This window comes from Oncorhynchus masou, chromosome 8 (assembly GCF_036934945.1).
Source record: "Oncorhynchus masou masou isolate Uvic2021 chromosome 8, UVic_Omas_1.1, whole genome shotgun sequence".
Taxonomy (NCBI): domain Eukaryota; kingdom Metazoa; phylum Chordata; class Actinopteri; order Salmoniformes; family Salmonidae; genus Oncorhynchus; species Oncorhynchus masou.
The window spans coordinates 28,177,682-28,249,770 of NC_088219.1; the positions used below are offsets into that span (position 1 = coordinate 28,177,682).

The following is a 72,089-nucleotide window of genomic DNA, read 5'->3' on the forward strand; positions in this document are numbered from 1 at the left end:
ACAGCAATTTTTTTTTTTTTAGGAAGCCAATGACCTGTAATTTCTAAATAAATGTAATGCATACCAGAGGTGGGGAAGTCCGAAGGGATGGCAGAAGCAGAGAGGGGGAATCCCTCCCACCCCCTACAAACTGAACCCTGAATATACCTCTTCAATGGCACCTCATGGATTGGAGATAAATAAGAATGGTGGCTACACATCTAACATTACATAAAGTAGGCTACCAAGCCTTAAAAAATCTATGACTGAAGCAAAGGTGTGTGTGACTCCTAATATGACACTTAAATAGATGCATACATTTAAAAAAAGGTAATGTTGTTAACTAAGATCATGTGGGAATTTTTAATCTCAATGGGCTGGTGTGGTGGTGCACACACACACACAAAGGCAGGCTTAGACATTTAACTGCAAACTAATACCGTGGCAAACTTGGGCCATAAACATCGAATTGCAAACGTCCCTAAGTACACACTCTTCCCCCCTCTCACTCGCAGAGTTTCTCTTGCTCTACCTTCTTTCTTTCTCACACACGTTTATCATGCTCTCTCTCTCGAACATACACAGTCCTTCACGGTCTCTCTGACACATACACTGAGTGTACAAAACATTAACAACACCTTCCTAATATTGAGTTGGGTCATGGACTTTACAAGGTGTCGAAAGCGTTCCACAGAGACGCTGGCCCATGTTGTCGCCAATGCTTCCCACAGTTATGTGAAGTTGGCTAGATATCCTTTGGGTGGTGGACCATTCTTGATACACACGTGAAACTGTTGAGTGTGAAAAACATAGCAGCGTTGCAGTTCTTGACACAAACCGGTGTGCCTGGCACCGGGTGGGTATCATTTGTGGAACGTTCCACCAGGAATCTGTTCCAAAAACTGCATAAAGTACAAGGTTGCCAACTAACAATGCATACAAAGTAGCATGATCAATTCAACTAGTTGACGAATAGGCATCAACTCACCACGTAGCTTATTCTTAATGTTTGACCATAGGCCACCAGAGTGAGGACAGACATTTCCCTGAATAAACGTGGTGAGTAAAAAACCTAATTAAATAGCCCACTCCCTACCTGGTATCTGCCGCTATACAATTTTGTATGCGTTGTTTGTTGACATCCTTGTTATTTACGAAGTTTTTGGAACAGATTCCTGTTGGAACGTTCCACAAATTATACCCACACCCTGGCACCTACTACCATACCCCGTTCAAAGGCACTTAAATATTTTTCTCTTACCCATTCACCCTCTGAATAGCAAACATACACAATCCATGTAAATTTCACCTGGATTCATTATGTTTTGTACACTCAGTGTATATCTGGAACACATGTACACACACACTTAACCCCCCCACCAACACACACACTGACCTGTCGATAGGGTGGATGATGAAGGGAATGGTGGAGAGGCCGATGGCCATGGTGGTCCACTTGCGAACGGAGAGGGGCAGGTGCGTGGTTCTTCCTAGGAGGTAGAGAGAGGCAGCACACACACGGTTGATGGTGAAGCATGGGATAGCGACCAAAGCCAGGGCCTGCCATACAAAACATGTCCACCATCGCTGCAGCTACCTTGGTTCTCTTCCCTGGGTTGTCACCATGCTCCTACAGAACAGGGATAGACAATTGCATAACCGAATGCATTCAACCAAAATGTGTATTCTGCATTTAATCCAACCCCTCGGAATCAGAGAGGTGCAGGGGGCTGCCTTAAATTGACGTCAACGTTGGGGGTTAACTTCCTTGCTCAAGGGCAGAACGGCAGATTTTGCCACTTTGCCGGCTTGGGGATTTGAACCGGCAACCCTTCGGTTACTGGCCCAACACTCTTAACTGCTAGTTTACCTGCCGCTCCAAGAGACCATAAAGCTTTGCTTTTACAAAAAGTCCTTCCTTACCACAGCAGCCTTCTTCCCCTTGTCCAAAGCATCATCGGAAACATACACGGTGGCAACCGCACACGTGGCCCATACAGCGCTCACTGGCGCCAGGGCACGGAAGGCCTCCCCCACCTCATTGGCATAGCCTGTCAGCACAAGATTACATGCCAGGGTAAGATACGAGTGCAATAAGGCTTTAACTGCCTCACTGTTGTGAGAGGCCTCTACACAAATCATAGCCAACCCTCACCGGAGGAGAGTTGGGGAGGTAAAACATAATGTATTAGAATAATAATTCAAATTTCCCTCTTGGACCTCTGCCATATAAAGGGGGGTACATTAATATAGACTTTTGTTCAGTGTTCTGCTTATTAGCAGTAACCCCCCTGACACAACTCTTTCCCTAGAATGGGCGGTGACCTTTGGAACAATATGCACCGTCTGCTCCAACAGGGTTGGAATGACTAATAATGCCCTTGGTCTGTCATTAGAACGCAGCTGTTGGCTGCTGCTGAACCTGTACTGCCACCCTGTGGGCAAACATTAGGCTAACGTTAGATCCGTAGGCCTTTTTAATTTAACGGTTATTTAACCAGGTAAGCCAATTATGTACACATTTTTATTTACAATGATTGCAAGAGGCCTCATGTGAGGATGGGGCTGGAATTAAAAATAATTAAAATAGTAAGACTAAATAGACAACAGACAGAAGACACATTTTGTACCATGTTGTATTGCCTTAGGTCTCTCCTTATTTATTTAATTAGCCAAGTCAGTTAAGAACAAAGTGTTATTATTACAATGACGGCCTACCCCAGCCCTGACGACGCTGGGCCAATTGTGCACCGCCCTATGGGACTCCCAATCACAGCGTTTTATAATACAGCCTACAATTGAACCAGGGTCTGTAGTGACACCTCTAGCACTGAGATGCAGTCCCTTAGACCGCTGCGCCACTTGGGAGCCCGGGATGTGTTGTGGTGTCTCTTGTTGTGATGTGTGTTTTGTCCTATATTTTTATTTTATTTTTTACTTTTGGTAGGCTGTCATTGTAAATAAGAATTTGACTTTAACAGACTTGCCCAGTTAAATTAAAATTAAAAAACACTAGCAACAGCACAACTGCATTTTTGGTTAAGGGCTTGTAAGTAAGCACCTGCAGTTGTATTCGGCACAAAATACAATTGACATATACGATTTGATATACAACAGCAAACAATGCAGAATGTCGTCCCCGCGAATATCTATGGCAAGACATCATTCACCGACGTTTCGTCAAAATCGTGTCAGTCAAACAGATCAAGAAATAAACATGTGCCCGTTATAGCGCCACTGTGTGGTTGATATGAATGTTCTCGCATATGTTGAGTCTTGACAGTGTTTGCAACGTGTACCAAATTGAGTTACAATACGAGTATCCTTGACTGATTTATATGCATTTATGTGGCAGACCACACAACTGTATTAGGTACAAGTCTGGAAAATATTGCACTGAGAGACCTGTGGTCTGGCAGATAACATATGAAAGTTCATACAAATCGGTAATTCGGTGCCAGCGGATCATCATTTTAAGTGTTTTCCCCTCAAACGAATTAAAAAAAAAAAAAAATCGGACCAGTGCCGTCTTGAGATATCGCGCGTGACCAACTTACGAACAAGACAGACTTGTTGGCTATGATTTATGTAGAGGCCTCTCACAACAGTGAGGCAGTTAAAGCCTTATTGCACTCGTATCTTACCCTGGCATGTAATCTTGTGCTGACAGGCTATGCCAATGAGGTGGGGGAGGCCTTCCGTACCCTGGCGCCAGTGAGCGCTGTATGGGCCACATGTGCGGTTGCCACCGTGTATGTTTCCGCTGATGCTTTGGACAAGGGGAAGAAGGCTGCTGTGGTAAGGAAGGACTTTTTGTAAAAGCAAAGCTTTATGGTCCCCGATTTAATGGTCGATAGCCACATGGTAGTTAAGGCGATGCAAACTACTGACGTCGTTGATTCTAGTAGTTACTCGAGATGTCTCAACCTGTTAATTTGTGTCTTTTGAACAGGTTATACTTGTGATATACCTGTAGTTACATTAAATGAGATGGGGGCAAACTTTTAAAAATAGCTAATTTTGAGCAAGAATCAGTCAAACATTCGTAAATTCGCTCTGGCTATCTAGTCCAATTTTCAGAGCACTCTCGCCTGAGTGTGCAGGGCGCAGAATTTACGAACGCTCAGCCTGAACACCGACTGAATATGGCCGTTGTCAGTAAACATCGGCAAAAAAAGCGTCATTAAATCGTTGCCAGCAGCACGGTCACCAACGTTCTGGATAACATGAAAAGAGCCGAAACAGCTCTACTCGGACGACTAAAATGGACACAGATGTTCTCATTTGTGTCTGAAGTAGCTAGCCAATTAGCGTGGTGCTTGATTCCTCCGCCTGAGCGTCCAGTGTGCGCTCTGAATTTACAAAAGGACAATCTGACAATGCTCCAGAATTTACGAACGCCAAGAGACACTCTGGCACTCCAGATTTAATTTAAGAACACACACCCCTAGTCATCATGACACATTGTGTTCACAGACTATATATGCTAGTGCTGTGAAAAGGAAAATAAATAAAATGGTATCAAGTGTTGTACTCTGGGCTCCAATTGCGACCTTGGTCGTATATGCTCAAAAACACTTCGCTGTACGACCTGGAATATTGATTTGATCAGTGTGCCTAGAAAAATATTTACCCACGTAATACATTGAACGGCAACGTATTTGTGGTGTTGGAAACAAGCAGTTGTTCAATTTAGTGTTTTGTGTCCGACGCGCTCCGGTTGTTGTTACATTTGTATCATATTTGGCAAGAGAGATTGTTCTATAACTTGAGAGTTTACAGGAAATTCAACAACTCTCAGAGGACAGTGGAATTTGATAAGACTGCTTCTTTAAAGGGCGACTGCATTTCCTGATGTTTTTTTTTACTTCCTGATTTGGTTGATTAAAAATGACTCAGTTGTTTTCAGTTGTGTGTTCGCAGGTGGGAAGAGTTAGCCAAATAATTTCGCCAATTACTGTAACTTCAGCCAGCTGGTGTGCAACCGTGGAAATGTTGGTTTGCCTTTGGATAGACAATCTCTGGGGTCAGGGAGTGTAAATAAATGACACAATGTAAATTAGTCTATTTTAATGTTGCAAACCTTTTACATTTTCTCATTAAATGCTTTCAATATTTGTGAATACGTTTTTACAATTTATAGTTGGTTTGAGGTTTAAGTCATTGACATTTGGAGCTATTGGAATTTTAACATATTGTCCCATGTACATTGTGTAATTTACTGATGGTCCCAAACTAGCCCTAAAGTTAACCAAAAATGACCATAAACATTACAATTGGGTCACATGCAACTGCACTCTGAATTGATTATTACTTGTGTGCTGCCAGCTGTGGGCAGGATTTACAAACCCAACCTTCATTCACATTGTGATACAGTCATGACCACAAGTATCACAAAACTCTTCTGTTTTGGACGAGATTGACTTTATGACCAATTATCCTATTTGCAATTTTGACAGTAGAATAAAATGTTTCTGACGGAAAATGTACGGGAAACGCCGCCACTGTTTCCTGTCTGGAAAGCCCTTAAGGGCAAAATGTTTTTTTTTTTTTTTTTTACTAAAAACAATCACTTTTATCAACTTCCACTGTCCTCAAAGAGTTGCTGAATTTTTCTCCTCATTCGTGCACCTTGGTTGGGGAGCGGGGTAGCAGCAGTGTTCACTTACCTTTACGCTTCACCTGTGAGAACCATAAGAACGGGCAAGTCTGACTCAACTCCATCCATAGAGTTGAGCTGAGACTAGAGTTTGTGTTTTAGCAACAAACAAAAAAATACATGCAACAACAAACATAGATACACGGTTATGGTTTAAGATTTGAATGGTTTTAAGTATCGACTGCACAGCAACTCAAGGGTGTCTGAGGTTCAACTCTAGTCAACACTCAACTCTGTGGATTAAATCTTTGTGGAGTGGAGGTACTTGGCTACTTCCGTCATGGTTGCACCTTTACAATTTAAAAATATATTTATATTTCACACACTTTATTTAACTAAGTAGGCTAGTTGAGAACTGCGACCTGGCCAAGATAAAGCAAAGCAGTTAGACACAAACAACAACACAGAGTTACACATGGAATAAACAAACATACAGTCAATAATACAGTAGAAAAAGTCTATATACAGTGTGTGCAAATGAGGTAAGATAAGGCAATAAATAGGCCATAGTGGCGAAGTAATTACAATATAGCAATTAAACACTAGGGTGATAGATGTGCAGAAGATGAATGCGTAAGTAGAGATACTGGGGTTCAAAGGAGAAAAATAAATAAAATACAGTATGGGGATGAGGTAGTTGGATGGGCTACGTACAGGTGCAGTGACCTGTGTGCTGCTCTGACAACTGGTGCTTAAAGTTAGTGAGGGAGATATGAGTCTCCAGCTTCAGTGATTCTTGCAATTAGTTCCAGTCATTGGCAGCAGAAAACTGTAAGAAAAGGCAGCCAAAGGAGGAATTGGCTTTGGGGGTGACCAGTGAAATATACCTGCTGGAGCATGTGCTACGGGTGGGTGCTGCTATGGTGACCAGTGAGCTGAGATAAGGTGGGGGGGCTTCACCTAGCAAAGAATTGTAGATGACCTGGAGCCAGTGGGTCTGGTGATAAGTATGAAGTGAGGGCCAGCCAACGAGAGAGTACAGGTCACAGTGGTGGGTAGTATATGGGGCTTTGGTGCCAAACGGATGGCACTGTGATAGACTGCATCCAATTTGTTGAGTAGAGTGTTAGAGACTATTTTGTAAATGACATCACCGAAGTCGAGGATCGGTAGGATAGTCAGTTTTATGAGGGTATGTTTGGCAGCATGCGTGAAGGATGCTTTGTTGTGAAATAGGAAGCCGATTCTAGATTTAATTTTGGATTGGAGATGCTTAATGTGAGTCTGGAAAGAGAGTTTACAGTCTAACCAGACACCTAGGTATTTGTAGTTGTCCACATATTCTAAGTCAGAACTGTCCAGAGTAGTGATGCTGTACGGGCGGGCAGGTGCGGCCAGCGATCGGTTGAAGTGTATGCATTTAGTTTTACTTGCATTTGGAGGCCACGGAAGGAGAGTTGTATGGCATTGAAGCTCGTCTGGAGGTTAGTTAACACAGTGTCCAAAGAATGGCCAGAAGTATAGAATGGTGTTGTCTACGTAGAGGTGGATCAGAGAATCACCAGCAGCAAAAGCGACATCATTGATGTATACAGAGAAGAGAGTTAGCCCGAGAATTGAACCCTGTGGCACCCCCATAGAGACTGCCAGAGGTCTGTACAACAGGCCCTCCGATTTGACACACTGAACTCTATCAGAGAAGTAGTTGGTGAACCAAGCGAGGCAGTCCTTTGAGAAACCAAGGCTGTAGAGTCTGCCGATAAGAATGTGGTGATTGACAGAGTCGAAAGCCTTGGGCAGGTTGATGAATACGGCTGCACGGTATTGTCTCTTATCGATGGCGGTTATGATATCGTTTAGGACCTTGAGCGTGGCTGAGGTGCACCCATGACCAGCCCTGAAACCAGATTGCATAGCGGAGAAGGTATGGTGGGATTAGAAATGGTCGGTGATCTGTTTTGTTAACTTGGGTTTCGAAGACCTTAGATGCAATGCAGAAAACTAGGCTAGGCAAACTGTTCAAAAGTTATGATTCATATTACTGGAGCTACATTTTTGGTGGGTCACATTTTGTAATTTCATAAGCCATGTCGTGGGCCGTGTTAAACTAGCCTCCTACTGGACCACTAACTATTTGTTGACCTCATACCTTGTCCAGTCATGTAGCTGGCTAACAACCTGGTGATGTGACCAATGGCAAATAGGCTATGGTTTAAGATGGTTTTGGAAGAAAAGAAAGGAGCTGGATAGCAACTCCAGGAGATGTGCTTCAAAGATAGGATAGGCCTAATCTCCTTCTCTGGTGTTCCTATACATTTTTGTCCTGGGAGTACCAGTAAATTTGGAGCACCAGTGCTAGAACTTGGGAGCACCAGAGCTATAGCCTGGGTACCCCAGTCTGTTTTTTCTAACATTCTAGAACTTGCCACTCCTTGTCATGCCAATGTCATGTTTGGTATCAAAAGGAGTTGGCATGAAAGTATCTCACTAGCTTGAAATCTTGCCAATGGAGCTTGCACACTGGTTTGTACGTTGTCAAGGAGAGCTGCCACAGCTGTTTGCGATCAGTGGACTATTGGTTTGAGCCTGGTAAGGGGACAGTGACCACTGGGACCAGACTACCAGTGCTACCAAAGAAAAATATAATTTAGAGCCCTGCTTGTAGCCTTCTTCTCCTAACACACTGGCAGCACTAAAAAAAACATTCAATGCACACAGCAGCCCTTCGCTATCTTTCTTATCAGATGAACAGAGACCAATTCTGCCACTTCAAGTTAATCTGTATCTGGAACAGGTTATAGTACTGATTATGCCAGAACACTAAATTCTGAGCACAAATGACATATTCTGTAACACTGTATCTGTCATTTCCCTTTTTCAACTACCACACAGGCTACTGAATGTGTTTTACAATACACTGATCAACAATTGATTGGTGTTGTAATAACTTTTTAAAGATGCTTCATTTGCTAAACATGAAGCTCCAGTTATAGGCTAGATGTTTATGTGGCTACTTAAGGAGGCTCCAGAGCCGTTTGTGCTTCTGAGATAATAAGCCAATCAAATCAAAGTGCTTTATTGGCACAATCAAACAACCTGCAACACACAACTTCAGCTCAGCCAAGGGGGGAGGTGTGTGAGTGACAGAAAGAGGGAAAGACAGTTTTATTAGAATGCCGACGGAAGCGATGGATGCCGTTTTACAGGTCCTAACCAATTGTGCTGTTTATGCGTGTTTTTTTGCATTGTTTGTAACTCATTTTGTACATAAAGTTTCTATGAAAATAAAGAGAGTCAAACACTCCAATAAATTACTGGGAGTTTATATATGGAGTGTGGGACTCCATTTTTATAGTTTAGAATTTATTTGCCATTAGTCAGCACCTCCACACAAAAATAATTGTTCTGGGAGTGAGTCAGCTCATGTTTTTTATTGTACATAATGTTTCTGCCCCCATCTCTTATTACCGAAAATAGCTTCTGGTTATCAGAACAGTGATTACTCACTTCAAACTGGATGAAGATTTTTTCTTTAACGACGTGAAAGATTTACAATCATTGGAAATTATACTGGATGAGCTCAGTTCAAGGCTATCTTACCAACGGGAGATTAAAAACTGTAATATCTTATGTTTCACAGAGTCGTGGGTGAACGACGACATGGATAAAATACAGTTGGCTGGTTTATCCGTGCATCAGCAAGACATAACAGCTGCCTCCTGTCTATATGTCAATAACAGCTGGTGCGCAAAATCAAATATTAAGGAAGCATCAAGGTTTTGCTCACTCAAAACCTGTTATGGCTAGGCGTACTGCTAGCGGCACACCTCGACAACATCTGGTGAAATTAATGAGCGCGAAATTCAAATTACAGAAATAGTCATATTTAACATTTATGAAAATACAAGTGTCATCCATCAAAATAAAGCTTAAATTCTTGTTAATCCAGCCGCTGTGTCAGATTTCAATAAGGCTTTACGGTGAAAGCACACCATGCGATTATCTGAGGACAACGGCCTGCACACAAAAGTGAAAAACATTTTTCAACCAGGCAGGTGCACCACGAAGGTCATAAATAGCGATAAAATAAATGCCTTACCTTTGAAGATCTTCTTCTGTTGGCACTCCAAAAGGTCCCAGATACATCACAAATGGTACTTTTGTTCGATAATGGCCTTCTTTATGTCCCCAAAAACTCAGTTTAGCTGGCTCGCTTCATTCAGTAATCCGCCGGTTTCCCTCCTTCAAAATGAATACAAAAATAATAAAATTTTCCAAACAAGTCAAACAACATTTATAATAAAACCTCAGGTACCCTAATATGTAAATAAATGATAGAATTTAAGACGGAGAATCGTTATTGTCTTTACCGGAGATAAACAAAGAACGCAGCCAAAATGGGAGCCAAAAAAACTACAAATTCTAGCTCATTTTAACAAAAACAAGCCTGAAACTCTTTCTAAAGACTGTTGACATCTAGTGGAAGCCTTAGGAACTGAAATCTGGGAGGATTTCGCCTCATAATAAACATGACAGCCATTGGAAATAGTGCTAGACTGATTTCTTCTCCCGATGGTTTGTCCTCGGGGTTTCGCCTACCATATCAGTTCTGTTATACTCACACATTATTTTAACAGGTTTAGAAAATTTAGAGTGTTTTCTATCCAAATGTACCAATGATATGCATATCCTAGCTTCTGGGCCTGAGTAACAGGCAGTTTACATTGGGCACGCTTTTCATCCGGACATTAAAATACTTCCCCATAGCCCAAAGTAAGAGCTGTGAACACCATGAACGACCTCGATAAACCCCCAGAACACTAAATAAGAAATTAAAATAAACCCCAGAACACTAAATAAGAAATTAAACATGTGTACTGTGTTCCTCGTGTCAAGAACGCAATGACAAAACCATCGAAGACATTCTTTGGGATGCCCCTGATTGTTTTAATGGAGTGCGGGATATGAGTGACGGCCATATGGGTTACATTTTCCAACCGGACGATTCAACAGTGAAGATTTTCACAAACAGCAGCCACAGCACCCTTTTTCAAAGCAGGGAGTTTTTCTCCTGCGTTGCGGATGAGAGAATGGCTTAAGATACGTCTTGCGCTATGCCAGATCAAACAGGCCCTGAGTGGGACAACTCTGCCGGGGTACGCACTGGAAGAGGAAGTCTGCGGGCGAGATTATTGGAAAGCCATAAGAATCTCTTCAGTGGCATAATGTCCCGACTCCAAAGTGGCAATTTTAGGTTGTGCCGAATTCAATAGTTCCAATACAACCAAATCAGTTAGTTCGTATGTATTTTCAAAAGCCTGCACGGAGGTCAACTATATTGTGCCTGTCTTTAGCTTTAGGTGGAGGGATTATCATACATTCCTTAACATGATGAAACAACTTGTCAAGTGTCTAGGTGATGCAGGTAAGGCGGAGTCAGGCGCAGGACACAGAGATGAGTAATATTCGTAACTTTACTCAAACACAAAACAAAATATTCCAAGAAGGAGAAAAATATTCCAGCTCACAAATTCAAGACAACTAAACATGAACAAACACGCACAAAACCATGGGGGAACCAGAGGGTTAAATAGGGAACAATAATTATGGAATGGAAACCAGTTGTGTACAATAAAGACAAAACAAATGGAAAATGAAACGTGGATCGGTGGCGACTAGAAAATCGGTGACGTTGACCGCCGAACGCCGCCCGAACAAGGAGAGGGACCAACTTCTGCGGAAGTCGTGACACAACTGGAACATCTTTCCAACATCGTGAACAATTACGCCGATGGGCGTTTCTATCCTTAAGGTAGAGTATCTCATGATAGACCACACTATTTACCAATAAAGTTTTCATCTATATTCTGTCTATGTACCACCACAAACTGATGCTGACACTAAGACCACACTCAATGAGCTGTATAGAGCCAAAAGCAAACAAGAAAATGCTCATCCATAGGGGGCACTCCTAGTGACCGGGGACTTTAATGCAGGGAAACTTAAATCCTTTTGACCTAATTTCTAACAGCATGTAACATGTGCAACAAGAGGGGGGGGAAAACTCTAGACCACCTTTACTCCACACAGAGACGCGTACAAAGCTCTCCCTCGCCTTCCTTTTGGCAAATCTGACCATAATTCTAATCTTCCTGATTCTCGCTTACAAGCTAAAACTAAAGCAGGAAGTACCAGTGACTTGCTTAATACGGAACTTTTGCTAGCACAGACTGTAATATGTTCCGGGACTCATCCGATGGCATCAGTCACCGGCTTAATCAATAAGTGCATTGATGACGTTGTCCCCACAGTGACCGTACGTACGTACATACCCCAATCCCTCTATGCCCTCAGATGAACCATCGACAACACAATGGTGGTAGGCCTGATCACCGACAATGATGAGACCGCATATAGGGAGGAGGTCAGACATCCAACAGTGTGGTGCCAGGACAACAACCTCTCCCTCAACGTGATCAAGACAAAGGAGATGATCATGGAAAAGGAGGGCCTACCCCTTCCCCATTCTCATCAACAGGGCTGTAGTGGAGTCGGTTGAGAGCTTCAAGTTCCTTTGGTCTCCACATCACTATCATGGTTCAAACCCACCAAGACAGTCGTGAAGAGGGAATGACAATGCCTATTCCCCCTCAGAAGACTGAAAACATTTGGCATGGGTCCTCAGATCCTCAAAAAGTTCTACAGTTGCACCATTGAGAGTATCCTGACTGGTTGCATCACCGCCTGGTATGGCAACTGCTCTGCCTCCAACTGCTCTGCCTCCAACCGCAAGGCGCTACAAAGGGTAATGCGTACAGCCCAGTACATCCCTGAGGCCAAGCGTCCAGCCACCCAGGACCTATACCAGGCAGTGTCAGAGGAAAGCCCTAAAAATTGCCAAAGACTCCAGCCACCCTAGTCATAGACTGTTCTCTTTGCTACCGCATGGCAAGCGGTACTGGAGTGCCAGGTCACAGCTTCTACCCCCAAGCCATAAGACTGCCGAACAACTAATCAAATGGCTACCTAAACTATTTGCAGTGAACCCCCCCCCCCCCTTTATTTTTACACTGCCGCTACAGGCAATTTATTATCTATGCATAATCACTTTACCCCTACCTACATGTACGTATTACCTCGACTAACCTGTACCCCCGCACATTGACTCGGCACCAGTACCCACTTTATATAGCCACGTTATTGTTATTTTATTGTTGATCTTTTATTTTTACTTTAGTTTATTTAGCAAATATTTTTCTTAACTCTTGTTTTTCTCAACTGCATTGTTGGTTACGGGTTTGAAAAGTAAGCATTTCACGGTAAGGTCTACTGCACCTGTTGTATTTGTCGCATGTGACAAAACATTTGATTTGAAGACAGGGAGAGGGCAAGGAGAGAAGCGGTTGGAGACAGGTATATGAGAATGAGAGAGAAAGACAGAAGGCTGTGCATGCAGGCCGTAACAGTCACCGATCTGCAGCTGGCCCTGGCATTTACTTTAGTAACACAGTACATTTCGATGTCACCCCAGGCCAATAAGAACCATGCAGAAAATGTCAATGCATTGCAAACACCAGACAAATGTACTCTCTGCCAGTGTCAATGGCTAGTGTTATTGATCCCATAAATCTTATGAGGCGAAGGAAAGAAGTCATTGCTAATACCTGTACACTTTCAGGTCACGATGTTGTAGAACTAAAGACAGAGTCAGAACAGCTGAGCACTAACATTCAGTCCAGACCGCTCGCATGTGTGTCCGCCATCGCCCCATGTTGATTTTGTCCTCCCACACCATACGAGATAAGGGCAGGCAGGTTGAAATATCAACACGAACTCTGAACCAACTATATTAATTTGGGGACATGTCAGAAAAGGCATTAAACATGTCTGGCAATTTAGCTATCTAGCTTGCTGTTGCAAGCTAATTTGAAGTCCACACTCCAGTCCTGTTGGTGGTGGTAATGCACCTTAAAGTTGGTTGCCAACCGCCATATAAAGTCCAAAGAAGAAGAAGCCTGAATGAGGAGAGATTACTAGAAACAAACTCGGTTTATCCTGTTATCTGTGGATTCATTGTCAGAGTAGAGGATTTTGTGCATTTCAGGTAAAATAACAACCCAATGTTTATATCCCAGGACAAATTAACTAGCAACAGCAAGCTAGCTAGATAAATTGCCATGAATGTTTGATGCTTTTCGACCTGTTCTCAAATTAATATATAGTTGTGTCCTGATCGTGTCTGGTGTGGGTCGACAAAATCAACATACGTGGACGCACGCGAGTGAACGGTCTGGTCAACATGTAACCCTGTTTATCCTCTCAATGATTACACAGTCAACAATTAACATTATGGAGCTTCATTCACATGGGCAACACCACTATTATACTGATCAAATTATGTGCAGCTCACAAACTGATCAGTATGGATAAATGTTATTGCAATGAAGGGACAGCTATACTGTTGTAGTTATTATTAGATTCCAGACATGGTATCATTTCAATGGAACTACCGAGGTAAAGACAGTTTCAGGTTGAATATTCAACTGTTGTCTTCCTTACGTCCACCAACAGCAGTTTGGGACCGTCAATATAGTGACAAATCAACATTTTCAAATTCCAATAGCTATTTAACCATTACTCTGAAAACTTTCAAAACTGGTTCTAGCTAACCCGATGGCATAGACACACTTTGCACACATTTATTTTTTGTCAATTTATGTCTATTTTAAAAGATTTATTTACGTTTTTTAATTTCAATAGCTTATTGGTCATATGACCTACTGAACTCAAACATGGTTCAGAATGTCCACTGACTACTCTTCTATATTTCCCACCCTTTAGTTTGTCCATTTTCATCCATTTTTCAAAATGTAAAATGACAATAGCTCCTTGGTCATGTGACCTAGGGACTTCAAACAAGGTTCAGAATGTCCACTCCATGGGCCTAAATGATTACAACATCAATCAATTGTCGATCAGTGTATTGTAAAACACATTCAGTAGCCTGTGTGGTAGTTGAAAAAGGGAAATGACAGATACAGTGTTACAGAATATGTCATTTGTGCTCAGAATTTAGTGTTCTGGCATAATCAGTACCATAACCTGTTCCAGATACAGATTACTGGAAGTGGCAGAATTGGACTCTCACATTGCACACCCTTTAGTTTGTCCATTTTCATCTCACAAAATTTTACATAAATTTTTCTAAATTTAAAATTTCAATAGCTCCTTGGTCATGTGACCTAGGGACTTCAAACAAGGTTCAGAATGTCCACTGAGTACCCTTCTATATTGCTCACTCTTTAGGTTGTCAATTTTCATTTGACAAGATTTGACATAAATTTTTCAAAATGTAAAATTTCAATAGCTCCTTGGTCATGTGACCTAAGGACTTCAAACAAGGTTTAGAATGTCCACTGACTATACCTTCATATCGCACACTCTGTTTGTCTACTTTCATATCATGATATTAGACTTAAATCTGTAAGCTTTGCTTTTTTAAGTCAACAAATGTTCCATGCTCAGAATAACTATCTTTCACATGGACACTGATAAGATCCACAAATGGCTGTATGTGGTATGGATCAAGGACAGGAGAGGTGTTTGAACAGAGGTGCTTAAAGGAAGGAGCACAGATAGGCCTCATGAAAAACAATGTTTCATATGCTCTTTTTAATCACAGTAATAGGCAGGGATTTGTCAGTCAGAGTGAGCTTGATAAGGTGAAAGAATCCTTTTCATAGCATCACTTTCATATACTGTACATTAAGACAAATCCTTCTACGTTGAGTATTAGAACACAGTTTACATAACCTGATAATGACTTGATATTTGAGTGCATTCACAGTAAGCCACCTGCAGACAACTTACAAAATGCAATAGTGCATTTGAGGGTTTGTTTTTCTGATGAAAATAGTTATTTAATGCATGGCCTACTATTTCTAACTGGGAAAATAAATTCCTACGTCTTTTTTGAGTAAAATCATTTTACCAAAATTGATTTAGGTACATTTTTGTGAAGAGGTATGAGGGTTGTGATATGGGTTATTTAATAGTAAAATCTTTTAAGGGATCAATACATTTCTATATTGCTTCCCCAGTATCTGCATGAACCATGAGGCCAAGTGTTTTTGGTTGACCCTGCTGGACAGAAAGAGAAGGGGGAATCGGAACACGCTGCATTCAGGTCTTAGTTATTCCATTGTACTGGATCTAATACATATTAGCATTTTACCTACATTCATAAGTGTCATAATTTATGACATACTGTGAAAAACTCTAGGCTGCTGTCTCTGTCACTTTCAGACATGCGCAGAGCAGACTGAAAGGGGAAGGGTAGCTCTTGACTTGAACCACGGGGGATTTCTGTAAAGAGAGAGTAATCCAAAAGGCACAAACACACCCCTCGACTTTCAATTGGCACCGTTGACCAGTATGTATTCTCTCCTGATTGGCTCTGTGGTGCACAGTCTGGCAGTCTGACTAAAGTGCCAGAGGTATGAGCAGAGACATCCTCCTTTGTATTTATGGGAACAAATATTTCCGAACACTTTGGATCCAATTCTTGGATAGTTAGAAAACACAATGCATAAATACAACAACAAAAAACATTCTAATTACTGTCGTGAGTAACCTCAACCTTGTTGGTCTGTGGGTGTTTGGGCCAATAAAGTGCCAACTCAATTCTACCACTGACTAGTCTCTCATGCCCCTATGAACGGGGACACAGGGCAATAGTTTTTAATCTAAACCAGACCTTTTTTACTGGAGTACACTAACCCCTAATTGGAGCTCTTTTCTTGACACACAGTAGCAGTTTACCAGATAAGAAGTAAAGAAGATCAATAAGTAGATTGTTGGAAGTGTGTATTACGTCCTGTGCTGGCCACATTGTCATATCCATTCTGGATTCTGAGTGGTAAAATCATAGTTGAAAAATGCCTCTATGTATGTGTATACATTTTCCCCCAAGACAGAACTGCCAAAGGAGGTGGTGTTGCAATCTACTGCAGAGTTCTGTCATGCTATCCAGGTCTGTGCCCAAACAGTTCGAGCTTCTACTTTTATAAATCCACCTTTCCAGAAATAAGTCTCTCACTGTTGCCGCTTGTTACAGACCCCCCTCAGCCGCCAGATGCACCCTGATCACCATATGTGAATTAATTGTCCCCCATTTATCTTCAGAGTTTGTACTGTTAGGTGACTTAAACTGTGAAATGCTAAACACCCCGGCCATCCTGCAATCTAAGATAGATGCCCTCAATCTCACCCAAATTATCATGGAACCTGCCAGGTACCACCCCAAATCCATAAACTCCGGCACCCTCATAAATATCATCCTGACCAACCTGTCCTCTAAATACACCTCTGCTGTCTTCAACCAGGATCTTAGCAATCACTGCCTCATTGCCTGCGTCGGTAATGGGTCCGCGGTCAAACGACCACCCCTCACCACAGTCAAACACTCCCTAAAACACTTCAGCGAGTAGGCCTTTCTAATTGACCTGGCCCGGGTATCCTGGAAAGATATTGACCTCATTCCGTCAGTAGAGGATGCCTGGTTATTCTTAAAAAGTGCTTTCCTCACCATCTTAAATAAGCATGCCCCATTCAAAAAAAATTGAACAAGGAACAGATGTAGCCCTTCGTTCACTCCAGACCTGACTTCCCTTAATCAGCACAAAAACATCCTGTGGCGTACTGCATTAGCATCGAATAGCCCCCACGATATGCAACTTTTCAGGTAAGTTAGGAACTTATTGGCAGACTCAACAGCCTTGGGTTCTCAAATGACTGCCTCACCTGGTTCACCAACTACTTCTCAGATTTAGTTCAGTGTGTCAAATTGGAGGGCCTGTTGTCCGGACCTCTGGCAGTCTCTATGGGAGTGCCACAAGGTTCAATTCTCGGATCGACTCTTTTCTCTGTATACATCAATGATGTCTCTCTTGCGGCTGGTGATTCTCTGATCCACTTCTACGCAGACGACAACATTCTGTATACTTCTGACCCTTCTTTGGACACTGTGTTAACTAACCATGCAACTCTCCTTCCGTTGCCTCCAACTGCTCTTAAATGCAAGTAAAACTAAATGCAGGCTCTTCAACCGATCACTGCCTGCACCTGCCCGCCCGCATAGCATCACTACTCTGGACGGTTCTGACGTAGAATATGTGGACAACTACAAATGTCTAGGTGTCTGGCTAGACTGTAAACTCTCCTTCCAGACTCATATTAAGCATCTCCAATCCAAAATTAAACCTAGAATTAGCTTCCTATTTCGCCACAAAGCATCCTTCACTCATGCTGCCTAACATACCCTTGTAAAACTGACTATCCTACCGATCCTTGACTTGGCAAATTGGATGCAGTCTATCACAGTGCCATCCATTTTGTCACCAAAGCCTCATATGCTACCCACCACTGCGACCTGTATGCTCTCGTTGGCTGGCCCTCGCTTCATATTCGTCGCCAAACCCACTGGCTCCAGGTCATCTATAAGTCCTTGCTAGGTAAAGCCCCGCCTTATCTCAGCTCACTGGTCACCATAGCAGCACCCACCCGTAGCACGTGCTCCAGCAGGTATATTTCACTGGTCACCCCAAAAGCCAATTCCTCTTTTGGCTGCCTTTCCTTCCAGTTCTCTGCTGCCAATGACTGAAACTAATTGCAAAAATCACTGAAGCTGGAGACTCATATCTCCCTCACTATCTTTAAGCATCAGCTATCAGAGCAGCTTACAGATCATTGCACCTGTACATAGCCCATCTGTAATTATTTTGCCACTGTGGCCTATTTATTGCCTTACCTCCCTAATCTTACTTCATTTGCATACACTGTATATAGACTTTTCTATTGTGTTATTGACTGTATGTTTGTTTATTCCATGTGTAACTGTGTTGTTTGTGTCACACTGCTTTGCTTTATCTTGGCCAGGTTTCAGTTGTAAATGAGAACTTGTTCTCAATTGGCTTACTTGGTTGAATAAAGCTGAAATAATAAATACAAAAATTCTGTATGTGGGAATGTCTTATGTCCGTTCTACATGTAGTGTTGGTACATGGAATATTCCGCAACTGCATATATCATAAATTGCTATTGCAAATAGAAGTATTATGTTCAACAACTGACATTTTCAAATATTATTGTGACAAACACACTTTGGTGCTTACAATTAATTCTCTATTGTCATAGATTTGGTGGGCACTGTCATCTGTGATCTTTGTGATATGACTTTCTTTTAGTCACTTAATATTTTTTTCTTAAAGTCTACAAACGCTCAACATGTATTCACTCTGTGATAGGGTTGGATCCTATATGCTACTTTTATTATTGTCCTGTAAATGGTTCAGTGCCTATAATGTAGGCTGTGTGTAGAAAGGGGCATAAAGGAAATGACCTTCTAGATTATAGTGATAAGGAAAACAGCATACACATTTGGCTTGTGTATTCATTTGCCTATAACTAATCAGAATTCCATTATGTTTACATAAAAAAAGAGAATACTTCAAAATGAGAAGATCCTGTCATGGAAAAGATGACTGGGCGGACAAAGTGGAAAGGAGGGGAAATAATTCACACCATGCAGTAGGACACCTTCAGCTGCGCGGTCTTTGTAATGCAGGTTTAATAGTTATATTTTCAATAATGAATGGTCGCTGTTATGTGACAATTACGTCAAAAACTATTTTATTTTTTGGTGTAGATTGTCACGAGTCCGACCGAAGGTGGCTCCCCTTCCCGTTCGCGTGGCGGTCGTCGTCGCCGGTCTCCTAGCTGCCACTGATTTCTTTCCTCCCCCTCCTTATATGTTTATTGATGGCACCTGTTTTAAGTTTGTAATTAGTTGGGCTTTATTAGTCAGCCGGCCCGCCCGTTTCTTTGTGCGGAATTGAATATTGTCACCCTGGTGTTGGTTAGAGACGAACGTGCTGTTGTATGTTAGTGTATAGTGCTGTTATATTTTCGTTCCCCGTATCTGGGGCATTTTGTTTTAAGCACCCAGTGTTTAGTGGGTAGCCGTGTTTTCACTGTGTGTGCATTAAAAGAGCACTATACTGAACTCTCTGTTTCCCTGCGCCTGACTCCACATTCACAACACCCAGGATCTTACACAGATGGTCAAGGAAGTTGCACAGAACTTCCCCAACATCCCCTCCCAAATTGATATGGAGCCTTCAAAAACACATGGAGCAACTGCGAAAAGAAATGGCTGAGGATATACACTGCTCAAAGAAATAACACATCCTAGATCTGAATGAATTTAATATTCTTATTAAATACTTTTTTCTTTACATAGTTGAATGTGCTGACAACAAAATCACACAAATTATCAATGGAAATCAAATGTATCAACCCATGGAGGTCTGGATTTGGAGTCACACTCAAAATTAAAGTGGAAAACCACACTACAGGCTGATCCAACTTTGATGTAATGTCCTTAAAACAAGTCAAAATGAGGCTCAGTAGTGTGTGTGGCCTCCATGTGCCTGTATGACCTCCCTACAATGCCTGGACATGCTCCTGATGAGGTGGTGGATGGTCTCCTGATGGATCTCCTCCCAGACCTGGACTAAAGCATCCGCCAACTCCTGGACAGTCTGTGGTGCAACGTGGTGTTGGTGGATGGAGCGAGACATGATGTCCCAGATGTGCTCAATTGGATTCAGGTCTGGGAAACGGGCGGGCCAGTCCATAGCATCAATGCCTTCCTCTTTCAGGAACTGCTGACACACTCCAGCCACATGAGGTCTAGCATTGTCTTGCATTAGGAGGAACCCAGGGCCAACCGCACCAGCATATGGTCTCACAAGGGGTCTGAGGATCTCATCTCGGTACCTAATGGCAGTCAGGCTACCTATGGCGAGCACATGGAGGGCTGTGCGGCCCCCTAAAGAAATGCCACCCCACAACATGACTGACCCACCGCCAAACCGGTCATGCTGGAGGATGTTGCAGGCAGCAGAACGTTCTCCACGGCGTCTCCAGACTGTCACGTCTGTTACGTGCTCAGTGTGAACCTGCTTTCATCTGTGAAGAGCACAGGGCGCCAGTGGCGAATTTGCCAATCTTGGTGTTCTCTGGCAAATGCCAAACGTCCTGTACGGTGTTGGGCTGTAAGCACAACCCCCACCTGTGGACGTCGGGCCCTCATACCACCCTCATGGAGTCTGTTTCTGACCGTTTGAGCAGACACATGCACATTTGTGGCCTGCTGGAGGTCATTTTGCAGGACTCTGGCAGTGCTCCTCCTGCTCCTCCTTGCACAAAGGCGGAGGTAGCGGTCCTGCTGCTGGGTTGTTGCCCTCCTACAGCCTCCTCCACATCTCCTGATATACTGGCCTGTCTCCTGGTAGCGCCTCCATGCTCTGGACACTACGCTGACAGCCACAGCAAACCTTCTTGCCACAGCTCACATTGATGTGCCATCCTGGATGAGCTGCACTACCTGAGCCACTTGTGTGGGTTGTAGACTCCGTCTCATGCTACCACTAGAGTGAAAGCACCACCAGCATTCAAAAGTGACCAAAACATCAGCCAGGAAGCATAAGAACTGAGAAGTGGTCTGTGGTTATCACCTGCAGAACCACTCCTTTATTGGGGGTGTCTTGCTAATTGCCTATAATTTCCACCTGCTGTCTATTCCATTTGCACAACAGCATGAGAAATTTATTATCAATCAGTGTTGCCTCCTAAGTGGACAGTTTGATTTCACAGAAGTGTGATTGACTTGGAGTTACATTGTGTTGTTTAAGTGTTCCCTTTATTTTTTTGAGCAGTGTACTAAAAATGTCTAGTATGTAATGACGACATTTAATTCAAAGTAAATGTAAATTCTTTATTTTTATGTAGTATGTTCAGTTCATGCCTATGATTTCAGAGTTCAACAAAGCCAACAACTGCTTCATGTGTGACACGGATAAAGAACCTGGATGTGGCCCAAAGACTGACTGGGTTAGTAACTTTATTTAACATGTTTCTAATCTTTTGACAACAGTGACTGCATGTAAAGACAATTTATGATTTAACATGGCTAATTCGTTATTCGGCATACTGCATTGACATTTGATATTATTTATAACGTGTTACGTTTGTTTTGTTTTAGATTGAATGTTTTGCATGCCAACGGTGGTTCCATGTGCTGTGCCTAGGAATGAAGACAAAATAGTTCAACAGAGTAAAGAACACAAACTGGAAGTGCAGTCTTTGTTGTTGAATATGTATGCTATACCCCATCCACACTGACGAGGCTCTGAAATGTACATCAACCAGGGATAAAGAGAAAGTTAAGTGTCTGACATGTTGGAAAAGATTAAAGGTCTACAATTTCAGGTTAATTTGTCAATATTACATTTTTATTTACTTGCCACCATTACTGTGGTTACATGTTCAGTATATGTATTGACCAGCAAACCCACTGCAGCCTACCTCACCAGCTCACTCTCCATCCCTGCTTTGGACAATTAATAGCATGACTCTCATACTTTGCCCTTTTCCTTTATGGTTGATATTAACAACGAAATGAGATATTATCTGTCTCTCTCCTATTGTGTACCACTGTTAAATACTGTGGGGAAAAAATAATGGAAAATAAGTACTTAGAACTACCAAGTATTATAGATAAATATTAAAGAAAAGTGTAAACACAACACTGGACCGAACCCCCTAATTGTCAAACTACTATTAATGTACAACAATATAGAAGAGACATAACTAGAGGTTGTGCAATATGGGTGTATATCCACTGCACGCTTCTTAGGTGTGTAATTGACATGACCAAGGAGCTATTGAAATTTAAAACTATGAAAAATGTACGTTACACCGCGTGATTTTTACAGTACACAAACAAGAGTGTGCAATATAGAAGGGTACATTCTGCACCATGTTTGAAGTCAGAAGGTCACATGATCAAGGAGCTATTGAAATTTAAAATTTTGAAAAATGTAATGTAAACTCTTGTGAGATAAATGGACACACTAATGGATGTGCAATATAGAAGGGTAGTCAGTGGACATTCTGAACCTTGTTTGAAGTCGTTAGGTTACATGACCAAGGAGCTATTGAGATTTTACATTTAGAAAATTCATGTAAAATCTTGTGAGATGAAAATTTACAAACTAACGGGTGTGCAATGTGTAGCTAGCTAGCTAGCAACCCAGCTCGAGCTACATCTTTTTCCGATTAGTTACCTAGCTACCTACGCTTGGTCTGACAATGATGAGAGGGTTGAGACGGGGACAATCCCTCGTTCAAGACATCTATAAACAACTACTATCGCGGACCCATGTGTCACGATAAATGACGACCTCCTTGCTCTGTTTGTCTTGAATGGGATCCATGCTTCTTTACACAATGTATAGCATTTTGTCTTACATATATAATGATACTGTACAGTCGTGGCTAAAAGTTTTGAGAATGACACAAATATTAATTTTCACAAAGTCTGCTGCCTCAGTTTGTAGGATGGCAATTTACATATACTCCAGAATGTTATGCAAATGAACTGAATCCCAAGAAAACATTTCCACTGCATTTCAGCCCTGCCAAACAAGGACCAGTTGACACTAGGCTATCCTCCAAAAGTCTTCGCATCACTCTGCGTGCAGATGCACTCACACCTGCGTGCTGCCATTCCTGAGCAAGCTCTGTACTGGCGGTGCCCCGATCCCGCATCTGAATCAACTTTAGGAGACGGTCCTGGCGCCCTGAAGTCTTCTTCACAACAATTGAACCGCTCTCCTTGAAGTTCTTGATGATCCGGTAAATGGTTGATTTAGGTGCAATCTTACTGGCAGCAATATCCTTGCCTGTGTAGCCCTTTTTGTGCAAAGCAATGATGACAGCACGTGTTTCCTTGCAGGTAACCATGGTTGACAGAGGAAGAACAATGATTCCAAGCACCACCCTCCTTTTGAAGCTCCCAGTTTGTTATTTGAACTCAACCAGCATGACAGAGGGATCTCCAGCCTTGCCCTCATCAACACTCACATCTGTGGTAATGAGAGAATCACTGACATGATGTCAAGAAGGGCAGCAAAGAAACCACTTCTCTCCAGGAAAACATCAGGGACAGACTGATATTCTGCAAAAGGTACAGCGATTGGACTGCTGAGGACTGGGGTAAAATAATCTTCTCTGGTGAATCCCCTTTCCGATTGTTTGGGGCATCCGTAAAAAAGCTTGTCCGGAGAAGACAAGGTGAGCGCTACCATCAGTCCTGTGTCATGCCAACAGTAAATAATCCTGAGACCATTCATGTGTGGGGTTGCTTCTCAGCCAAGGGAGTGGGCTCACTCACAATTTTGCCTAAGAACACAGCCATGAATAAAGAACGGTACCAACACATCCTCTGAGAGCAACTTCTCCCAACCATCCTGGAACAGTTTGATGATGAACAATGCCTTTTCCAGCATGATGGAGCACCTTGCCATGAGTCAAAAGTGATAACTAAGTGGCTCGGGGAACAAAACATTGATATTTTGGGTCCATGGCCAGGAAACTCCCCAGACCTTAATCCCATTGAGAACTTGTGGTCAATCCTCAAGAGGAGGGTGGACAAACAAAACCCCACAAATTCTGACAAACTCCAAGCATTGATTATGCAAGAATGGGCTTCCATCAGTCAGGATGTGGCCCAGAAGTTAATTGACAGAATGCCAGGGCGGATTGCAGAAGTCTTGAAAAAGAAGGGTCAACACTGTAAATATTGACTCTTTGAAATCAACTTCATGTAATTGTCAGTGAAAGCCTTTGACACTTATGAAATGCTTGTAATTATACTTCAGTATTCCATAGTAACATCTGACAAATATCTAAAGACACTGAAGCAGCAGACTGTGAAAATTAATATTTGTGTCATTCTCAAAACATTTGGCCATGACTGTAGATGGACAGTCCCACAGCTAGCAGTTGTGCGAATCAAGTCTTGCATTGCGACACACTGAGGGAGTATCTAAAACTGTCGGGTGCTATTCAGAAAGTGAAAAAAGCATACTGTAGTCTATTGGTCTGACTTCAAATGTACTGGTACATTATTAGGACTATTAACATGAGATTCAACCACTATAAACTCACAAATATAATATTTCACAGAAGGATAAAGTCCAAGTCCTGTGACAAAAGTAAAGAATTTATAGATAGTCCCTGATGATAATTGACGTCATACACCGACAGTTAGTGTTCTTTTAAACCTAATCTTAACCACACTACGAACCTTATGCCTAACCCTAACCTTAAATTAAGACCAAAAAGTGAATCTTTGTTTTCATGAGGTTTTAACATATAGCCAATTTTGACTTTGTGGCTGTTTGTAACTAGTGACAACCAAGATTAACATGAAATTAGGATTTAGCGGAATATATCGGTCACACCGTTCATATAGGCTACCTCAATCGATCACACTGTAGCAGAGGTACTGGATCGCCACTTCCTTTCTGACTGTAGCATCATAAATAGGCATCATATATAGTCCGAGATATTGATCTGATTTAGCCAATCTCTGCATGTTTCTATTGACAGTATCAGAGGAAGGTTTGAAAAATTGCCAAAGACTCCAGCCACCAAGCCGTAGACTGTTCACACAACTACCGTCTGGTAAACGGTACCGGAGCAATGGCTCTCGGCTCAGAGACAGCTTCTACCCCCAAGCCATAAAACTGCTAAATATCCAGACTGCTAAATAGTCAGCATTATTATTAAACAGGTGCACCTTGTGCTGGGGGCAATAAGAGGCCACTCTAAAATGTACAGTTTTGTCACACAACATAATGCCACAGATGTCTCAAGTTTTGAGGGAGCATGTAATTGGCATGCTTACTGCAGGAATGTCCACCAGAGCTGATACCAGATCATTTAATGTTCATTTCTCTGCCATAAGCCGCCTCCAACTTCGTTTTAGAGAATTTGGCAGTATGTCCAACCGGCCTCACAACAGCAGACCATGTGTAAACACAGCCCAGGACCGCTACATCTGGCTTCTTCACCTGCGGAATCGTCTGATACCAGCCACCCGGACAGCTGATTAAACTGTGGGTTTACACAACCAAACATTTTCTGCACAAACTGTCAGAAACCGTCTCAGGGAAGCTCATCTGTGTGCTCGTTGTCCTCACCAGGGTCTTGCCTGACTGCAACTTCAGTGGGCAAATGCTCACCATCGATGGCCACTTTCAAGCTGCAGAAGTGTGCTCTTCATTGATTAATCAAGTTTTCAACTGTACCGGGCAGATGGCAGACAGCGTGTATGGCATTGTGTGGGTGAGCGGTTTGCTGATGTCAACACTGTGAACAGAGTGCCCCATGGTGGCGGTGGGGTTATGGTATGGGCAGGCATAAGCTATGGACAACGAACACACATGCATTTTTCCAATGGTAATTTGAATGCACAGAGATACGATCTGTCGCCGTCCCCTCATGTTTCAGCATGATAATGCACGGCCCCATGTCACAAGGATCCTGTGCACAATTCCTGGAAGTTAAAAATGTCCCAGTTTTTCCATGGCCTGCATACTCACCAGACATGTCACCCATTGAGCCCGTTTGGGATGCTCTGGAGCGACATGTATGACAGTGAGTTCCAGTTCCTGCCAATATCCAGCAACTTCACACAGCCATTGAAGAGGAGTCAGACAACATTCCATAGGCCACAATCAACAGCCTGATCAACTCTATGCAAGGGAAAAGTGTCGCCCAACATGAGGCAAATGGTGGTCACACCAGATACTGACTGTTTTTCTGATCCATGCTTAACTTCTTTTAAGGGTTATGTGACAACAGATGCATATCTGTAATCCCAGTAATGTGAATTACATAGATTTTTGGCCTAATGAATGTATTTCAAATGACTGATTTTCCTTATGAACTGTAACTCAGTAAAATCTTTGTTTTTGTTCAGTGTACAAACTATATACACACTCACTCACACACTCTACATTGACACTCCCACACAAAATCCATACACTATATACACACACACATAGACTGACACAACACATATACACATTACATACGTACATTCACATACACTTTTGCACTCATCATTTTCTGCTGCTGCTCTGTTTATTTTACTCTTATTATCATCTATCACAATGTCACTTTACCCTGCCTTCATTTACCTACTGTATCTAAACTCTTAAAAAAAAGTGTTATCTAAATCCTAAAAGGGTTCTTTGGCTGTCCCCATAGGGTAACCCTTTGAACAACCATTCTTGGATCCAGGTAGAACCCTTATGGGTTCAATGTAGAACCCTATCCACAGAGGTTTCTAAGTGGAACCCAAAAGGGTTCTACATGAACCCAAAAAGGTCCTACTTGGAACCAAAAAGTGTTATCCTAGGAAGAGCCGAATAAACCATTTGGAACCATTTTTTTCTTAAGAGGGTACCTCAAATACCTTGTACCTCTCTATACATTGATCTGGTACTGGTACTCCCTGTATATAGCGCCATTCTTGTGTATTTAATTTTATTCCTCGTGTTAGTTATTAAATATATGTATTTTTATTGTTTTACTCTCTATCGTTTGGAATGGTTCGTAAGCAAGCATTTCACTGTAAAGTCTACACCAATTGTATTCGCCGCATGTGATAAATAAAAATGTATTTGATTTGGAAAGTGTAAAGTGATTGACAGCCGAGTGAACAAATAACAAGACGCAATGCAGCCCTACAAACCAATCACAAGCCATAGGGCGTTTTATGGTTGAATGGGAGGAGTCGTAATCTAAAATGGCCGCCGCCACAAACAACAACTGCCAGATATTGAATATTCTCTCCGATATTTTTCTTCGTCAGACCATGACACTAAAAACATATTGGACGTTTGTGATTATTCTTATTACAACTTGTCGATCTTTTGCCGACGATGATAATCATGAAATGGAGGAGTTTCTGAAAAGGGAGCATTCATTGTCAAAACCCTATCAAGGTAACGTTAGCGCCATTGTATCACCCTTTATTATAGTATAATGTGAGAACGCTGAAATTAATGCTGTATATTCGACATTGCAACAATGTTATACTGACTGTGGAGTGTTGATGCTCGTAAGATCGTTTTTTGCTCCCACTACATCAAGGCTCTACGTTATGTACAACTTGTTTTATATAATATGACAACTGTCCCTCAGTCTTTTCTGTTCTATGTGTGTTACAAATAATGTGTGCTTAGGTGTGGGGTCGTCCAGCTCCTCCCATTGGGAATTGATGGGCGATGCCATGGTAACCACAGAGCAGGTGCGCCTCACAACAGACATGCAGAGCAAGCAGGGGGCAGTGTGGGCCGCATCGTCCAGCTCCTCCCATTGGGGGAGCTAATTGATGGGCGATGCCATGGTAACCACAGAGCAGGTGCGCCTCACAACAGACATGCAGAGCAAGCAGGGGGCAGTGTGGAGCCGCATTGTGAGTACAGAACATTGCACACTGTTAAGTCTACATCACTGATACTCTCTATCAGAGGAGGCTGGTGGGGGGAGCTATAGGAGGATGGGCTCATTGTAATGGCATTAATGGAACGGAGTGTAACATGGTTTCCATGTGATCCCGGCTACCCCTGGTATTCCGGTATGGAAACTTTTGTCATGTCCCTGCACTGTGGAGGCGCTATGGACAGTGTGCTCCGCCCTGGTGGACACTGTTGACTGCCTACAACTGTCATCCTTGAGCTGGCACCCATGAAAGGGAAGGGAATAATGACTCTGACAGTAGGGGGGCAGGGCTGTGCGTCATTGTATCCTGGGGTTGGACTTTCTTAGGAGTGCCAGTTAGACCTAAATAGGGGCACACTGAGCTTCGCGCGGACAGCCAGGGAGGGACGGGAAGCTTTTCATGCTCAGTTTGAACTGTTAGCTCATTTTAGGGGGTGGTCGGATGAAGAAAGGGCACTCCATGGCCCCCCGGGCTACTGCGCTCCGAACTGAGTAATAGACGCAGGCAGCCTAATGTCACATTCACTCAACCCAAGCAAACCCTTTACAACAGTTTTGCAGACAGCAGCTTTGCCACACCCTGTGCCCAGAGCAGCCAAACGAAACACAAGCCCTGGTCCCAGGGTCTGCTGGGGTTGTGGCCAGTCCCCCCCCATATCCCCCAGTCACCGGGGTATCATAGAAGCAGACGAGGGCAAGCGGATGGAGTATGTTGTGTGGCCAGGTTGGACTCCCCAGCCCCGCACAGTCACAGGTACCCCAGATGGACAGTAGGGGGCAGGGCTGTGCCATCACCCTTGTTGCTTTCTTAGTGAGGGAGGGGCACACTGAGCTTCCAGGGAGGGAGGTCACCATGGCTGTGTTGCAGCAGAGACTCTTGACAGCTGTGTGTGACTTTTCGAGTCCCCCTGTCAGCAGCTACCTCCATGACACAGCCCTCTGTTACCCCAGATGGGAGAGGAGAGGACAGTTGCTGTATTGAATTCAGAATTCAGACAGTTTTGCGTTGAGTGAGGGAGAGGTGGGTCAGACTCATCTGGTGCAGCATGAGATCGACACAGGTGATGCTCGACCCATCAAGATGCGTCCCCGCCGTATCCCGCTGGCACGCCAGGAGGCGGCAGACAAGGCTGTGTTGGAGATGCAGCGGGCAGACTTCATTGAGCCCTCAGACAGCCCCTGGGCGGCGCCAGTCGTCATGGTTCCGAAGAAGGGGGCAAGCTGAGGTTCTGTGCGGACTACAGGCGGCTGAATGAGGTAACCAGGAAGGACTCATACCCCATACCACGTATCGATGAGTCGCTGGACCTGGTTAGGGGGTCCTCCTGGTTCTCCTCACTAGACCTCCGAAGTGGCTATGGCAGGTGCCCCTCTCCCCAGAGGCCAGAGCCAAAACTGCGTTCTCCACTAACAGAGGACACTGGCAGTTCAAGGTCCTGTGCTTTGGCCTGTGCAACGCTCCAGCTACTTTTGAGCGTTTGATGGACAGGGTGCTGGATGGCATCCCCCGACAGCAGTGTCTGGTATACCTCGATGACATCCTGGCCCATGGCAGCTCCTTCCAGTCAGCCCTGGAGGCGCTACGGCGTGTGCTGGAGAGGGTGGCTGCCGCAGGTCTGAAGCTCCACCCCGAGAAGTGCCACTTCATGAGGAGAGAGGTGTCCTTCTTGGGCCACCGAGTGGGGAAGGAGGGGATCAGCACCATGGAGGACAAGGTAGGGGCTGTCAGAGACTGGCCCACCCCCACCGACCAGCGTCAGCTGAAGAGCTTCCTGGGCCTGGCCTCGTACTACAGGAGGTTTGTACGGGGCTTCTCAAGCGTTGCTGCTCCACTGAACCGCCTGCTGCCGAAGGACAAGGCTTTCACTTGGACAGTGGAGTGTGAGGAGGCGTTTCACCCTCAAACGTGCACTGATCGAGGCCCCCGTGCTCGCCCCCTGACCTCACCTTGCCCTTTATCCTGGACACAGACGCGAGCAATGTGGGCATGGGTGGGGTGCTGGCCCAGGTGGGGCCAGAGGGGAGAGAGTGGTGGCGTACTTCAGCAAAACATTTGACAAACATGAGCGCCGCTACTGTGTCACCCGGCGGGAGCTCTTGGCTGTTGTGGCTTCCGTCAAACACTTCAAGTACTACCTGGGTGGTCTGCCCTTTACTGTAAGGACTGACCACTCTGCTCTCCAGTGGCTCATGTCTTTCAGAGAGCCAGAGGGGCAGGTGGCACGCTGGTTGGAGGAGCTTCAGCCGTATGACTTCACGGTGGTGCACAGGGCAGGGGCACGCCACTCCAACGACGACGCCATGTCCCGTCGGCCCTGTACTGCAGACGGCTGCCGCCACTGTGAACGGAGAGAGGGACGGGAGAGAGAGCTGCGGGCAGAGGAGGGTGTCTGTGCCACAGTGTGTCGGGCGAGCGGGCCTGTCTGCTGCGAGCTGCAGACTGTCGACGTGGCTGAATGGCGGCAGCAGCAGGGACGGGACACAGACCTACAGCCAGTGCTACAGTGGGTAGAGGCGCAGGTGAGGCCACCATGGGAAGAGGTGACAGCGCTACTCGCGACCAAAGGGTTGTGGTCGAAGTTTGAGAGACTGCGGCTGGCTGATGGCGTGCTACAGCGGGCATGGAAGGAGTCAGCTACGGGAGAGGAGAGGTGGCAGGTGGTGGTCCCAAAAGCATTGCGGGAGGCTGTTCTCCAGAGTACTCATGGGGGTGGGGACTGGACACTTTGGGGTCACAAAAACACTGCGCCGTCTCCGTCAGGGCTTCTACTGGAGGCAGCACAAGAGGGATGTGGAGGACTTTTGTCGCCGCTGTGACAACTGCACAGCGAGAAAGGGCCCCCAGGACGCTCTCATGCTCAGCTCCAACAGTTCCCAGTGGGGGCTCCCATGGAGAGGGTGGGAGTGGATGTAGTTGGGCACCACAGACAGTGGAAACCGCTGGGTGCTCACGGCCATGGACTATTTCACAAAATGGCCCGAGGCCTATGCTCTGCCTGACCAGGAGGCAGAGACCATCGTCGACGCCCTGACAGCGGGGATGTTCAGCAGGTTTGGAGCTGCAGAGTCCATCCACAGCGACCAAGGCAGAAACTTTGAGTCCCGTGTGTTCGCCACCATGTGTGAGAGGCTGGGTATGCACAAGACCCGCACTACTCCTCTCCATCCTCAAAGTGATGGCCTTGTGGAGCGCTTCAACAAAACGCTTGGACAGCAGCTGGCCATCGTCTCTTCCAAACACCAGCGTGACTGGGACAAGCACCTGCCTATGGTCCTCATGGCATGCCGCTCCGCTGTCCAAGACTCCACCTCCTGCACGCCTGCCCTCCTCATGCTGGGGAGATCCGCACCCCTGCGGAGATGGCGTTTGGTCGGCACCTGGATAGCCCTCATGTTCCTCCGGGGCCGGAGTATGCCCGGAGACTCCAGGACCGCCTGGAGACAGCCCACACCTTCGTGGTGAATGCAGGTGTGAGGCAGAAAAGGAACTATGACGTGCACACCCGGGGAAGGCACTTTGTGGCTGGGGAGCTGGTCTGGGTCTACAGCCCCCTAAGAAAAAAAGGCAGATGCCCCAAGTTGGACAGTCACTGGGTGGGACCCTGCAGTGTCCTGGAGAGGGTAGGGGAGGTTGTGTACCGGGTGCAGCTTCCTCCCAGGGGGAGAAAGGTGGCACTGCACCGGGACAGGTTAGCCCCATACAGAGGGGCCTCTTTTCCCCAAACCCCAGGAACCCCCACAATTCCCCTCTCTGGCAATGACATTCTCCAGGCACCCACCCTCAGGTGCCGCAGACAAGGCTCCAGACAGCCCACTCCCCTGTTTCCCCCTGTGTCACCGCGTGGTTCCCCAGAGCCACGGACTGTATTACCCGTTCCCGCTTCCTTGTCCCCCATATCCCTGCCTTCATCCCCTGGTTCCCAGGGGGCACTCTGCGACCATCACGGCCACGCAGGCAAAGGAGACCTCCGGGTCGCTTCAGAGACTTTGTTTGTTCCCTCGGGGACGAGGGACTTTGTGGTGGGGGGCTGTGTAGCGACCCGCACAGACAGCTGTGTGTTATGTCTTAGGCTAGGATGTGGTTGTGTTGTACTGACCAGTACCCGGTGTTCGCGGGGTCCGACATGTCAGTCAACCTGCTATCTGCCAATCACGGGAATGCCTGGAATGTTCTGATGCCGGGCATCCTGGTGGTTGGCGGAGTGGCGTGGAGGGGTTGGGCAGGGGGTGAGCATTGAAGTTAAGACCAGGTTCAGCCTTTATTCTCTCTCTCTTACGTCTGGGCTGCCCCAGAGAAGGTCACGATTGGCTTATGGGTTATCTGTTATCTTTTTGGCGTGTGCTACGGCCCAAACAGTAGCCTGTGTGAAGTTGGTTTAATAAACCGTCTATTCGCAAACTCAAGCCTCTGTCTGGACAATTGTTCCTTTATGATCTAGTCAGGTCATTACAATATGTTTGATACCGTTCCATTGATGCCATTCCTTCCACCAGCCTCCACTGCTCTCTGCATGTCACATTTTGCACAGCTTTGCCAAAATGGTCATATCTATGTATGTTTGTGTGGCCAGCCCTGTCACCTAAGGGACTGGGAGTTACAAGTGCACTTTAAGATTCATGGCCAAGGCAAGAAGAATCTGAATGGGGATGGACTGGCAATTTGGTACACCAAGGAGCGCATGCAGAAAGGTACTGTCCCACAATGTAGTTCCAACAGAAATACCAGAGTGTAGGTGCAATGCAATGCAACTGTATAAATGCATTTCTGTAAATGTGTAGGTCCTGTGTTTGGGAATCAGGACCTTTTCACAGGGCTGGGTGTATTTGTGGACACGTACCCCAATGAGGAAAAACACCTTGAGGTACAGTATGTGCATATACCTGTCAACCTCTTCTATGTGTTTCTGTGGAGGGAAGGAGTAGCTACAATACTGTTACATGCTATGTTACCAATTATAGGACTTTATCTCAACCACTTCCTTTTTATTTTATTGTACTGTCCGGCAGCAGTGTTTGTGTCATATCCTGTCAAATCTGGGTCAACATGTCCTGATCTTCCTGTGCTCTGAGAGGGGCCTAACTGGCAACTAACACCTCCCACCTCAAAACAGACTGTAGTCATACCAAGCAAGACAATACAGTGGAATATTTGAGTTTTTGTTGGGAGTGCTTGTTTTGGGCAGGGCTCACATACCTGTGTAATGGGCCTTGTGTTGTGCTTCTCTGTTTTGTGCATCCCTACGGAGACAGGCACAGAAGACGAGGTACACCACACGCACACAGGTACCCCATGTTTGGACCACCCATACCAAATGCCCCCCATACCCCTCTCCTTAGTTACTCTCATCAACCCCCTAATGAACAAGCTGCCCCACGTTCTTGTTGTTTTACTACCTATTAACAATTGGTTGCACCTTGAATAAAAATGTGCGTTTGGATGAGTAGGGGATTAGGTAGAGAATGAGATCACTCAAGCAACTGTTACCAGCAGTATTGTACTGTTGTGGATGCTGCATCTTTTACCTGTTCTGATTCTATCTCTCACTATTCAGTACCTTCTTTCTTTTTTCACACCTTCCACCAGAGGATCTTCCCCTTTGTGTTGGCCATGGTGGGGAACGGAAGCATTAGTTACGACCACGAACGAGACGGGCGTCCCACTGAGCTGGGCGGCTGCAACGCCATGGTGCGCAACCTCAACCACGACACCTTCATCTTTATCAGATATGTCCGTCGCAGGCTCACGGTGAGAGCAGGCACACACACACATACATTTGAACGACTCTACGATGTTATCAATATCCAAGTTATTGTGTATTAACTTAATAATAATGTAATGCCTCATTTCATCCAAGATGCATATTGGGTCACTTCTGTACAAACAGATCTGTTGTGTTGAAGTGAATTGTTTCATTCACACCCGTTAACTCAACTTTGCAAGAGAATGTCAGAGATATGATGCTTTGACTGTTAGGTAGTGCCTGGGCATACTTTGTTCAACTAGCTCTCACAGTCTCACGTCAGAATTAGATGTTCATCCATGTTTCTCAAAATGTAAAGTTTTGAAGTTGTTCCAAATGTCACATTTCAAAGTATTTAAGGTTAAGTTTAGGCATTAACTAACATTTGAGGTTAGGGTTAACTTTGGGCATTAAGTCTGAATGGTTAAGGTTTGGGATAGGCTTTAAGAAATAAAAAAAGTTATATTGCTGGATTCGAACATACAACCTTTGGCACCAGAGGCAGATGCTTACTGGCTTGCTGTATTGGCTTGCTTGTATGACATTCCTGTCCACAGCACCCTAGCAAAACCAAAACCTACACTGTACTTGAACCTAGTGGTCGGTTTCCACGTCATCTCCCGGCGTCCTCAGACATAGAAGGATTTCGAATACTGACTTGTGTCATGGGTGACCTGGCTGACCCTGTTAACCATACTCCTAATCTCTATCTCTACTAGATTATGATTGACATTGATGGGCAGCATGAATGGAGGGACTGCCTGGACATACCGGGGGTACGGCTACCTCAGGGCTACTACTTTGGAGCCTCGGCCGTCACTGGAGATCTCTCTGGTAGTACTCCCCTCTACTGTGTTTTACATAGTAGCGTGAATGAAATCAGCTGTTTTATTGCCATGAATTAGCGCCTAGTTTTCATTTACTTCATCTACTTGGTGTTTCATTGAGGTCTCTAATTTCAAGTGAGAAGACGTTTCATCCCAGATTATCACTATCATTTATTTTGATAAGCCCAGAATGAAATTAATGTGACACGTAAGTCAAATTGAGGGCATGTGGTCTAATAGGGAACTAAGATATTGCATTTTGGTCCATTTGAATGTGTTCTTGCTGCAGTTTTCTTTGAATGACTGAAACGGTCTGTTCCACAGACAATCACGATGTGGTCTCCCTGAAACTGTACCAGCTGACTGTGTTACGCAGTGAGACCGAGGAAAAGGAGGAGGAAGATGAGATCACTCTACCCAGTGTAGATAACATGGACCTACTAAAGAGTAAGGCTCACTACCTCTCACAAACATACACTTCATTGGCGTTACTCTACTCAAATAAGTTATTCTTGATAAAAAGCTCAAATATATATACAATCAAATTATGTTATAGTATTAGGGCTCTTTAACCAACTCAGTGGCATGTAGTGTGTGCCCTGAGACTGGCAGAAGTTTGAGGATTCGATCCCTGGTCATACCAAAAAAACACTAAAAATGGGACCTGATGCCTTTCTGCTTGTCACTCAGCATTAAAGAGATGGATTGAGGGTAAGGCCATGTGATAAACTACCTTCCTGTCCAGGAGGTGTACTTGTACATCAAGCTGCCTCATGCTACAGAAACAGGAGATAGGCTACTGCCCCTATGGGCTGTTCTGGCTCAGACAAGGCGTACTTGTCTAAGGCCTACTTATTTTGGGTCCTTGTCACTATTTTTCACTTTCTATCCATACTAACATCTCTATCTCTCTGTGTCAGTGGGTGAGAATGAAGAAGGGTGGAGTAGTATTGCTATGTTCTTCACCATCCTCTTCTCCATGCTGGGCTGTTTCCTGCTCATCGTGGTCGGCCTCATCGTCTACAGCCACTGGAACGAGAACAGGCGCAAACGCTTCTACTGAGACGGAGAGAGGGGGAAAAGAGCGGGAGGGAGGCCTCCCATCATAACCACTACTGTAGTCTGACGACAACTGCACTGAGACACTGAAATGACTGGCAAGATGGAGACAATGTAACTGACCTCCCAATGTAGACCAATATGCTTGATGGACAGAGGTACCATTGGGACACTAGTGAATCCTGGGAAAGACTGAGCAGCGGTGAATGCATTTCAACTACAGTAGCCAACCACACTGACCCCTGCCATGAGTAGACATACAGAACGTTTGTCTGTCCCCACCCTACTCTCACCAACCAGGCCTTACTCTACACAAATATAGAGAGCATATTATTATTATGTACTTACTGTGTGAAAATGACCTCCGTGTTGTCAGACAGTGCCATTGCTGGTTAATATTTTGGTTGTCTTTTTAAGGGTCTGGGGAGATGGATTTATACTCAGTTTTAGGGTTTTGAATGTCAGAGACAAAGTAACCAATGTAAATCCACATGACCAGGTCCCATCAGCGCTTGATCCGTGTCACACCAAAGATGTTTCATGGCCTATCTGGCAATTGATCCGTCGCTTTTCTGCTTCGCTCTAGAAACAGCATCATGTCATATTTGCCTATATGGTGCTTGCAATCAATGTAAGTCTTTGTGCATTTCAATTGATTCAGACGGTTTCAATGAATTCTCATGCTCAATTTTATTAGTTTGAAAAATGTATGGTTGCAGAGAATATGCTTTTGTTGTCAAACTGAATCTACAGTAGAATGCATGAAGGTGCTTGACTAGTCATTCTTTTACCACTATTTATGTTAAGATTGATTAGGTCGTTTTTCTTTTATTCTGTATATGAAATGAAAAGGTGATCAATCCCTCTCCTTTTGGTTGCATTCATTTATTTGAGTTGTCTGATCTTACAGTATCCAGACTTAACTTCAAGTTAGGGTGTGCCCCTTTGCTTTTCTGCACCCACCCAAACTGTTTTGGTTTTGCGCCCGAGCCAGTGGTTTCGATCCGAAACCAATGTGTACTTTACTGTTTTTCCCCACAACTGACCTCAGAATTTTAACCATTAAATTTTCAAAAGGAATTTCAATAAATGATAGCATTGGTTCCAAACCAGGAGGTCTAGGACCCCTAGGGGGTACTTAACTCATGAGACCATAGGCCTACTGGTAAAATGCACAAGGGGGTACTCCGGGCAGAACAAAATTCAGTTGGTGGTGCAGTAACCGAGAAAGGTTGGGAACATTGAATTATTAGCGTCCCTCTGAAAGGGACAGCTTGGAAATGGGATACTGCAGATATAATCCATTTTAATTCCACGTTCTGAGAAAAACAAGACAATCCACTGCGCCTCACACTGCATCTAAACTGTGTCTCGTCTCCTCATGAGCAGTGTGTGAAGACAGTGCATTGCACATGCTGCCTTTTCCCCACTGTATGACAGCCTTTTACTCCTGTTAGGCCACTCGGTCTGTGCCTCATCTTTCCACAATATGTAAAATACAGGAGCTTGTTTACTATATTGATGGTAAACTCGTTTTTCTTGCCATTAAGTTCCAACCCTTAGTGATGTCGTTTCCTCACTCGTCAGCTCAGGATATAGGAAAGTAGGTCAATAAAATGGATAATGATCATTAAGATGTTCATATCTACGGTATGAGTCCCATCATATCTTTGGCCTAGTTTCAACCAAATGGGTGTCAAAGTAGGAATGATAGCAGGTAATGTTGTATTACCGTCACTGAAGGTTGAAGGAAATATTCTACTCAAGTCACATGATTGTATATCATGAAACCAAACATGGTTAAGTTTGTGTTCTGCACTAATATACTTGGAAGTCTTGCCCCCATCCTTTTAGGCATATCTGGCAATGTGAGACTACTACATTTGTGACTTTGTCCCTAAAGAAGAGCATGTTAGAGGATGTCTTGGGTACTCCTCCTCCGCGTGCCTCAGGCACCATCTCACTGCCTTTGATGCTCCTCGAGCAATAGCTCAACTGGCTCAGATGCCTGGGTGGGGAACCGCTTACTGTGGAGTATGTTATGCTCTCAGGTAGTCTATCAAAACGCCAACACTATAGGCTTGAGAAACAACAGCAAACTAGAAAGTTCAAAGCAAAAACAACAGTACAACTTCAGTTGAGTGCCAAGGTTTGTTTTATTATAAAAAATAAAATACAAATGACCTAGAGTACATAGCAGACCCCCACTAAACCAAAGCATTCAAATGTACCACACATTTCAGTGCATTCCCCTATTTGTTTGGCTTGTTCTAGGTGATAATGAAAGGGGTATGCACTTCTGGACAACCGCTTCCTTTTCAAGCGTGGGTATTTGTGCTGTTTTGGAAAAGTCTTCCCACGCAAATCAACATCCGCTTGACATTATCCAACTATGTTTGAGGGAGAAATGCAAGAAACATCTGGGTTACAAGTGGGTAACAGAGCATTCTTGATTATGAGGTGAGTACATTGTTGCCTTAGTGTTGTATAATTCAAGTGCAACCCACCCCTAAGTGAGACAATGTCAAAATTAAAAATCTTCTGGGCTAGCTGAGGTGTCGTCACTCTGCCATCGGGCTATATTGGCTTCCATACTTTATACAGGTCGCTATCTATATCAAAAGGTTGGGCAATCGAGGAGAAAAAGGCAAGACCTTATTACTATTTAGTCATTGAAAATGACTCAAATGCTAAAAAGACAAGACGTGCTGCGGTTTACAAAGACACTCAATGTGCCATGACAGGGCAACACACAAGGGATGGACCAGTGGCAAATGTACCCACAGAGCAAACAGAATAAATGTTAGTCTGAGGAAAGATTAAATGGCATTAATCCCACAAAAACATTCAAAACACTACTTTAACAACCAAAACAGATGTACCCCCCCATAATAATAAAAGCAAGAGTAATATACTTAACAAATTAGAATGAGAGCAAAACATTCTATCCACTATGTCACTAAAGATTAACAGAAAGGTGAAGAATTTACTAGAATGGCCACACACCAAGAGGTAACATGAAGATACACATTTACGTTTAAAGCATACAAACAAATGACACAGTAGCAATAATAACCATGAATTATAGTTATATATATATTTTTTTTAACAAAGACATTACACATACCAACTGAGGTACAGCGTGACAGAAATATTGCTTGTACTGGCAACTACAGACAGGAGTTATTGCAGCATACGTCAGTGGGTTTATGTTTTTGCATAGCCTAGTCAGGTACAGTATATTACAGAGGCGTGTGTCGCTGAAATGAAGAAGAACACTTCGGGTGAAAGGAGGATGATATTCTACAACGACAGAGCTTTGGCCTAGTGAGCAAGGTAAATTAAACTGACAACTGATGGCACTGGTGCCAATAGTAGATTTCTGATCAGTGTCAAATACAGATGTCCATAAAAAACAGCATGTTTGCTATTCATGGCAATAGGACAGTATGCATATGTAAGTGAGACGTCACATGTGGGTTTGAGTACAGTAATTGTTTGGTACTGGCAAACAATCTCAAAATATAAATTGTGCACTGTGCGTGGGTAAGAACCCTGCCTCAAAAAAGACCAACATTGGTGAGGGTTGCCACGCACTCTCTGTGACCATGTTTGGGCCCCCTGAAGGTGGTGGGGGGGGGGTTGTTCCTCATGATTCAGAGGTTTATGCAACGAGCCATGACTCAAGTCACCCCCAAAATCATCACACCTGGGGATAGTTACCTCTCCAGGGACCATATAACCAACCTGCCACTGAACCTAGCTTGTACCCTCTTTGCTGGTATACCAGAGAGGCCATGTGGACCAAGTGGAGGTCTTGAGAGGAAAAGAGAGAGAGATACAAGCTTCTGAACATTGAAACCAAAAGAAAAGATCAATAAAATTATTTTTTTTTACAAATAGCCTATTATTTACTACAGAAAAGATGTCCAAACAATTATGTTCAGATATTACCATGTCTGCAACTGTAGGCAAAGCGGAAAATTACAGAACAGATGAATGGAAGGATGTTTGTCCATGATTGACTGATAGCCCTTTATCTAGGTAAACACGTGAAAGCCAAAGAAGTTTGGCAATAATCTTGCCCAGTAAGCAATGGGACTGAATTCATGGGTCCCCATTATCCTCATTTCAAAAACAAGAAAACACCTTTTCAATTTCCATTACCTTCATCTATACTGCATCAAAATGAATGCACTTTAGCCTCTACATTTGTAGTTGAGAGATTTTCCCCAAACATAAAAAAAAACATATGAATCACAAGAAAACAAAACAAGCATTCATGTATATTTTCTCTCCCATTTACTAATTCAACATGCTTTCAGGTCAGTTCAAATATAAAACTAATGTCCATCATATCCTTTAACTAAACTTTTTTTTTTATCTAAGCAAAATAGGGGTACCTAAGAAAAAAAATATGTTTTTTTCTACATGACCACAAGGGGGGGGGGGGACATGCAAACATTTTTTCCATCTTCAAAAAGCATAGGTCTGAAATATAACCACCTACTCCTCAAATACAGAAGCCTAAAACACATCTAGTCTACCTGTACCCAACTTCAACTGACCGTAGTAAGGCATTTCCCTATGCCTCAGAATGACCTCTAAACGGAGTCTGTTCATAGGCCTTCTGCAGCTCGATCCTCATGTCTGTTCCCTAGCAACCTACCAAGGCAGCTCAAGGTGTCTTATCAAAAACATGTCCTAATGTGAGAAAGAGAACAGGAGTGTGTGTGCATGACTATGCTCTACGACTTTTAAAACGTTACTTCTACAGCATCAAGGCTTCACACTGTTGAAGACAGACAACTTAGGTGTAGGAACTTACATTTGAGCCAGTTTGCTACAGCAGGAAAATAATCATGCAGCAACAGGAAATGTGAAAATATAATTCATGGACATTTTTGTAGGGGTTGATACAATCATGTCTGAAATTTCAAAGTGAAAATGACATAACTGCAGAATCCTTTTTCAGTCTCAAATACACGAGGGGGAAAAACAAAAAGTACCACTGCTCTTTATTAAGCTTTACTTATCTGCCTCAAGGCATTTTTTCCCCCAGAGCTTTTGTATTTTTAATTTGCACCCTTCTGTAGACATTGCACCACTCCACCCAGTACGATGCATCGAATGGGGTTGGAGTCGAGGGAAAATAAACGTGTCACCAAATATAACAATGTGCATTTCATAAGTATTCTATTAAAGTGTATAGTACAAAAGAAGGCCTTAAGGCTGATACATAAAGCTTAACAAAGAGCAGTGATACTAGCCAGCACAGTGATACTAGCCAGAGCAGTGTGCAGGTTTCTTATTTTTCCTCAACTGTTACCATGCACCTGCAACAAAGCCTTTTGAATTTTAAAATCTCAAATGCAACAAATGTTTTACATTTCCTGAATTGCAGGAAAGTTCTCCTGCAACAGAGTGATCAAATTAAGATCCTACATATTTATGGATAGATATTCAGAATAAAAGTGTCAATTTCCTTTTTCATTAGACGTTAATAAACAGTGCATCAGTCCATAACCTAATTGATCAGTGCTGTATGAATGCAAATCAATATCCTAAATAAAACATCACTGCCATTTAAACCCCCCCTCCCCCCAAAAAAAGCAGCTGGACTTGTGTGGTGCTTCTTCTTCAAGGTGGAACTGCACAGTAATATCACATGCACTCCACACCCGATTCTACAACTCCGCGTCGGCAAGCGACGCACAACTCTCTAGCATTGCTCCTACAGGGTTCACACCACCGTAAGCTAAGGATGTACGCAACAGCACACCGCAAGCCCAGTGCAGTCATAACATGATGAAACTAGGTACAGGGTGTCTATACTTAAAACCTTGGTTCACTCAGTCCGAGCCCCACATGACCAGGAGACTCGTGGTGAAGCTGCGTCACTATCAGGCTCTGGCGGTTGCTGTTTTGATCCAGCAACAGCCAGAGCTTGATAGTGACGCAGCTTCACCACGAGTCTCCTGGTCGTGTGGGGCTCGGACTGAGTGAACCAAGGTTTTAAGTATAGATTCATCAGTGCCAGCTTGGGGCCAATGGCCTAGGAGTGTGTCGCTATATGTTGCAGACACAACGAATCAGAACACACTACCTACACACAGACAAAAACAAAATGACTCATGCCTTCCATGCAATATCCTAGTGCATTGTTTATAAAAGTGGTCTAAAGCCTGGTGAGTTGAGTGCATTACACCAGGGGCCAGGGCACTTTGTGGCTACCCTAAATAAGACTACTCCTCTACACATCCTATAAAACACACAATACACCCACAGCAGCACCTTGGTAGAGCTGTGTTGCTATTAATGTGGGTAATAGTGGCCTCAGCCAAAGCTGGTTTTAGAGAGAAGTAATACAATGACAAGATAATGATAAAGGAGCAATGTACCAGAGAGCTGAACCTTCAGTATCCCTGGTAATATCACTGCCGGGCTGGGGGACACACAGCCGACCACCGCAAGGCTTTTTATAGACACCAAGTTGCAGGCACAGCGATGGGATAATGTCACAGCTTACAGTATTGAGTTCACTTGGCCACAGACAGAACTTGGCTGCACATCAAAACGTCTGTTCCAGGCCATTCAATACATTTCAGTCTGGCCCAGTGTTGACCGGAGTACAGGTGGAGTCACGAGGGATGGGAAGCGGGGGAATTCAGGGGGAGGAGTCTGGTGTTACTGGGACACAGTCCAGAGATGGAGAGCCTATAAGAGACAGGCACAGCTTCACTTCCCCTTCCCAGCCTCTTCTCTCGATGCAAATAGCCCTGCCGTCACTCCACGAAGAAACCAGGCACAGGCTAAGATGACTCAGGGTTGACATCACTTTGCAGCTGTCTCCTAGATTACACAGTACACACCCTTACAAAAACAAAACAAGTTCCTTTTGTCACAGTCCGTACACCTTGTTCAGTCCCCTCAGGTCAGGATTGTGTCTTGAAGCATTATTTTCCTGTTTTGACCCTTATGTGCTGGGGCCTAGAGGCCTGTGGGTTGGTGACTGTTGCGGTATACTGTCCTGTCCCCACGTAGGTGAAATGTTAGAAGGACCAGAAGAAAATGTCCAGGCCAGACAGTAGGGGTGGGTAGATGTAGTCAATTCTGTGCCAGCGTCAACACCTCTTCTTACCACCTGGTGGTCTCTAGAGGTTTTAGCCCCTCCCCCATCCAGGAAGACTTAACATTCTTCCTCATCATCCCCATGTTAAGAACTAAACAAAGCAGAGGGACCATGGGTATTAAACAATTCAGCCATTAGCCACACGAAAAAAATCATATTTCTCAAATAAGAGCTTTTCTTTTTGTCATCTTCATTATATGGATCATAACTGAGAAGGATGTTAAACAACAGGACAACCTGGTTAATTTGGTGAGTTATTGTGGGGCATTTAATTTGCTGGTGGTGTCGGAGTTATTGTTATGATGACAATGACAAGAGCTCTCCTGGGTCTCCCTCCCTAAAGCACAGATCGGGCAGCAACAGCAGCCTCTGGGATGGTAGGTGGTGGAGCTCAGACCAGGCGGTCTCCGGTGCTGGTGGTCTGACCCTGAGGTTGGGGCTCAGGGGTTCTCGCTTTGTGTCTGAGGGTGTGGTGGTGATCAGAGGCAGAGCAGCAGTCCCCCGTGGCCCCCTGACACACCAGCTCCTCGTCCTCCTCTGGCCCAGAGCCCTCATCTAGTTGGCAAACACACACCTCAATCCCTGAGTCGCCTGTCACGTGCCTGCGCCGGGTCAGCAGCTCCTCCAATGGGCCTTCAGGGTCCACCTCCACTGGTCGCTCTGATTGGCTGGGCACAGACGCGGCTTCTTGGTCTGATGACGAATTGGCGGTCTGCTCCTCTCTTGGCGCGTCCTCTGTTGAGGGCTCCAGCATCAAGACCACTTCTGATTGGATGGAGGGCAGCATGATGGCAGTGGTGGTCTCTGGGGGAATCTCAGAGTAAGGCGGAGGGGGAGTCGGGGGATGACCCACCACCTCTTCATAGTCAGGAAGCTTGCAGTCTGTCCAGAACCCTTGGTGTAAATAAACAAACACACAGGAGTCAACCATCTTAACCCTTTACACTCATACCCATATACGGTTTGAAAATTACAGATTTGGGCACCAATACCGCCTGAATTGGAATGAAGTGGCTGTACAGTAATATGCTACAAATGACATCAGAGCTCAGGCTCTGTGCTTCACGGCGCTGTATAGGTTTTCAGTGACCGCCGTTCTGAAACTTGAGCACAGCACATGACAAGTTGCCCCCATCCCTCCTGCAAATTGGGCAACTTCTGCAACATTTTTTGTTGTTTGAGGGAAAAGCTGTAAATTAAAAGGACTATTTTGAAAGATGAAACGTTGATTATAATAAATACTTTTTCGAAGTCATACAATCAAGCCAAACAGCCATGAGTCCAAATGCGAACTTCACATTTCCATATCATATACCGTGTCAACGTCTCTGATCACTATGTTTGATGTACAAGATGACGTGGTTTCATACCCTGGATTGTTCTGAACAGAATGAGCCCGTTTGTCTATTGTGAAGAAACTTTGCAGCAGAACATGCACGACTCATTTCAATGCGTAACAAAATTACGATCCGTTTCTCTGAATTGCCCTGTCAAAGCCTGACACTAAGAGCGTATTTTATAACTTAGCGTGTAGTGTTTTCGGTATACCAAAACTTCTGTACTTTTTCGATAGTAGAACATGAAAAATGGTTCGGTACTAGATTTATTTATTTTTTCCAGTACTTCTGTCAAACGTGTCAAGCCTATATCAGCGCAGCCAACCCCTTATTACAGTGTGCACCGTGCCTGCTCCACTTCATTGCTAGCCTGCACTGGGAGTCTGGAGTGCATCATGTTAGCTCCCTGCTCATGCTCCACAGAAGTTAACACGCTTGAATAATGTGACACAGCATGTAGAAACATAATTACTGTTCGCAAAACAATGTCCATACAGGCTACAACCCTTTAGAATGGACGAAGATACAGGTAGTTTCCAGCTTTGTAGGCCAACTTTCCTTGCTAGCTGACGGCTAAAAAACAATTCATTACCATAGTACTTTGTCATAATATGCAAACCATAATGCAAAATATGCTGATTGCCACCAAAAACTTCATTCATTCACTTATTCGGTCTCTCTCACAAAGATGACCTATTGCCTCAGAGAACTGACTGTGTTCCGACAGGTCTCCCCCCCTCTTGCTTCGCGAATTACATCATTGCTAACTAAAGAGGCAGCACACAGTTTTATAAAAGAAGCCACATCTAGGCAAATGTTGTTTATCAGTACAGCTTGTCAACTGTAGCCCCATGAAATCAGCCAAAACAAGCTCAATAACTCAATGCATGCACACTCCGATTGAATAGAAATTAACCTGTATTGTGGATAGGCCTAGGCTACATATTGATGTACCTAGTTTAGCACGAGAGATTAACCATTCAAATAAATTATTCCCATTATGTCGTTAGATTGGTAAAAATTCAAATTGACTGTATAATTGATTCATTAAGGCATACACAGACGTCTCAAAAATGTTGACATAATTAAGTGCAACTGCAATGATTTTAAACTCAAAAGATGCACAACGATTGAACAGAGCTGTAGCTGTCGGTCTGGATCAAGTGCCATTCCGTGGCTTTGACTAATATGCCTTTTTTTGCTGTGCTATCGTTTTGGTATTGGGAATTATGATGCTATCGAGTATTGCGATACTAAACCTAACATCCAAGTAAAAATTCTGATATTGTGAAAACCCTATAAACTTGGTAACAGAAGAAGCTTTCAAATTATGCTCACCTGGCCCGATTGTGATTTATAAAAAATGGGCCATTTTTGGATTGCGTGAAAAGTAATTGTGTGATGGCAGGGATGCAGTATTCTAAACAACTAGAAGTGTGCTTGCTCTAGTTCAACGGCACAGCTAGGAGCAAAACATATAACTTTAGTTGAAGACTCTTCTTTGAGTCAAAAAGTGCATTGAAATTACCTAGGAACTGTTCACACTGGAGAGGTGTGGCCACATGGAGACAACAGTTAATCCTCTCACTCAAATCCTTGTCATTTTTTTGTCTGTTGCAGCCACCCCACATTTTCCAGGAATATTTTATCACTTTACTGAATGTATCCAGAGTATTTTCAGATTTCATTATCAACAAATCCAGCAAAAAACGGTGAATATCAAAATGCACATAAAATCAACAGTCATCATTTTCCCGTAATCTCCAAACTGTTCCCTTTCAAATGCTACCATGCTTATGCATTTAATATTTATTTTGTAAGAAACATTTAAATTTAGCCCTAACCATTTAGGCCAATTCCCACAAGTGTAAAGGGTTAACACGGTCCAGATAGGGTTATCTGGTGTTGAACTAAATAACTAATTGTCAGGCATGGTTTTGAATCTGATAGGAACCATCTCCAAGCCACTAGGCCTAATTACTCTAAACAGTTGACTCAGAGGGACAAGTGGAAAAGTCATTTCAGGGATGTAATAGGTGCAGATGGGGGGGGGGGGGGGGGTCATGCAATAAGTAGCCAGTTGGGGCTGAGAGACTCACTCAGGTTGAGGGGTGGAGGGGAAATGAAGGAGCTAGAAGCACCCTGGTAGGCCATAAGGCTGATTTCGCGCTGGCGCTGCTCCTGCTGCAGCCGCATCTTGACCCGGCGATGACGGTAGGCACAGCAGCAACTCAGCATTATGATGAGGGTCCACACCAGCCAGAACCCTGCAAAAGAAATCATGTAGATACATTCAATCAACCCATTTTGGCCAATGCTAATTTGTTTCAGCGCCATTGATTTCAGCTACATGATTTTTTGTCAAATTGGATTGACTCAATGAAAGTGACAAATTCAGAGATTCCCATAATGAAGAATATATCATGTAAAAATCGGAGGAAAATAAATAATCGGGAAGAGGGACAGTGGTGCTAGAAAGGCAAGGATAGAAGAGGACACTCAGAACATACACCACAGCTCGTAGTAGTAGGTGCAGCACTCCGTCTCACCGCAGCAGTACCCCATCTCACACCGGTATTGCTCATTGTTCACTCCAAAACAGAACTCCTTACCCTAAACACAAACACACAGGCATGCTATTCAGTGGCATCTCTCTCTCACACACACACACACACACACACACACAACTGGGAGAAAATCTCAGGATTATGCAAACATGCTCAGCTGTTTGACAAAGTTACATTGGCATTTACTGCACAAAACACTAACAAGCAAGCCTGCAAAGTCACAAACCCACTTTCACTGTGGATGAACATTCAAATAGCATTCAATGCGTTAAATCAAACGAGAAAATAGTGCATTCTGAAAGTATTCAGACCCCTTCCATTTTTCCACATTACAGCCTTATGCTAAAATTGATTCATTCAAATCCTCAATCCACACACAATACTGTATCACATCCAGTCGTGATTGGGAGTCCCATAGCGAAGTGCACAATTGGCCCAGCGTTGCCTGGGTTTGTCCATCATTGTAAATAAGAATTTGTTCTTAACTGACTTGCCTAGTAAAATTTTAAAAATGTAATAAATGTGAACACAGGTTTAGACATTTTGGCAAATAAAATAAATAAATCGGAAATACCTCATTTACACAAGTATTCAGACCCTTTGCTATGAGACTCGAAATTGAGCTCAGGCGCATCCTGTTTCCATTGATCATCCTTTTTCTACAATTTGGGAGTCAACCAGTAGTAAATTAAATTGATTGGACATGATTTGAAAAGGCACACACCTGTCTATACAAGGTTCCACAGTTCACAGTGCATGTAGCACTCCACCAATCAGGCCTTTATGGTAGAGTGGCCAGACGGAAACCTCTCCTTAGTAAAAATGCACGACAGCCTGCTTGGTTTTTGCCAAAAGTCACCTAAAGGACTCTGACCATGAGAAACAATTCTCTGGTCTGATGAAACCAAGATTGAACTCGTTGGCCTGACTGCCAAGTGTCACGTCTGGAGGAAACACGTCACCATCCCCACGGTGAAGCATGGTGGTGGCAGCGTCATGCTGTGGGGATGTTTTTCAGCGGCAGGGACTGAGAGACTAGTCAGGATCGAGGGAAAGATGAACAGCAAAGTAGAGATCCTTGATGAAAACCTGCTCCAGAGCACTCAGTACCTCAGACTGGGACGGAGTTTCACCTTTCACCAGGACAACGACCCTAAGCACACAGCCAAAACACAGAAGTGGCTTCGGGACAAGTCTCTGAATGTCCTTGAAATGGCCCAACCAGAGCCCGGACTTGAAACCGATCGAACATCTCTGGAGATCTCTGGAGCCCTCTCTTAAAATAGCTGTGTAGCGACGCTCCCCATCAAACCTGACAGAACTTGAGAGGATCTGCAGAGAAGAATGGGAAAAACTCCCCAAATACAGGTGTGCCAAGCTTGTAGGGTCATACCAAGGAGACAGTGAGGCTGTAATCGCTGCCAAAGGTGCTTCAACAAAGAGTACTGAGTAAATGGTCTGACTACTTATGAAAATGTGATTTTAGTTTTTTCTTTTTGATAAATTAGCAAACATTTTGAAACCTGTTTTTGTTTTGTCATTATGGGGTAATGTGTAGATTGGTGAGGGGGAAAAAAATAATTGTATCAATTTTAGAATAAGGCTGTACACGTAACAAAATGTGGAAAAAGTCAAGGGGTCTGAACACTTTCTGAATGCACTACAGGTAAGTGACATCCCCTGATTATACAAACATATCATAGAAGCTGCCAAATGCACTCAAGTTGTTTTAACTAAGTCTAGCGGAGTAGCATTTTAACCAGGTACTGTGATAGGCTACATAAAAGGAAAAATGCAGTTACTTAGCAAGAAAGCTAGCTAGCTAACCAGTCATTTTGCGTGCTGTGTTTACTGGTGGTAGCTAACAGCCAGCTATCAAAGTGACTTGTTGTATACTTCAAAATGGTAAATTGTCCAGTAGCTACAGATAAAGTCTCACTATGTCTACAAAATATTATGCTTGCAAACATTAGCTCGCTAGTTTAGTGGACCGCCACATTAAATTTGTTTTCAGTTTAGATATTCGAAGTTTGCTCGTCAATACCTCGTCCACTGAAGGTCCTAGGAAGACGAGTGATATAAGTAGAATCAGATAACGGTAGAGAGCAAGGGTAAACCTTTTTTCAAATCCATCCCATTTTTCAAGAAGTGACTAATGGTTTCTAAAAAAAATAAAAAAAAAAAAAATAAAAAGGGGAATATTATACACAGTCGAGGCTAAAGGACCATCTTAAAAGTGCCATCAGCAGAACCTGGTGTTTACAGGATTTAATCAATTAAAGCTGCAATAATGTTATTTTTGGAGAACTGAAAAATCACATAGAAAAGTGAGTTATAGATCTGCCACTCATTGAAAGCAAGCTTAAGAAGCAGTAGATCTGTTAAGTGCGCTATTTCTATGCTTCCCGTTGTTTTTTCCCCCCCATCTCACTTTTGTACACCAGCTTCAAACAGTTGGAAAATATATATTTCACAACAAATATTGTATTTCCATAGCAGATTAGATGGCACAATTATTCTCTACACTATACTTGCTTGTTGTTACAAACTGAAATGACTGTAGGCGAACTCTAAGATTTCTGCATAGTGCACCTTAATGCCAACTTTGTCCCCCCCACAACAATTACATTTTGATACTTTATTTTGAAGGTGTTATGTAAAAATTACAAGATCATAAATTGGCCTATGATCTTCAGTGTTTCCCCTAGGATATTTTTCAGTAGCGGTGGGAATGGTAGGGGTGGGTTCTTTTTTAATAGAACGACTGAAAAGGTGACTTCTTGTGACTTAAACATCAACATTCTACTCTCAAAATGTCATTACGTTGACCCCATCTGAAATAACTGATGCGCACCATTAGCACTGTAGGGAGATGAGGCAAACGCGATGGCTCTCATTGGCGCCACTGCTCACCGATCTCTACAAATATACATTGTAACTTGCCATTTTTTATTAAGTTAGACCTAACATTCAATACCTTTCTATCCATATGAGCGATGGGTTCCTTTACCTCTCATGAAAAGTACGCCTTTAGTTTTTTTCCCAAATAATTGCCCTTAGATGTTATACTTATTTAATCCTATTACAATTATGGTTATTTGTTCACATACAGATCCATTTTTTAATAATTTCTTATCCAAATGACATAGTGCCTTCGGAAAGTATTTAGACCCCTTGACATTTTCCACATTTAGTTATGTTAGAGCCTTATTCTAAAATGTATTAAAATGGTTTTTCCCCCACATCTACACACAATACCCCATAATGACAAAGCAAAAAAAGGTAAACATTTTGCGAATTACAAATAAACTGAAATGTCATTTACATAAGTATTCAGACCCAGCATGATGCTACCATCACCCTGCTTCACCATAAGGATGGTGCCAGGTTTCCTCCAGACATGACGCTTGGCATTCAGGCCAAAGAGTTCAATCTTGGTTTCATCAGACCAGATAATCTTGTTTCTCATGGTCATAGTCTTTAGGTGCCTTTTGGCAAACTCCAAGCGGGCTGTCATGTGCCTTTTACTGAGGAGTGGCTTCCACCTGGCCATTCTACCATAAAGGCCTGATTGGTAGAGTGCTGCAGAGATGGTTGTGCTTCTGGAAGGTTCTCCCATCTCCACAGAGGAACTCTGGAGCTCTGTCAGAGTGACCATCGGGTTCTTGGTCAACTCATTAACCAAGGCCCTTCTCCCCGATTGCCCAGTTTGGCCAGCTCTAGGAAGAGTCTTGGTGGTTCCAAACTTCTTCCATTTAAGAATAGTGGAGACCACTGTGTTCTTGGGGAGTTTCAATGCTGCAGAAATGTTTGGTACCCTTCCCCAGATCTGGGCCACAACACAACCCTGTCTCGGATCTCTATGGACAATTCCTTCGACTTCATGGCTTGGTTTTTGCTCTGACATGCACTGTCAACTGTGGGACCTTATATAGACAGGTGTGTGCCTTTCCAAATCCTCTCCAATCAATTGAATTTACCACAGCTGGACCTCAATCAAGTTGTAGAAACATCAAGGATGATCAATGGAAACACTGGAGCTCAATTCTGAGTCTCATAAAAAAAGGGTCTGAATGTAAATGTATTATTTAATAAATTGGCAAAAAAAATCTAAAAATCAGTTTTTGCTTTGTCATTATGGGGTACCATTTGTAGATTGCGGAGGAAAAACATATTTAATCCTTTTTAAAATAAGGCTGTAACAAAATGTGGAAAAAGTCAAGGGGTCGGAATACTTTACTAAGGCACTGTACCTGTAAAACCACTTGATGTTAAATCACAGACCTCCCTCTTTCATAGTACACCCATTAGAATTTCCATTGCACTGATTTCATGAATATTTACAATTGTTGGTCCTTTTTTCAATAACTCACTGTCCACGAGCTATAACCTGTCTTAAGGGTACACCTCACCTTTTAGTTTTTTCCCAAATTTCTTCTTTTTTTTAACAGATACTTATACTATTACAGCTGTGGTTATTTGTTCACGTACAGATCAACATTTCTGTAGCTCTATATGAAGATGGTTTTGAAATCTGAAGCTGAAAAATATTTTCAATACTGCATATATTTAACATCATGTATACACCACTAGGTGGAGCCATTGACCACAATACCTCTTACCCTGTGGACCTACTTGTATTGACAGACACCTCTCACTGGCACCACCAGCTGATTGTCTTCCCTAATCCCCATGTACTTGTCCATTCCGTCTGTCATTGTTTTGATGAAGGCCGAAATGTAAATACTTTATTAGTAGTTTAAATAAAATATTTTTTTTAGCGTTCAGCAAGTGTTAGTTGTATAGGGTGGAGAGTTGATTGAATGAGCTATAATTACTTGTCAGAGGAATGATTAAACATTATGGTATTGTCCAAATTGGGAATTTAGCCAAGACACCGGGGTAGGAACCTATTCTCTCACGAGAAGTAGGCCTACCATGTTAAGCTATTCAATAACCAGAGCCAAGACACCCATTTCTTGCCCCTTCTGAAAAACTACATCTTCCACAGGAATGTCATGGGCACAACACCTAAAACATATGCACTTGTGGAGACTGGTATAAGCAGTTTGAAACTTCCACCTAGCCATTAAGAGGGCAAATTGGAGGGACTGACCTAACATCAAGTGGTTTAACACATAGGTCATTTGGATAAGAAATTATTGAAAATTAAATCTGTATGCGAACAAATAACCACAGCTATAACAGGATAAATTGCTTTTTAAAAATTAAGGAAAATAATTTTGGAAAAATTAAAAGTATGAGAGGTAAAGGAACCCACCACACTTGTCTGTAGATCATATGGATAGGGAGGTAATTAACATTTAGAACTATCACAATAAAAAAAATGCAAATAAAAAAAATACTTCAAATATTTAAAAAAAAATTATAATCAAATATCAGGAAAGTGGTGAACTGGAAATATCATTAATACTGCATGGATGGGGGGGGTAAATACAACACTCTTAGTAACTAAAAGGTAATCTCAACTAAATATTGGGCCTTCAGCTACTGGAGGCCTGATGCAGTGTGTATAATCTTTATATTAGGTCTAATTCTCCTGAATTGGAACACAATGTATATTTTTTTACTGTCACGCAATCACCGGTATTGTACTTTTACTAAGGTCCCCTACACCACCCGAGCGCAAGAAAATAGCATATTTTCTCCTCTTCCCCCCTCTTAAAGAAAAACCCAACTCTCGGTAAAAACAAAGTGTGAACCTTCTTCTCTACAGTCATCTGATTCGGACTGTCATCATCCTAGGAACAAATGAGCAAATTCTAAATATCGAAAGCAAAAAAAAGGTATACTGCGGTGCTCTACCGGACAAAATAACCGAACGTTAGTGTAGCTAGCTATTGCTGGTTTATCAACTAATCGTACCAATAGTTTCAAAACTCCGGAATATATCGTAAGTATTTCAAGCTATAAACATAGTAGCTATAAATATATCAACAAACACACGATTTGCCCAAACTGACGTCACCCAAAGTTGAAGTTGCTAGCGAGCCATGCCCAAGTTCCTTTGTGGGGAAACAAAAAGGCACAATAGAAGGCCTACTTCCAGCTGCGATCCACGGGCTTGGTTAAAATAATTTACCGCGCTATGAACGCAAACTGCAGCTTACCTGTACCAAACAGGTCCCGGTGCAAAGCAGACCTACAATGGATCCCAGTGTTTTCTGTGGCATTCTTCTGGGTTGTTGGCCAACAACACGACGGGAATCATATAGCAAGTGATCCACAACTTGTGAAATGAACAGCTAATTCAAACCGTTACGTACGTGACATGTTTTGTCTCTGTCGGAAGACGTTCAGTGACTCAAATCTCAACCAGAAACAGAGATGTTGCACTAGCCACTGGATGGCGGTGTTGTCATACAACTGGAGAAGTCTTTTTGTGCAACTTGTAAAGTGGCACTCCTGTCTCCTTTTCACCCCATTTAACATCGGATTTACTTAAAAGGTGTGTGTAACAAAATGAACAGCTCAATAGGTGGTCCATGACATATATATCATGACATATTGGGAAAAAGGCAAATGACATTACGACTTCCCATCAAATCAACTCCTTCAATGCCCTACTTCACATGTCCAACTCATTCCACAGAGGGCCAAGTGTGTGTGTTTTTTTCTCCCCGTGTACTTGATTGATGAATTAAGGTCACTAATTAGTAAGGAACTCACCTGGTTTTCTAGGCCTTAATTTAAATGGAAAAACCAAAAACCTGCAGACTCTGGTCACCATGGAATGCTTTTGACAACTCTGCCCAACTCCTTGAAGTTTTCAATTGTCAAAAAAAACAAAGCAATTTTGCTTAAAACATGTATTTGTATACCCTTTAATGTGTGTACTTTACTGCTGTAATATCAATTTTCAACAGGAAAAATAAAACACTTATTGGAGGACATAATACACTGCTCAAAAAAATAAAGGGAACACTAAAATAACACATCCTAGAACTGAATGAATTAAATATTTGTATTACTTTTTTCTTTACATAGTTGAATGTGCTGACAACAAAATCACACAAAAATGATCAATGGAAATCAAATTTATCAACCCATGGAGGTCTGGATTTGGAGTCGCACTCAAAATGAAAGTGGAAAACCACATGACAGGCTGATCCAACTTTGATGTAATGTCCTTAAAACAAGTAAAAATGTGGCTAGGTAGTGTGTGTGGCCTCCAAGTACCTGTATGACCTCCCTACAATGCCTGGGCATTATCCTGAGGTGGCAGATGGTCTCCTGAGGGATCTCCTCCCAGACCTGGACTAAAGCATCCGCCAACTCCTGGACAGTCTGTGGTGCAACGTGGCGTTGGTGGATGGAGCGAGACATGATGTCCCAGATGTGCTCAATTGGATTCAGGTCTGGGGAATGGGCGGGCCAGTCCATAGCATCAATGCCTTCCTCTTGCAGGAACTGCTGACACACTCCAGCCACATGAGGTCTAGCATTGTCTTGCATTAGGAGGAATCCAGGGCCAACCGCACCAGCATATGGTCTCACAAGGGGTCTGAGGATCTCATCTCGGTTCCGAATGGCAGTCAGGCTACCTCTGGCGAGCACATGGAGGGCTGTGCGGCCCCCCAAAGAAATGTCACCCCACACCATGACTGACCCACCGCCAAACCAGTCATGCTGGAGGATGTTGCAGGCAGCAGAACGTTCTCCACGTCGTCTCCAGACTGTCATGACTGTCACATGTGCTCAGTGTGAACCTGCTTTCATATGTGAAGAGCACAGGGCGCCAGTGGCGAATTTGCCAATCTTGGTGTTCTCTGGCAAATGCCAAACGTCCTGCATGGTGTTGGGCTGTAAGCACAACCCCGACCTGTGAACGTCGGGCCCTCATACCACCCTCATGGAGTCTGTTTCTGACCGTTTGAGCAGACACAAGCACATTTGTGGCCTGCTGGAGGTCATTTTGCAGGGCTCTGGCAGTGCTCCTCCTTCTCCTCCTTGCACAAAGGCAGAGGTAGCGGTCCTGCTGCTGGGTTGTTGCCATCCTACGGCCTCCTCCACATCTCCTGGTCTGTCTCCTGGTAGCGCCTCCATGCTCTGGACACTACGCTGACCGACACAGCAAACCTTCTTGCCACAGCTCTCATTGATGTGCCATCCTGGATGAGCTGCACTACCTGAGCCACTTGTGTGGGTTGTAGACTCCGTCTCATGCTACCACTGGAGTAAAAGCACCGCCAGCATTCAAAAGTGACCAAAACATCAGCCAGGAAGCATAGGAACTGAGAAGTGGTCTGTGGTCACCACCTGCAGAACCACTCCTTTATTGGGGGTGTCTTGCTAATTGCCTATAATTTCCACCTGTCGTCTATTCCATTTGCACAACAGCATGTGAAATGTATTGTCAATCAGTGTTGCTTCCTAAGTGGACAGTTTGATTTCACAGAAGTGTGATTGACTTGGAGTTACATTGTGTTGTTTAATGTTCCCTTTATTTTTTTGAGCAGTGTATCTACTGGTAGTAAAGTTCATGGTTTTCAGACAAGCAAAAATAATAGCAAATTGCTATGGAAAAAAATCCCAAAATTTTAGCGTTACCTGTAGACCAAGGGTAAGCAACTTGGAAAACCAGGTGTGTTGAATTTAGGAAATCACTGAACTGATCAATTAGCTCAGTTGATCAAGTGTGGTACCTGGTTGGAACAAACCCGAGAAGGGGGTAGCTGCCACTCAATATGGCGACCGGAGTATGGGCGAGTGGGTGTGTCGAAAGGAAAGTAGTGGGTATGTGGAAAGGAGTTGTTTAGGAGAGGCTCCAAGATGGCAGCTTGAGCACACATGTCCTACCAAGCTCTGCATACCAACTTTTGAAAGATAGCAAAAAGTGTATTATTTTGAACTACCAAATTACTACTTTGCTTGCTAAAAAAACAGGTTATTGATGATTTAAGATTATATTTTCCAAAATGTCACAGCGCACTGACAGAAGATACATCTTATGGCTACCTCCTCAGCTAGCAATGCTCAGGCATCATCCAATGTCTTTACACAGGAGACAAATGCTTTGATTGACAACTGCCACAACTATACTGGTCTGACAGACTGACATTTGCCGTGTCAGGTTTTTCCTTCTTTGACTATAACCCCAAGCAAACCTCCAGCTTCCAAGAAAGGCATGTTTGAACTGGGCCCAGATGTCGCTGCCAATAATGATGTTATCGCCACTCTTTCCCGGCTCATCAATGCAAGGTCCAATGCCATAGAGAAAATGGTTGGCGAAAACGCAATGAGTATCGAGGGCTTAAAAAAAACAGCTGACTTTGCATGCATGGAAATCAAGAACGTTAAGAAGGAGGTCGCCCACATTGAAAAGTGTGTCAAAAGGAGGAGAGAAAGATGGACTTGTGCCAAAGAAGAATCGCGGAACTCGAAAGCTATTCCAGATGGTGGAATCTGAGACTGTATAGAGTTCCCGAGGCAGATGGGGAGAACGTGCGGCAAGAGACCATTGAAGTCTGCCAAGCTATCCTACCTGTGGAGAAGGCTAAGCTAGCAGATGTTGTCGACACTGTACATCGCCTCGGCACGAGAAGGCAGGGTGACTCCAAGCCCAGAGGTGTCATTCTCCAGTTCACATCACGGATCTACAGGGATGCCATTTGGAAAGCAGCCAAGAAATCTACTTTCCTACGCGATAACAACCTGCGGTTTGCTGAAGACCTCTCGAAAGCAGACAGAGAAAGGAGAGAGAAACTGGCCAGCTGTGGAAAAAGCATGACAAGAAGTGAAAGCGGCTTACTTCCTCGGAGTGTGCGCTTTCATCAACTGATCCGAAATCAACCTTACTCCTTGGGAACTGCCATAGACTGTGCCTTTTGGTCAACATAGGCTACCTAGATAGCTACCTCTGATGTGAGCAGATCCCACTCCCGGCTCTAAGGTTATATAACCTTCATTCTAACTGCACAGGACTACTGGAGAAATGGATATTTATTATTTTATTTGTTCTCTCACTTCTGATATTTTTACCTGCAGTATAGTCAGTGAGCAAGCTCTTTGTTGTTTCTTGTTCTGGCGGTTAGCTTTGTTATGCTAAACTACTCTCACTCAATCATGTATATCTATATGGTGTGCAACGCTTGTTTCCTTTCATTCTTATTTGATTTGCGATTGTTGTTTAGCTCGTTGTACTTTGTTCAAAATTCCACTTTGTCGTTGTCTATAGTTTCACTCAATGCTAGGGGGTTAAGAAATAATGTAAAGTGCAAACCCTTATTTTTATTTGCCAAACAGCTTAAAAAAGATTTGTTTTTTTCAAGAGTCTCATTCAGTTGCTACCGACATCAACTTCTGGAGATCTCAGTGGGGTAATGATGTATGCTGCCCTACCAAGCGAAAAGGCAGTAACTGCTCATAGCGTGGAATTGAGAAAAATGGCTTTTATTTACTTTGGTTTCACAGTAACTTTAGGCAGTTACTGCTAACATGACCCCCATTTTCTCCAAAACACAGTACAATAGAGGCAGGATACTTGTCCAGATGATTAAGCATGTATTTATTGTAGCAAAAATGACAACTAATTTTTGACCAAATGAGTAGTTACTGCCTTTTTGCTTGGTAGGGCAGTATGTCTCTCTCATGGTTCTGAACTCTCTGCTGGAGTTACCACTCTGAAGAATCATTTCAATGGAAGTATTTTGCACTCTGACTCTGAGCCTTCTGGTCACTTTCTTTGTCTTGTTATCAACTGTAACAACATCATCATTATTATTACCAACATTTGTGGTTACAATTCCAAACTTCAAAATGATCACTTACTTGAATCCTTAGAAAAGTGTATCCTCCATTGGCTAACCAAATTCCTTAATGCTTTACTTATAGTAGGTGGGGATTTTAATATTTCTAAGAATAATTAAATTGATAGATGGCCTCGGGGAAAGTCCACTTCTATGAATACAAGTTTTAGGCAGTTGGAAAGGAAAGGTTTGACATGATAGATAGAGGAGAGTAAAGCTTCCTAATGACAAGTCTTTCACTTGGAGTAATAAGGCATGCTCCAGACAATCACGCTGTCACACCCTGACCATAGTTTGCTTTGTATGTTTATATGTTTTGTTTGGTCAGGGTGTGATCTGAGTGGGCATTCTATGTTGTGTGTCTGGTTTGTCTGTTTCTGTGTTTGGCCTGATATGGTTCTCAATCAGAAGCAGGTGTTAGTCATTGTCTCTGATTGGGAACCATATTTAGGTAGCCTGTTTGGTGTTGGGTTTGGTGGGTGATTCTTCCTGTTCCTTGTCCTTTTGTCCTTAGGTCTGTCGTGTGCTAGTTTGCACCAGTATTAGGCTGTTTCGGTTTTCGTTTATTGTTTTTTCATATTGATTTGTGTTTACTTCTGTTTTATTAAACATGGATCGTAATAGACACGCCGCATTTTGGTCCGACTCTCTTTCACCGACAGAAAACCGTGACACACGCATGGAGTTTTGGTTGGTGTCTAAATGTTTTGATTAACAGGATATTTCTGTTAACATCCTGGCCACTCCCCTTACTGATCTGATAAAATAATTTAAATGTTGAAATATAATGATGAAATTATTCACTCTGAGACCTTATAATTGTATGAAATTGATTAGAATCATAAAAGTATAATCTGATGATGTGTGTGGTTTTAGTCAGTAAAATTATAATTAATGATGTGTGTAGTTTTATTCAGAATTAGGGTAAAACAATATATCTGTTCAATATATCTTTATAGTATCTTAGACACAGACTGTCTGACCAAAGTTCGGTGCCGACCTGGCTAGGCCTCTGGGAGGGTTGGGGAGTACTTCTCACTGTCCCCCTAATCTTTGTCGGCTGGGTAGTGATACAGTATGTGCATAGGATACCTACTGTTTGTGTATATGCATGTGTGTAGGATACCTACTGTTTTGTGTGTATGTATGTGCGTAGGATACATACTGTTTTGTGTGGAAATATGTGCACAGCTATAAAATGGATGTTTTTGTATTCTTGACGAGAGAACGTTCTCGTGAATAGACTGTACTAACTTTTGCATAATATATTAGGCGGAAAACGTCATGTAGAAGGCGAAATATAATAATAAAAATTATAAGAAAGTACGTCAGGGACATAATTTGTATGAATATAGATCCCCTGTCGAAATACATTTTGGAGAGGATAGTCGAGATCTACCGGAGGCTCGCAAAATAGGTCTGATTATACCAAACAGGAGGAAGGAGGTTACACCCATAGAAAGGGAGAATACATATTAGAAAATAAATGTAGTAATTGAGTAAGTACACACATAGATTGTGAGAATAAGCATAACAGTAATTGAATACACATGGGTGGTAAATCCTCAAAATAGGTCCTGGAATTAACCAGGGACGGGAGGTATATGCAGTCTGAGGATAAGAGGAATGGAGAAAGAAATATGGGTTTATGGGGCGTCTAGATGTGGACAAGCTGGAGGTTATAATAGAACAGATGCATGGAACCTGTGGTAATAACATCCAGAGACAACAATCAGAAGGTTTGGATACAGTCAGGGTGTGGCTGTCAGAGGCCCGGAAAAGAGTAGAAGGTAATAATAAAAGGGCAAGTAAAAAGAAGGAAGAGCCAAGTAGGATTAGAGAGAGAGCGCAAAGTATTCAGGAAGAAACAATGAGAGATAGATTGAGAACAAGGGTTTAGGAGAGATATGGAGGGACTGACCGAGAGTTTTAAACTAAATACAGGAGAATTGGAAAGGGCTGTCTGACAGATAGTGGGGAAGGACTGGGCAGCAGTGAGGGGAGCCTGGGTTCCAGGACAAGGAGGAGAACCATGGGCAGGAGATGGGGATTATGCAGAAAAATTGACACAGTTCTGTAATAATCTTAGGGACTATTACCATAGACATGCAGACTTTTCAAAGATACATGAGTGTTAACAAGGGGATGGAGAAACTGTTAGCCAGTATTTAGAGAGACTGAGAGACGTGTTCAATGCTAATAGTGGACTGGTAGATCCTAGACAGGGAGAGGATGGACCTTACCACCAACAGTTAAAAATAGCCTTCTTAAGTGTTATGAAGCCTGAAATTTGCCAAATCATAAAAGAGACTCTGATATGGTGGGGAACAGCCACATTAGCCAAAGTAAAGAGGTATGGTATACACCATGAGCATAATGGCAAGGAAAAGAAAACTAAGAAAGAACAGACAGGAGCAGAACATTTGTTCGCCACTCTTGGGGAAATTGCAGGAAAGATTTTAAAAAGAAAGGGGGAAAACAGGGAGTGTAGAAAGTGGATAGAACCCGAAGACAGAAACTGCTACAACTGCAAAGGCCCCACCAAGGAACAGTAGACAGAGACAGTTTAGGGAGAGACAGAAGAGGGAATGTAGGCGAATGAGAGAGCGAGAAGAGTCAGAGGATGAGGAAGAACAGGCATGACTGAATGAGGGGAATGACAGTGAGGATTCAGAGGACACAGAAAGGAGGACAGGATTTGGCAACCTTATTGAGATATTTACAAGAAAGATATCAGCAGGGGAAAGAATTGTGTGCGTGTGAGACCTAATAACTTATCAAAAGTCATAATAGTAATTATTCCTACATTCTGAGTAGGAGAGAGTGACAAGAGTCAAGAGAGGAAGGGAAAAGAGAAGATAAGGGTGAAGCTGAAAGAGAAAAGAAAGTTGGAAAGTTTGGTTTTGCTCTTACGACAGAATTAAAGCAGAACTCTGTTTGAGTAAGGATTATGTTTTCGCCTGCGGGAAAGAATAGGTGAGTTGGTTTATGTTTGGCTGAGAGGAATACAGGTCTGAATAGTTCAAACCTTTACGATTCGTGATAGTTTTTGATTATTGTTTTTTTTTTTTTGGTTTGATTGTTTAGGTAACACCAGTGAATTTGAACAGGAAGTTAATGTATTCTAACATTATAATCTGTTTCCATTACGTGGAACAATGTCAGGTCAGTAAAGTGGATTGCAGGTTGAGTTAATTTGATTTTAGAGGGACAGTGCTCATTAATCACAGTTGTGTGTCTAATGGCAGGATATTCCTATCAAACATTTTGAGAGACTGTTTGCAGACAGACTGAATGGGTTTTAATGTTGCAAAGCAAGCTTGGGCCAAACTAGTCAAGTAGTAGAGGAATTTCATAGATTTAAAGTACAGTATTGTATCCAAGGGTAGCGCATGTTCAATTAAGTAACCACTGAGGAAATGTAAAACTAATGATTGGAAAGAGTACAATGGGTATCATTATTATTAGGTTTTGTTTGTAGTCAACGTTTGGGTTTCTGAATCGAGGTAGTATAATGAATGCTGACCAAGTGTTTCATTGCTTCATTGTCTCTCTTTGGAATGTTTTCTGGGGGCTGTAATCTTGAAGGGAGCAGTGAGATAGATGCATATTTCTACCAAATTGAAAAGGCCTGGAAATCTTTTGTTTGTTTTTAACCTTTGGGTTTGAGGAAATTTCCATTTTTCCTAGAGACACGATATCTTAAAGGGGTACACACAAATATGGAATATGTTAAGTTTTATTTTCTGAGTTTTAATGAAACACGTAAATTATTTTGATAAAGGGACTATTCTTGGAACCTGGGATATAACATGTAGAAAAGGGTTGACATTTTTCTTTAATTTGTCGAATATTTTAAGAAACACTACTGTGAAAGGGTGGTATGACTTTTGCCCTCTATGGTGGCTTTCCTTTGTGATCTGATCAGCCTCATGGGAGGGCCATTTGGATAATGAATTTAAGGTAATTTGTAATACTGATTTCAAGGTAATTTGTGTAATTGATAATTATGAACGAGTTTATAGTTATTTGACATATTTGTAATTTGAACCAATAAGAAGAAAGAAATGGCATAGCCTTGGACTAATGGTAGACTTATGTTAAGTATTTAGAACATATTCTAAGCCAACAGGACAGGGATATATGACATCTGTGATGATTCAGGATCATTGAGAGCATCACGATAACCTTAATCAAACTATGTAATAACCTTAGTGATTACTACCATAAACATGTGATTTTTCTAAAAATCCATGAGTTCAGACAGATGAGACATTTAGTCAATATTTGGAAACAACCTATATTTGTTACTGACGGTTGTGGGAAGGAGCGACAGACAGATAGTAGAAAAGTCAGATGGAGAAGGGCTCCCCCACCCTATGCGGAGGCCTAAGGTGACCTTGATGGTTTGGGAGAAGGAGGGGGAGAGACTGGGAGTGTGGAGCAGGAGACCTGGAGCGTTACAAAGGTTAGAATCTCATAATAAGCCAGGATTGAGAGAAGATAGAAGTGACACAGAATATTTAGAAGATGATGTTGGGGTACCCCAATTCCCACTCATAACCTTACCCAACCCCAGAGCTGGGGACGGAGCATAACCAGACACGATAGAAGTCTATAGGGCATGGACACAGAGGGATGTAGCAAGGGCATTAGAAGGAGTCACACATCCTAAGACAGGAATAGAGGGCTTCAGAAAATATTTGGTACAAGGATAAGTTGTCCATACAACCTAAGTCATTGTTTAAGTATGCAGCAATATTGATACATGGGCAGAGCCATGTATCAACCGGAGGGATGGTACAGGTAATTAGGTAATTTATCTATTAGACATAATAGATAAATATAGCAAATGGGTAGAAGAGTTCCCAACTTACTTGGCGGACACAATTATGGTAACAAAAAAATTAGGTCAAGATATTATCCCTTGAGATGGGTTACTTGGATCAATTTATTTAAATAATGGATGACAGTTTAGGTAATCAGGTAGAACAAATAGAAGGCCAGAGTTAGGGACCAGTACAGGTAGACATAGAAGTTGAAGATATACTAGCAGAACAAATGAGAAGACTGTTTGTTAACCAAACCCGTATGTCCAAGATTTTGTGTCCAACAGGTGAATTACAGGAGAAGGTGATTCACTCAATCCAACCAGGAGACTGGGTGTGGATCCAGTCCCTGAGGAGAATAGACTGGAAGCAGCCCTGTTGGGAAGGCCCATACCAGGTTCTGTTAAACCACCGCCTTTGCCATTAGAATAGCTAAGAGAGTCACATGGGTCTGCGTTACCCACTGCAAAAGGGTCCGGGGGTTACCTCCTTAATGAAGATTTCCTATCCCGACCATTCATCACTGTGCGTGATCCTAGAAGTGTGAGTATGGGGTGGTACCTAGCAGACCGACTAAGTGCTGGAGAGGGTTGGCGGCTTTTGGGAAGAGTAGGGGCTCTGAGCTGCATCATAGTCTTGGTAACCTTTATGATACATCCATATCCACCACCTGCCTGTTCTAATTATAGGATGGCATTGTCATTGACAAGAAGTAAAAGATAAACTATATAATACACTGATGAGTGTCTTACAGAATAAGGAGTCAAAGAAGATCAAGATGTAGGATTTAAGGTAAACATTAAACAATTCCCTAGGAATCAATCAATCAATCAAATTTTATTTATATAGCCCTTCGTACATCAGCTGATATCTCAAAGTGCTGTACAGAAACCCAGCCTAAAACCCCAAACAGCAAGCAATGCAGGTGTAGAAGCACGGTGGTTAGGAAAAACTCCCTAGAAAGGCCAAAACCTAGGAAGAAACCTAGAGAGGAACCAGGCTATGTGGGGTGGCCAGTCCTCTTCTGGCTGTGCCGGGTAGAGATTATAACAGAACATGGCCAAGATGTTCAAATGTTCATAAATGACCAGCATGGTCGAATAATAATAAGGCAGAACAGTTGAAACTGGAGCAGCAGCACGGCCAGGTGGACTGGGGACAGCAAGGAGTCATCATGTCAGGTAGTCCTGGGGCATGGTCCTAGGGCTCAGGTCCTCCGAGAGAGAGAAAGAAAGAGAATTAGAGAGAGCATATGTGGGGTGGCCAGTCCTCTTCCGGCTGTGCCGGGTGGAGATTATAACAGAACATGGCCAAGATGTTCAAATGTTCATAAATGACCAGCATGGTCAAATAATAATAAGGTAGAACAGTTGAAACTGGAGCAGCAGCACGGCCAGGTGGACTGGGGACAGCAAGGAGTCATCATATCAGGTAGTCCTGGGGCATGGTCCTAGGGCTCAGGTCCTCCGAGAGAGAGGAGGAGAGAATTAGAGAACGCGCACGTAGATTCACACAGGACACCGAATTGGACAGGAGAAGTATTCCAGATATAACAAACTGACCCCAGCCCCTGACACATAAACTACTGCAGCATAAATACTGGAGGCTGAGACAGGAGGGGTCAGGAGACACTGTGGCCCCATCCGAGGACACCCCCGGACAGGGCCAAACAGGAAGGATATAACCCCACCCACTTTGCCAAAGCACAGCCCCCACACCACTAGAGGGATATCTTCAACCACCAACTTACCATCCTGAGACAAAGCTGAGTATAGCCCGCAAAGATCTCCGCCATGGCACAACCCAAGGGGGGGTGCCAACCCAGACAGGATGACCACATCAGTGAATCAACCCACTCAGATGACGCACCCCCTCCAGGGACGGCATGAGAGAGCCCCAGTAAGCCAGTGACTCAGCCCCTGTAATAGGGTTAGAGGCAGAGAATCCCAGTGGAAAGAGGGGAACCGGCCAGGCAGAGACAGCAAGGGTGGTTCGTTGCTCCAGAGCCTTTCCGTTCACCTTCCCACTCCTGGGCCAGACTACATTCAATCATATGACCCACTGAAGAGATGAGTCTTCAGTAAAGACTTAAAGGTTGAGACCGAGTTTGCGTCTCTGACATGGGTAGGCAGACCGTTCCATAAAAATGGAGCTCTATAGGAGAAAGCCCTGCCTCCAGCTGTTTGCTTAGAAATTCTAGGGACAATTAGGAGGCCTGCGTCTTGTGACCGTAGCGTACGTGTAGGTATGTACGGCAGGACCAAATCAGCGAGATAGGTAGGAGCAAGCCCATGTAATGCTTTGTAGGTTAGCAGTAAAACCTTGAAATCAGCCCTTGCTTTGACAGGAAGCCAGTGTAGGGAGGCTAGCACTGGAGTAATATGATCAAATTTTTTGGTTCTAGTCAGGATTCTAGCAGCCGTATTTAGCACTAACTGAAGTTTATTTAGTGCTTTATCCGGGTAGCCGGAAAGTAGAGCGTTGCAGTAGTCTAACCTAGAAGTGACTAAAGCATGGATTAATTTTTCTGCATCATTTTTGGACAGAAAGTTCTGATTTTTGCAATGTTACGTAGATGGAAAAAAGCTGTCCTTGAAATGGTCTTGATATGTTCTTCAAAAGAGAGATCAGGGTCCAGAGTAACGCCGACGTCCTTCACAGTTTTATTTGAGACGACTGTACAACCATTAAGATTAATTGTCAGATTCAACAGAAGATCTCTTTGTTTCTTGGGACCTAGAACAAGGAAAGCAAATAGGAAAGCAAATAACTTTACAGGGATTGAGTTGGCCAGGTTGAAGTACTCTGCCAACTCACCTCGGCTCACTTTAACTCCTGATGAGTACCAGTGTTATATATAGATACAAGAATGGCACCGAGAACTCAGAGGATTTTAATGGCTGAAAGGTAATCGTTAATGTGACCGACTTAGGTTTGGAAGTACAGGAGACAATTCTTAACCTCACAGCACCTATAACTGATGTAGGGAGGGCTTGTACCAACAAAGGACTCATACGACAGAAACTACCAAAAAGGGTGGTTAGGAACTTGCGCCCCGGGGTTATTGGTCCAACCAGTTCGAGTTAGTCATCAGAGGCCAGTTATAGGAGGCTGAAGTAGGCACAGGAGGAGTTTTGATCAGGATGGGAGTAGCTTTGTCTAGATGGAAGATATTGGCTTCCTCAGGGAAGTTACAGATTAATACAAAGCTATGAATCAAATAGGTGAAGATCACACCACTACGTTCTTTTGGTGGTTGACAATAAATAAAAATGTGGCTTGGATTAATGACCTCCATTATAATCAACAGAGATTCGTGAATGATACTGGGGATACAGTAAGGGGGTTCTCTGACCAATTATCTGCCACCTCCCTCATGACCTGGTAAAATTGGTTTTGACAGTATGTTTGGGAAATGTAAAAATGTCATAATCATTGTGTTGTTGGCAACTTTCACTTGTATGAATTTTGGTTCTGAGTGGATGTTGTTTGCTCCCACGTGTGAGAGGTTTGATCACTAGGACTCTGGAGAGGTCAATGACGCAACAGATGGTGAGATTCGGACCGATTCCGAGCTCTGGCCAGTGTGATGAGGAATACAGGTCTCCAGGCCTAGGAGATGGCTCCGTTTGTTTTTACTATGAGGAGCCAATGTTGGATGAGACAATTTTTTATGTTTAGACTGTTTTTTATGAAGATGGGATTTTTATTACAAACAGGAAGAGTTTTATAATTGGATATAGGCTGAGAACAGTCATTGATAAATATCAAATGTGTCACGGTTTTCTTCTATCTCCTCCTCTGACGACGAGGTGTAGCAAGGATCGGACCAAAATGCAGCGTGGTAATTTTCATACATGTTTAATAACGAATAAACACGAACAATACAAAACCAAGAAACGTAACACGAAAACCGAAACATCCTATACTGGTGCAAAGTAACACAGAGACAGGAACCCACGAAACACTCAAAGAATATGGCTGCCAAAATATGGTTCCCAATCAGAGACAACGATAAACACCTGCCTCTGATTGAGAACCACTTCAGGCAACCATAGACTTTTCTAGATAACCCTACTAATTCACAATCCCAACACCTACAAAAAACCCAAGACAAAACACACCACATAATAAACCCATGTCACACCCTGGCCTGACGAAAATAATAAAGAAAACACAAAATACTAAGACTACCCCCCCAAGGTGTGGACTCCCGGCCGCACACCTAAACCCATAGGGGTTTAGATACCGAATATCTCAGCTGGTTTAAGGACATGGCCATACGCCTCATTGTTAATTGGAATCAACCTTTTCATACGTGTGGAAATGGGATCAGTGGAACGGTTAGTTAGTATAGAGTTTCACTGAGGAAACAACACCCGCGGCAGTTACTTGGAATTGCCAGATAACCTCTACCACCGCAAATCCACATAAACCCCCAGGGTGATCCCATACCATCATTTAGAGCAAGATAGATCACTCTAGTAATTAAATATGAGACATTCACTAAATGCCACCCATAGGGTGCACTCTTCTTCTTCAGGGAGGAAGCCTGCATATGACATACAATGCACTGTTACACACACAGCCAAAGACCCATTGTTACAGATACATAATGGCGGAACACGTTCTTCCTTCAGATTCTCTAAAATTGGTTCAGCCACAGTGGTCCCCAGGTTTTCACTCCAGCCATACATTGTTGGGTGAGTACACATAAGCCTTTTCCTAACTATCTTCCAATTATCATCATCCCGGGGATTATGCCGTGGCCAAAACCCATGAGTTACAGTCCCTATTCTATCCACAGCTTCTGGATTCCCATTTGTCAAACACCCTCCTCAGATCTTGTATCCCAGTCTCTTTCGATATGTTCTTATTACTCTGATCAATTAGCTCATGTCCATTAAAGAGTCCTATGGTACAATTACACTAGCTCTGCTTGTCTTTTTCCCTCCTCATACAATACAACATTCCACAGGCCTGATCTGTCTCTGCCATTGGTCTACTCATTGAGCCAAACAACTCTCTCATGGATTTGGGTTTAGACTAAATTAACACAGCAGTCCAGTTTGGGGACACTTTTCTACCTAAGTCTTGAACAAACTTTACCCACGTGTTGACAGGGCCGGCTTCACCCACACAACATGTAGTGTGGATAGAGCCAACACAGTCAACCACCAATGACCACATGCTGTCGTCTCCCTCTCTTTATACCCCTTGAGGGATTGTGTCACATGTATGACACTGGAGAGACGAAGCAGGTACGGGGAGTCAAACATTTAATATAGAACGGACATGGAACGAGACAGGACCAGTGTCAGCAAACAAGTAATACAGACAAAAAACAATTAATGCAGCAGCGGGGAGCAGAGCAGGGATCTGACAAATATGGGGGAGGTAATAAACAGGTGATGGGTGAGTCCAATATCGCTGACGCGCGTGACGAGGGGCGGCAGGTGTGCGTAATAGATGGCAGGAGTGCGTGATGCATGGCAGCCTGGTGCCCTCAAGCACCGAGGGGGAGCGGGAGCAGACGTGACAGTTTGTTTATTTACAACATAACCTTGCTGATCATGTAAAACAGTTGGTTCTTCAGGGCTTTGATCGTTCCCTTCATCTTTTTCAAGTCTTTGGTCTCGTCTCACATCTGCTTCTGCCTCTTGTTTCAGACTGTGTCTGGCTCCATCATCTCCTGTGGGCTGAACACCTTCTGGCAGTGGGACAGGTGGTGCCAGCCTTTCCTGAACTCTAATTGCCGTTGGAGTTGCCATGGTTGCCTCGAATGACGCCATCCATTTTGTCTGGTTCCATTTTCTCTTGTGGACCCGTATTTTCACCCAGTCTCCAACCTCCACAGGCAGGTAGTCGGGGTCCTCACCTGGTACCTCCTCCTGACTGTTCCTAGTGTGAGAGTGGAGAGATCTGACAATAGTAGTTAGCTCTTTCATGTACTCCAAGTGTTCTACTTCAGCTAGAGTGTTGTCTATTTGTCTGTCAGTCATGGGTCTGTGTGCGGGAACATTTATGGGTCTTCCTGTCAACATTTCATGTGGTGTACACCCCAGGCCTTTATTAACACTACTGCACATTTTCATTAACACCAGTGGTAAACAATCCAGCCAAGATTTCTTGGTGGAGTGGCATGCCTAAGCTAGCCCTTGTTTAATGGATTGGTTAGCTCTCTCGGTAACCCCATTACTCTGGGGGTGATAGATGGACACAAACTTCTGGTCCACTCCCATCATTATGGCTACCTGCTTCACTATATCACCAGTGAAGTGGGTAGGTAATACCCACTTCACCGTTGTCTGCAGGTAATACCTAGATTTGGTGTTTCTGAGATGTTATTTCCCTCACTAGTAGCTTTGCTACTGTCTTAGCATCACAGTGTGTGGTGGGAAATGCCTCCACCTGCCTGGTGAACCTGTCAATAAGGATTAAACAGTACCTTTTACTTTCTTGACTTTCTGCAAGATCTATACAATCCATGGCAAGATGGACAAATGGTCCTCTTGGCATAGGGAAATGACCTGGTTTCAGAGGTGTTCCTTTGGCAATGTTAAATTGCGTGCACGTAGCACATCAAAACAGAAACTGTTTCACATGCTGAGTCAAATTTGGACAAAACCAATCAAAGAAATTGCCTATATCATACCCTTGACAAATGGGCCACTTGGCAAACAGAGGTGATAAGACAAGCTGGCATTCACTGTCTGCCAGACAGTCTGTCTCCAAATTTTATAAACTGTGTCAAGTTTACAACCCCGCTGTTGTCATACCAAATGAGAACCAACATCCAAAGCCTGTTTAGATGCCAAATCATCAGTGTCTTTCCCAACAGTAGCAGAGAAGAACATGGAGTGGCTATGACACTTTAGGCAGCTAATTTAGCCTCATCTGCCATGGCGTTACCCATACTCACATAATCTTTCCCCCCAGTGTGAGCAGCAACCTTTACAACAGCCAAAGCAGAGGGCAGCATCATAGCCTCCAAGAGATCTAAAACCATAGTTTGAAATATCCAATAAATGTCATTCCACTTCATGATTGTGTCCCACTTGTTGATTCTTCACAAAAAAATACAGTTTTATATCTTTATGTTTGAAGCCTGAAATGTGGCAAAAGGTCGCAAAGTTCAAGGGGGCCGAATACTTTCGCAAGGCACTGTATATCAAAACAAAACCAATGTCTTCCCTCAGGTAAGAACACCATGCGCAAATGACACTTTCAATCACTTGTCACCCAGTACCTCAGTACTGACTTGGTTCATTCTAATCTATAACCAAGTTCCTCACACAAGGTTATATTAGACCCTCAGGAATGGCTAACTATTACATCTGGGATTCTGTGTCATTTATCACATATACATCATATTACAGTGCTTTTTCTAATTTCAGACTTTTGGTTTAACAGGCGTCTGCTTACCTTATAATTTGATGAGCTGCACAGTGGGACGAAGATCATCCAGACGCAGTGGTCACCAACTCATGGCAAGCTCACCAAATGTTGGGTGGTCCTTTGCATGGGGTGATGTAAGTTTCCTTCAACAATCAGTCTTCCAGATAGATGACACAGGAACCTTGGTATTAAACTCTTTAGTAATAAAATGCAATTGCAGACAGTGATTCACATACAGAATATCTCAGTAGTCTATAATAACGATCTGTGGGGTGAAGCAGGAGACAACACTCTTTATACTAGTTGGTGTGGACAACCTACCATCAATCATACCTTAAAACTTCTTTGGGACTTGGTACTTTGGATAATAAGGTGCCCAGAGTAAACTGCCTGCTACTCAGGTCCAAAAGCTGGAATATGCATATAATTAGTATATTTGGATGGAAAACACTTTGAAGTTTCTAAAACTGTTTGAATGATGTCTGTGAGTATAACAGAACTCATATGGCAGGCAAAAATCTGAGATATAATCCAACCAGGAAGTGGGAAATCTGAGGTTTGAAGTCATTGCCTATCGAATATAGTGTCTATGGGGTCATATTGCACTTCCTACGGCTTCCACTAGATGTCAACAGTCTTTAGAACCTTGTTTGAGGCTTCTACTGTGAAGGGGGAGAGAATGAGAGCTGTTTCAACCAGAGGTCTGGCAAAGTGCCATGAGCCCACTCTCGCGCACGCCCGTGAGAGTTAGCTGCTTTCCATTGCATTTCTAAAGACAAAGGAATTCTCCGGTTGAAACATTATTGAAGATTTATGATAAAAACATCCTAAGGAGTGATTCTATACATCGTTTGACATGTTTCTACAAACTGTAATATCACTTTTCGTCTGAACTTTCGTCTGAACTTTCACCTGGACTTGCCCGCGCCTCGTGAGTTTGGATTTGTGAACGTAACGCCTGAACAAAAAGGAGGTATTTGGACATAAATGATGGACTTTATCGAACAAAACAAACATTTATTGTGGAACTGGGAATCCTGGGAGTTCATTCTGATGAAGATCATCAAAGGTAAGTGAATATTTATAATGCTATTTCTGCCTTTTGTGACCTCTCCTTTGGAAAATGGCTGTATGTTTTTCTGTGGCTAGGCGGTGACCTAACATAATCTCAAGGTGTGCTTTCGCCGTAAAGTTTTTTTGAAATCTCACACAGCGGTTGCATTAAACAAAGAGAGAAAAGCATATTTCAACCATGCTGGTGCGACACAAAACGCAGAAATAAAAATAGAATTCATGCCTTACCTTTGACAAGCTTCTCTTGTTGGCACTCCAATATGTCCCATAAACATCACAAATGGTCCCTATGATCGATTAATTCCGTCGATATTTATCCAAAATGTCCATTTATTTGGTGCGTTTGATCCAGTAAAACACCGGTTCCAACTTGCGCAACGTGACTACAAAATATCTCAAAAGTTACCTGTAAACTTTGCCAAAACATTTCAAACTACTTTTGTAATACAACTTTAGGTATTATTTAACTTAAATAATCAATAAAAATGAGGAAAACAAACTGTAGCTAGCTCCAATACAGGAGGAAAACAAACTGTAGCTAGCTTTCTGATCACGCGCCTCTATCGAACAGTACACTTGAAGTGACCCTCGTTCTGAACAGGGCTACTTCTTCATTACACAAAGGAAAAACTTCAAACAATTTCTAAAGACTGTTGTCATCCAGTGGAAGCGGTAGGAACTGTAAGTAAGTCCCTTAGAAATCTGGATTCCCATTGAAATATCATTGAAAAGAAAAAAATCTTAATGGTTTGTCCTCGGGGGTATAAATAAGTTCCGTTATACTCACAGACATGATTCAAACAGTTTTAGAAATGTCAGAGTGTTTCCTATCCTAATCTACTAATAATATGCATATCTTATCTTCTAAAAAAATGTAATTAAAGAAATGAGTTGTTTAGCAACGAAAAACGACGTGTGCAACTGTGGGGCAAAACAGACAGGGTTGGCTTAGATTGTTGCCAACGTGGAAACTATATTTTGTCTCCAATGTTTATTGAAAACATAAATACATTTACACAATGAGCACTTGTCTCTCAAATACATTTTTACAGTTGTTGGTTAGCTAGCTAGGGATTTGTTTTGCTATATTAGCATTGATATGAAATCAGTCAAAATAACTCAAAACAAGACACGGTATCAAGAACCAGATGAAACTAGCTGCAATGAGTCACCTATGATTCCCCACGTTCTTTTTTTGTCATTGTTAGTAGCTATCTGGTCATCCAGAATCAAAATAACTCAATCGACTTCTGCCCCATTAAAGAGTGCACATTGTTTCCGTGACATTGTCAGCTAACCCATCTATTGATGCATTGTACAAAACAACTGGGCACTCGGAATTCTCAGACTTCACAA

The 72,089-nt window shown here is 43.2% G+C and overlaps 2 protein-coding genes across 5 annotated transcripts; one reads left to right on the forward strand and one right to left on the reverse strand.

The window, feature by feature from the left end:
- Positions 1 to 3,527: 3,527 nt before the first annotated feature.
- LOC135544475 (VIP36-like protein) lies at positions 3,528 to 36,493 on the forward strand. Of its 3 annotated transcripts, XM_064972116.1 has the most exons (13): positions 3,528 to 3,777; positions 21,459 to 21,532; positions 21,684 to 23,338; positions 23,439 to 27,501; positions 27,742 to 27,806; positions 27,921 to 27,974; positions 32,572 to 32,689; positions 32,780 to 32,862; positions 33,251 to 33,283; positions 33,585 to 33,746; positions 34,461 to 34,575; positions 34,893 to 35,015; positions 35,489 to 36,493. In XM_064972116.1, exons 4-13 carry the CDS (start codon positions 27,303 to 27,305, stop codon positions 35,629 to 35,631), a joined length of 1,095 nt encoding a protein of 364 aa, XP_064828188.1. In that variant the 5' UTR covers positions 3,528 to 3,777; positions 21,459 to 21,532; positions 21,684 to 23,338; positions 23,439 to 27,302; the 3' UTR covers positions 35,632 to 36,493. The 3 variants fall into 3 exon arrangements, with proteins under 3 accessions (XP_064828188.1, XP_064828186.1, XP_064828187.1); XM_064972114.1 differs by lacking the exons at positions 3,528 to 3,777; positions 21,459 to 21,532; positions 21,684 to 23,338; positions 23,439 to 27,501; positions 27,742 to 27,806 and having other exon boundaries at positions 27,892 to 27,974; XM_064972115.1 differs by lacking the exons at positions 3,528 to 3,777; positions 21,459 to 21,532; positions 21,684 to 23,338; positions 23,439 to 27,501; positions 27,742 to 27,806 and having other exon boundaries at positions 27,892 to 27,974; positions 35,595 to 36,493.
- A 5,086-nt stretch (positions 36,494 to 41,579) lies between these two features.
- LOC135544476 (WW domain-binding protein 1-like) lies at positions 41,580 to 53,007 on the reverse strand. Of its 2 annotated transcripts, none has more exons than XM_064972118.1 (4): positions 52,795 to 53,007; positions 46,646 to 46,709; positions 46,196 to 46,363; positions 41,580 to 43,653 (listed from the first exon to the last, which is right to left on the reverse strand). In XM_064972118.1, the coding sequence occupies exons 1-4, from the start codon at positions 52,855 to 52,857 to the stop codon at positions 43,151 to 43,153; spliced, it is 798 nt and encodes a 265-aa protein (XP_064828190.1). In that variant the 5' UTR covers positions 52,858 to 53,007; the 3' UTR covers positions 41,580 to 43,150. The 2 variants fall into 2 exon arrangements, with proteins under 2 accessions (XP_064828190.1, XP_064828189.1); XM_064972117.1 differs by having other exon boundaries at positions 46,607 to 46,709.
- Positions 53,008 to 72,089: the final 19,082 nt, after the last annotated feature.

Coding starts and splice junctions, on each gene's coding strand:
- LOC135544475 (XM_064972116.1), top strand. CDS start 27,303: ATGGCCGCCGCCACAAACAACAACTGCCAGATATTGAATATTCTCTCC. Junction 27,807..27,920: donor CCATGGTAACCACAGAGCAG/GTGCGCCTCACA, acceptor ACCACAGAGCAG/GTGCGCCTCACAACAGACAT. Junction 33,747..34,460: donor ATGTCCGTCGCAGGCTCACG/GTGAGAGCAGGC, acceptor TATCTCTACTAG/ATTATGATTGACATTGATGG.
- LOC135544476 (XM_064972117.1), bottom strand. CDS start 52,857: ATGCCACAGAAAACACTGGGATCCATTGTAGGTCTGCTTTGCACCGGG. Junction 46,710..52,794: donor CCGGGACCTGTTTGGTACAG/GTAAGCTGCAGT, acceptor GTTTGTGTTTAG/GGTAAGGAGTTCTGTTTTGG. Junction 43,654..46,195: donor CCCTCCACCCCTCAACCTGA/GTGAGTCTCTCA, acceptor ATTTACACCAAG/GGTTCTGGACAGACTGCAAG.